Below are 72089 nucleotides of genomic sequence, written 5' to 3' on the forward strand. Positions count from 1 at the left end.
CTACCTGTAATAAAAAGTTGAGTGGGTCAGGATTGGGAGCCTAGTGAGCATATATGGTTTTCAACCCACAATAAATAAATTTATTAATTTCATCAACCAACAATAAATTTATTAGTTTCATCAACCAACAATATCCCTGATTATCCATTCCCGTTATCCTCATTTTACGTTCCTAAACACCTATCACAAGGGACCTAACCTAAGGATCATCATCGGGATGGACTTTACTGCTAAGGGGATTCCTCAGCTATATATGTCTGTAAGGCAACCATGAGGGGGATGGAGTACACCAGCGAACATATAGTTCACCAACACCTACAGGTTGCGAGCCTGCTAGCGTTCCATTGGACTGTCTAGAAAGGTCTGTGGTCATCATCTATACGCCGCTAGATGACTACAACAACAACAACAACAATATCGATGCCTCTCATCATTTTATCACACATCATCTATTTCATCTACCCATGTTTTACCCAACATATTTGTAGATAAAAATACACATACAGTTTAAAACCTGTATAAAACATTCATTCAACATCCATCTCAAATAAACAAACAATATATATACACATAGCACGTATTTTATAGAAAATACTTCATATCTATGTGTAAGAGGAACGTGACCACCCACTCACTTGATTTAACGATAATTGGGCAGCACTTCGTCCCTGAAAACAATCTTTTTTGATAAAACCAGGATGTTTTCTCAAAAACGGGGCTTCACGTGGGCAGAGTTTCGACTCGAAATCTCGTTTTCTCGGGATCTTCGGGTTCTTCGAGGTTTTCTTATGATGCTAGGATAGTATTTTAGGGTTAGGGGTATTTATTGTAACATACAAGAAAGTATAGGGTGAGAGAATGAAAGTTTGTAACATAAATTCGGATGGCCTCGCTCACTATTTATAGTGGTTGAACCCTCGAGTGATGTTGGGCGTAACTTTCCTGGTACGCGGGGCGTACTTCTTTACCAGCCTTTACATTGGGCGTAACATCATGGTACACGGGGCGTACTTCTTCACCAACCAGTACGCTAGGCATACAAAGGGATTATCTCGGACGCGTTAAGTCTATGAACACGTGTACACCATGAAATAGAGTAGGGCTACGTGGCCAATTTCGGACTGTGAACACAATAGTAAGCTGAGCGTACATATCTCATGCGTTGCAGATACATATATACGCTAAGCATACTTCTTGGTACGCTGGGCGTTCTTGCAGCTTCGAAGTTTGTGCCTGAAACTTCAAAAATTCATATTTTTCACATGCATGCTCTGTTTTTTACTTTCTTTATATCCACACGTAGGTGAAATTATGCTCTACAACTTTCGTTTAGACTCTGTTGGCTAGTTTTGATTTTATTTTTAAAGTTATATTTTAACAGACTGGGACATTAAAAGTCCGTTAAAAATTCATAACTTATTCATCCGACGTCCATTTTCGTCTGTCTATTTACCATTGAACTACTATCAACATGATCTATTGTCGTTTAGGTTGTGTCGGCTAAAAATCGCTCGGTCTAAAATTCGATTTTCGGGCTACATACTGCTATACTAAATCTTAGAAAATTCATAACTACCTCATACGAAGTCAGATTTGGATATTCTTTATATACACACTCTCGGTTTAATGTATACTACGACTTTCATTTAGATCGCTAAGGCTAAAAATCACTTTATTGTAAATTCACTTTTTACGTCACACAGCGTCGTGTCGGTTCTATCGCGAAACTTCGACATGTCATAATTTCTTCGTTATAACTCGGATTTCGGTATTCTTTATATCTCCGGAATCCTTAATTTAAATCATAATAATTAAGTATAAGCACATAATATTCTAATAATACATCTTTATTATTTCAAAATAAGTTACAAAGGTTGACCTAAAATATTACATCATCATTAATGTCTACCTTAGAAACGCGGGCGTTACACCTGATTTTAAATGCATACTTAAATATGCATCGGGTCGGTTGTCCTTATGGTTGACATTTCATTACTAGATTTTGTGTTTTCTTGGGATGAATTTGATTGGTTAGAGTATAAAGGAAATATGTTGTTGCTAAATCTAGTATCTATTTCGAGTATCAAGTATTTACATCAACGTGTACTTATATATGTTAGCTGACTTTTCTGCATGAGCTTTGCCTAACCCTTCCTTGTACGTTGACTCTATGGTGTGATAGTTTTAGCATCACCTATTTGGTAGGTAATTTGAAAACATATTGAGATTGGTATCCATTTCATCTGAGACATGGTTATATAAGGATGCCTGATGTTTCTCGTGTTCCTACCATGACTCAGTTGTATATTAACAAAAGGTCTTTTGATTGCCTAGTTCTCATACTTAGGATCCAAGCTTCACATCACTACTTTTGTTTTGCTTGATGGGCATAAAGAGATTTGATATTGATAGTTTTCCATATCAACATGAGGTTGTTATGCTCAGTTATGACCTAATCGACTTTGTAACTCTCATTCTTCATTTTCTTGTATAAATTCACAACCCTTTTTCATTTTGAAAACACATACCAAAATTTACTCTCTAAAAAGAGTTTTTTTTTTCTCTAGATTTAGTTCTTAATCTGCTTAAATACTATTAAATACTCGTATGCAAAATTTTCACCACTCACCCAAACATCTATATAAGTATATATATGCCACTACAAGAAAAAGAAACTATAATGACAACGGATTGTGACACACATCTGATTTATGACAAACAGAAATGTGTGTCGTTAACAATATATTTTGTGAAAATTCACAGGACAACGTACAATAATCTACGTTGTACTTTAGTGTCTAAATGAAACAAAAAAAACCTGCTTTAGTTTTTTATCATTATATTTAATGAATAGTTGTATTTGTATATCATAAATGTATGTCGTTAATTTACGATTTATTCCAAATGACGATGATTTTAATTTTTTTGGAAGATATAAGTAGAAAAGCCCAACAAGAAGCATGTAGCTAAGGAAGGAAATACAAAGGGAAAACAGAAGATTATGGTTTCAATGATAAACATTTGTAGTCATCTATAGTCATTACGACAATACATGTCATTCAAAAAAAAAAAAAAAAAAAAAAAAAAAAAAAAAAAACCTAGTAGCGTGTGTTACAACTATCCATAAATTGTTTTCAAGTCAAAAAAATTAAAGTAGAAAAGCCCAACGAGAAGAATATGATTTACGATTTATTCCATACTAGTTGTGAGACCCGTATAATATACGGGTTGATTAAAACAAAATGTTAAGTACGAACGATTAAATAGAAATTTTATTTGAATTTGAAATTGAAATAAGTGAAAATTATGAGAAAAAGACATGCAAAGAATAAATTAATTAAAATTATGTGTTTAGTGTATACTAAATGAATTAATTATAACAAAATATTAAACATAAAGGTTTAAACTGTAAATTTATTTGGAATTGAATTTGAAATTTGAAATTTAAAATTTAAAATTTGATAGTTATTATGGTAGGTTTAATTTATGGAAAGTAAATTAATGATATATTGAAAATGAAAATTAAAGTAATGACAAGTAGAAAATAAATATATCTCAAATTATGACAAAATGACATGTGGCTAATTTTATGAGAGAAGGATACGTGGCAAAGTCATTTTCATTTATTATAGTAGATGATGATGATTTTAATTTTTTTGGAAGATATAAGTAGAAAAACCCAAGGAGAAGCATGTAGGTAAGGAAGGAAATACAAAGGGAAAACAGAAAGATTATGATTTCAATGATAAACATTTGTAGTCATCTATAGTCATTAAGACAATACATGTCATTCAAATAAAAAAAAAAAAAAAAACCTAGTAGCGTGAGTTAAAACTATCCATAAATTGTTTTCAAGTAAAAAAAATTAAAGTCAAAAAGTGAAAACGCACAACCACGAACGGCCCGATATATTCAATCCTCATTAAACCAAACTTCCATCATACCCCCATCTATCTATCTATCGAGATTCAGACAAAACATCTGTGTAGATCTCTTACAAGATTATGAAAAAACACACCCTTGTCTTCACCATTTTCCTACTTCTTAACCAATCGCTCAGTTTGGATCCCAGCTACGAAGCTTGTGTTGCAAAAGACTGTGGAGATGGGCTTAAAGTTAGTTTTCCATTTTTCATCAACGGACTACATGATTCCTCTTGTGGTTACCCTGGATTTGAGCTCCGCTGCAGCAATGGCTCCTCAATTCTTCGGATAACAGGAAACGACTTCATTGTTAAAGACATTCAATACGAAAACAGCTTCCTCCGTCTCCAAGACGCGGCGATTTTGCCGAATCAAACTGAATCCTGTCCCTCGAAGATCAGGAACATAACGCTCGATCCTAACCGATTCCGGATAGACAATGTTTCTACTACGAAACTCATTTTGATTTCGAACTGCTCGAGTGTATTGCCGGTGAATCTGAAAAGGTATAGAATACGATCCTGTGAGGAAAGTAATGAGGTGGTGATGATTGCTAATGATATGAATTTGAGAAATGTAACGACAAGTTGTGGGTATGGTCGTAAGGTTGTGGAGACGCTGGTAGAATTGAGTGGCGAAGAAGGGAGGAGTCAGGTCGTTGACGGTGATAACTACCCGGAGGTGGTGGAAAGGGGGTTCGTGTTGCATTGGTTTGCGGCGGATTGTGGTGTTTGTGAGAGCAGCGGTGGTAGGTGTGGGTTCAATCAGATTACTTTCGGATTTCGTTGTTTTTGTCGCGATAGGCCCCATATGGTGAGTTGCCGGACTGGTAAGAACTTTCATTTTTGGTATAAAATCAACTTGTCTCAATTTCACATACGACTAATAAATAACGTAGGAATGTGATACTAGTATAAAAAAGTTAAAATATTTTGTTTTATATAAGATAAATAAAAAACATAAATAAAACTCACCTCCCAAACAATAATGCATCACCCACCGGCCACTGTTATATGTTCACTTTACGACATTATTTTACTTTTCAATTTTAGCAATGCTATATCATGTTTTCACCGATGTTTAAAAATTAATTTTTTAATTGAACAAAGATGATCACCGTCGGGTCAATTGGCAGGTTAACCCGGTTTCTATTATTATTATTTTTTCTATTTTCATTTTAATTTCCTGTATACATAAGTTCGAACATTAGAAATACCTATAAAAACTAGTGATAGATCACACCAAATAAATTAAGAAAAAACATATCCATAAGTTTTACATCAATCCACATACATTAAAAATGAAATAAAATATAATATCGAAACAAAATTATAGTTTTAGATGAATACAAACGTATCAAAAAACTTCATAACATTTATCATGTGTTTTTATTTAATTTAAGAGAAGTCTAAATAGATGTAAAAAGACTACCAATGTTTGTTATGCAAAATGTTTTATTTTCATGTGTTTTTTTTCAATTTAACATGTTCAATGGATTCAACTTGTTGTTTGTAAAAACCGACTGGTTCATTTTGATTTAAAAATAGACATAAAACTGATGTTAGTTGAACTGTTTCGATTCGACCGGATTTTAAAGATACTATTGACTGGACCGTGTTTTAGTCTATTCCAGAATCACAAAATAGGTGTTTAAGTTTTTTCCTTGTTTTTCATATTTTTATTGAATATTTGATAAATGATAGGTAAAGTTTTATTTTTTAATTATTTCCTTTATCGTGTTTAACTGATTTCTATGCACATAATATAGTTTTGGAATGTATAAACTAGTTATTTAAGTATTTATTTCTAACTAGAAGTTGACCCCTCCCCGCTTTGTGGGAGTCGCAAACGTGTTCATCCAATGTCGATAGAAGTTTGGTTTTAGGGACTTTTTGGTACATCATGCTATTATTTTGGGTTTACATGACTAACTTCAATTTATACCGTCATATGAAAACGTATGACTATATATGATCAAAGTCATATGTAGAAAACATACCTAAAAATAAGCATGAAAATGTACACATAAATTTACGTCGAAACGTAAAGAAAATCGAATTTACAACGTACATAAAAATAAGTGAGTAAATGTTTTTTAAGTTAACAAATGAAAGTTGAGACAATAGAAAACACATTATATGTGACTTGAATATACATAAGAAACGTACATAAAAATAAACATGAAAACGTAAAAAAAATTACAAACGTAGACAAACTTAAATTTATATATACTATGAGGGCTAAACACAAATGTTTAGAAAATGAAGGTTGTAAAAGTGACATTTTACAAAGTTCAAAGTCAAATGAGTGAAAATGACATTTTTAAAACGTAGACCGGTGGAAAATGCCATTTTACGAAGTATTTGAAAAAGTAGAGAGTAGAAAATATCATTTTACAAAATTGGTGCAAATTGTCGGTAAAAACATCCATTGACATTGACTTTTAAAATATATTAAATTACCCCGCTTTGGGGAGATGTAATCTATAACTTTTCTATTGGCAGAGACATTTTTTGCAATTTTTTTAAACATATTGACAATTTCTGTAATCTATAAATTTTATATTATAAAGTGACCATTTTGTATTTTTTTTTAAACATGTGGGTCATTTCTGTAAGAAAAACTGCACATGAACCTTTTATGAAAATTATAGGGGCGGTTTTTTGCGATTTATTTCTTATACAGAGACCAAACCTGACAACATACAAAAGTCTTGTGGCCAAAGTCCTAAAACCAAAAGTTTGCGGCCTATGTTTTAAAACCAAAAATTTGTGGCCACATTCCTAAAGTCAAAAAGTTAACTATTCCTAGGAGGGTAGCGAGGTTTCTAGGGTTCATAAGGCAACATACAAAATGATGAACACATAAAGCTAATAAAATTGAGTTATGGTGATAACAGTTTAAATTTAGAATAAATAATCAACAGCTAATCAATATGTTGAATTTTATTAAAATATGATAGCTTGACTGGGTTTTTGTCCATGTAGGAACAAAAGAAAATTTACCAGTGATTATTGTCACGGGTAAGTTATCACATACACACCTTTCGTTCACCCGACTTAGCTTTTCAGTTTCAAAAATAACTAATTTAAGGCTTTTAAATCATTATTTAATGCAGCTCTTTGTATAGGATTAGGGGCAATTTTGGTTGTGATAATGTTATGCTTCATAAGGAAATTCAAAAGGAGAAGAAGTACTAAGAGCTATGTTAATGTGGAAAATTTTCTAAAAAATCATGAGTTTCTCGCAAAAAGGTACTCTTATTTGCAAGTAAAGAAGATGACAAACACCTTTGAAGTCAAAGTAGGACAAGGCGGCTTTGGTTCTGTGTATAGAGGGGTGCTAAGGAACGGAAACCTGGTGGCCGTGAAGATACTAAGTGAATTAAAAGGTAAAGGCGAAGATTTCATAAACGAAGTTGCAAGTGTTGGCAAGACTTCCCATGTAAATATTGTAAGTCTTGTGGGATTTTGCTTCGAGGGCCATAAAAGAGCATTGATCTATGAGTTTATGCCTAATGGATCGCTTGAGAAGTTCATACATGACCAAGCTTCTTCAGATAATATCCAACTCGGGTGGAAAAAGTTGCATGAGATTGCTTTGGGGATTGCTCGGGGTTTAGAATACTTGCATATTAGTTGCAACACACGGATCTTGCATTTCGACATAAAGCCCCATAATATACTTTTGGATCAAGATTTTTCTCCCAAGATATCTGACTTTGGGCTTGCCAAACTATTCCCCGAGAAAAGAAGCATGATATCAATGTCACATATGAGAGGAACACCGGGATATATTGCTCCTGAAGTTTATTCTAGAAATTTCGGGCAGGTATCCCATAAATCAGATGTTTATAGTTATGGGATGATGATTTTGGAAATGGTTGGAGGGAGGAAAAATATTGAGGCAGAAGTTGATCATACAAGTGAAATATACTTTCCTCATTGGATTTACAAAAAGGTTGAATTTGATGAAGAACTTGGACTACATAGAAGTATGAGCAATGAAGAAAATGAGATGGCAAGAAAAATGATTATAGTGGGCTTGTGGTGCATACAAACTAATCCCGTTAACCGACCCACAATCACGAAGGCATTGGAAATGTTAGAAGGGGACTTGGCATCATTAGAAATTCCTCCAAAACCTTATTTGTCTTCTCCATCAAGGTTGGGTGCTTCCTCAATTACAGATTAGCTAGATCATTAATGCTCATTTACTCAAGTATATTTTCATGTGGTTATAAATCATAGATTTGTACCTGGGGACTTGTGGTGCACAAAATACCCAAGCCTATTAGCAATTATTATATATGGCGAGTGTCATGTAATAAGGGAGAAGGTTTGAAAATTCATTCATAATTGAAAAGTTATTCATGATTTTGGTTTATTTGTTACTTCATCATTGCACTGTTTATATTTCCACATTTTCTTTACCATAAATAGTTTTTGTCAATCTGTGGTTCAAGGACACACATATCTTGGTCTGGATATAATTATAAGTTCATAATAAAACTTCAATCATTAATTTTTTAAGTGCATTATTGTACGCATAGTACACTACATCAAAATGAAAGGATGTTAATTTATCGTATAAGCAATTACTATATCTCTGAGACTGTGTTGGTGTAGCAGCAGGATCAATTTTGTCAATGGAAAATACTTGTCATTAAATTAAACTAGAACTACTTGTTGCTTTTCTATATCACTGTAGATACATATCCCTTTGTTTGTAAAACGTTATCAAATGCTAGTGGAAGGCTAATAAAAATGGCTTCTGATGGCATCGAACACTGAAGGCTTTTACCCTGAAGACACAAGCTTTATTCAGTAGTTTTATTCATAAAAAAAGAAAAGGGAGAACACGTTGCCTATTTGAACTAAGAAAATCCCATAAAATAAGGAAACAATACCTACCCATTACCAGATCCTATATCCAACATAGCTTTGAATTATTTAACCTCCTAGAATTGGTAAAATAGTAAATAAAACATGAAGTAAATAAAACATTCAATGAAATCTGGATTATGACAATATTCTCCCCCTAATCCAGAATTTATTACCTTTTTTAAACCAGTTAGCTCTCGCATTTCCTTATGCTTCACTTGTGTCGTTGCCTTTGTGCATATGTCAGCTCTTTGTTCTTTGTTGCAAACATGAGTCACTCTTACTTCTCCATTCTCCACACACACTCTAATAAATTGAAATCGGGTATCAATGTATTTGTTGCGCCCATGAAACACGAGGTTTTTCATGAGGTCTAATGCAAACTTATTATCAATGTGGCTACTGGTTGTCGGGTTATCTCTTCAAGAAGACGACATATCCATATCGCTTGGTAGGTTTCCATGGTCGCAACTATGAACTCCGCTTCGTATGAGGATAGGGCTACACACCGTTGGTTCTGAGATGCCCATGTGACAAGATTCTCGTTGATTTAGAATGCCATACCACCATGTACTTCTTCTATCATTCACATCTATTGCCAAATCGATGTTAGAGTAACCATAAATGATATTTTCATTCTTTCCTTTCGAGTAGACTAAACCATAGTCCACAATACCTTTTACATATCTGAGGACGCCTTTCACTGCCTTGAGATGCTTTGTAGTTGGTTTCTCCATGAAACAACTAACTACACCAACCACAAAGGAAAAATAGGGATGGGTGTGTGGATTAGGTACCTTAAACTTCCCATGATTCTTCTATATTCAGTTGGATTCACCAGCTCCCTGTCTATCACAACCCCGATCGACGGCAGAAACACAAGGCTATGCGGTGTAGTCATGGATCACAGTGATTGAACATACATTGAACAGTACAAAAGATAACATAAATAGTGAATGTGTTAATATTGAAAAATAGATTTCAATGATATTTAATGTTTACAATAATCTGATGCCTTAAATAGTAGGCAACTTAATAAAACTGCATCACTGGTCGATAGGAGATCGCGATTTCACGATTTTTGTTCCGGTAATGCAAGCTTCCGACTCTTCATGTCCTTGGAATACATGCGATTTTAAAAACGTCAACATAATTGTAACATCTCGATATCAAGGTAACTTCAATTTCAATCTTATTTTGGAATCATGTTGGATTTTAGCTCTTGGGTTTGAATTGATTGCAAATTGGCCCATAGTGGCAATATGGTAATTCCATCCTGAAGTAGTACGTTGAGTGTACGCTGTGTATGCTAGGCGTACTAGGCCGCGCCCTAGTATGCTACGCATACACCTCGGAAGTAGGGCGTACGTGAAGAATGTGCAAACCCCAAAATTCTACGGTTTGGTCCATATATAAACCCCATTATAGCTTCATGTCTCATTTCTTCATCAGCCTCCCGCTGTGTAAAATGACCCCAAACAAACCCTAAGTGAGAAGAGTACATTTTGATCCCATTGGAGTATTTTAGAAGTGTTATTAAAGAAGAAGAAGGTGGTGAGAAGAGCTTGGAGCTTGGAAGCATCTTGGATATGAGATGTCCTTCTTGTTAGCAATCTCTAGGAGGTATAAAGTTCACAACTTGATAACTCTATCTTGTAGATCTAGACACTTCTTCCTTTAAGAAACTTTTCATCCCAAATATGGTGATTCTTGAGCATGTCATGTTCTTGACCCAATAAGTCGTCCTTTTAGACCTTATGAGGGCTCTTGAGTCATAAAAATGTGGTCTTGAGGGTTAGTTTCACTCCATGCATTCTATAGAAAACACCATCATACTTCCGTTATTTTCACAAAATACCCTCATAATTTTGTTTTTTCACAACATACAATCGTACTTCCGTTTTTTTCACAAAATAACCTCATAATTTCGTTTTTTCACAAAATATCATCGTACATTCATTTTTTTCACAAAATGCCCTCATAATTTTGTTTTTTCACAAAATACCCTCATAATTTTGTTTTCTTCACAATATACCATTGTAAGAGCATATTCGTTTTTTAGGGGCTTCTAAAGAAGACTTTATTCTACTTGCAAGTTTATGACGCCCTTTTGTAGTTGTTGGACCAAGCGGATCACAGATAGATAACTGTGACATCATATCTACTTGCGAAACTCCCATACAAGAACTTTGAGATGCATTCTCCAAAGACATAGATTTTTTTTATTTGTTTGTTCATCTAAAAGACTTATCAATAACGTATTGAGTTTTTGTATCTCTGAAGGGGAGTCCCTTGCTTGTTCAATTAGTTTAGTAAAATTCAAACGAACACAAAATAATGTGTAGGCACTAACTCCGTTTTTATTATTTATTTCTCCGAGTCTGATACTAACACTACCCAGTTTTGAAGTATCAAACATCTTTCTAGTATAAAATTGACCTGCTTTTGTTTCGATTCGATGCACTGAAGAAAGAACCGGTCTCAAGTTCTTAGTCTTGAAGTCTTCATCTTCTTTGGCAGCCCTTCGTGACTCGACTAATTTGTGGTATTGTACAACAAATTCATTCAACATGGTTCTCGAGTTAACAAATCAATTAAAAAAATGAATTGATACTCTCACTTCGTCCGGTTGTGGTCGTACCAGCAAAGAAAATATCCTTCAAGAAGGGTTTATCCCAATGTATACATTGGTTATACATGTCACTAAGCCAACAATTTCTATCTAGTTCATACTTAATACGTATATCTTCCTATGTTGCTTCAAATTGTTTAATGGTGTCACTATTTACCGATTGTTTGTGCGTCTCTTAAAAATCACGATAACGGGAAACATACGATCGAAGGTGCTTAGTTTCATGCTTCCTGATATGTCATGAATAAAATCGATGTCGAGTATTTGGAAACACTTTTTTTATTGCATTGCGCATAGCTTTGTCTTGATCGGTAATAATTGCCTTCGGATACTTGCCAAACTTACATTTAAGGAAATGTTCAAATAACCATTCAAATGTCTCTTCCTTTTCGTTTTCAAGCAATGATCCATGATGATTCACCCCAGTAAAGGGAGCAAAAGGCATCTTGAATTTGTTAGTTATATAAGTGACATCAAATACAACAACATCTCTGAATTTTTTATAGGCATCTTTTGGTCTACCATCAGTCCAAAAGATATTTCTAGGGTACCCATCATCAGACATATCCATGACAAAATACTAGTCACTGTCCACTAATGTTTTATCTTGAAATTGTTTTATAATTCCATAGAACTCCTTTCCTCTATGTTGTTTTCGATGCTCAGATAGAACATCGGCACATTGCTTTGAAGTTACATCAGCTACATTTGAGGTTTTCATTGTATTAACAGCCTTTTTAATCTGAGAAGGTTTCAACCCTGCTTCACCAAATTGCATCATAATGTATTTACCTTTTATTGAACGGTGTAAACTGCTATGAGATCGATGCTTCGTCACCTTCGTAGGTGTCATGGTCAATTCGTGATTGTGTGTGTCATTAAACGAGTCTATCAACCATTTCCCATCCTCTTGTCTTGTTATTCGAAGCTTTGCTTTACATCCAGTTCTAAAATCTCTACGACGTTTTTTCTCATTTTCACTTGAAGCATTTTTGTCCATCCTTTTGAAACCTTCTTTGTTGCATACATATATCTTCCGAAAAGGCTCATTTGTTTTAGGATTTTTAATTGTGTCATCTTTATGTATACCAAAGCCATGTAAAAATGAATAAGCATTATAAAATGTATAGGCATCTTCGGGTGTATCAAAAACCTTTCCCAGTATACTTTCATCGTTAACTTCATCTTCGTTAAATTCAATGTTCTCACCGATACTATTTATTTTCTCACATTCATATGTTGCTTCCACGTAATCATTTGTGTCAATATCTTCGGTTATATATGGTTCTATAGCTTGATTAGTTGCTTCGGATTCACTCATTATGATCTACAATAGACAACGTTGCATATTTCCAAATAAAAGATTAACACCAAATTGTTTTATATTGAATATAATGGAAACATTATACATAAAAAACACATTAACAACCAATTGCAATTTGTATGAATTACCTTAATTGGCTTCCATGGAATTGCAGCAGAAAAAAAAAAAACATTCGTAAAATACATTACAACTCGGAATAGAAAAAAAATCATTCGTTAAAATACATTACAACCAATGACTTCATATTCAATTTGTCTGTTGCTTTTTATTATCAATTTTTCATTGTTTGCAATAAGTTGGATCAAGTTCATCCGAGTTAACCCACAACAAAGACTTTAGGAGGCACCATGAAGTTAGCTCTTTAAAATAATGAATTGCCTAAACCAGCTATAACCAATCAAACTGTTTTTAGCAATGAAGTATATGTCTTCAACATTAATTATAAAAAAAAAAAAAAAAAAAAAAAAAAAAAAAAAAAGATGCAGCATTAGCGACCGCACACAGGACCAAAATTTTGAAATTAAGGACTACAAATAATTTTGAAAACTTAATATACTTGTATGAATTGCAAACCATTCCAATTGATAATAAAAAATACAAACCTTGAAACTACACAATTAGTTGATACAAAAAACAGACGATAGAGTAGTAGGCGAGGAGAAATGACTTACTTGGAAGTCGTCTAAACAAAAAAAACAGGGGAAGCAGGAATGTGATCACGATTTTTGATTTCAATTCATTGTGAATTACAGTCGTCTGAACAAAAAAAAACAGGGGAAACAGGAATGTGATCACGATTTTTGATTTCGATTCGTTGTGAATTGCAATATTTTTTGAACTCCCTGAATTGCGATTCCAGTTTCTATCATTTGATTTAAGTTGGTTGCGATTTCTCGATGATGGAATGATGTGAATCAGGAATGTGATCACGATTAAGGAAAGTACGTACTTTTTTAAGGTTTTTTTTCATTTAGCAAATTAACCCACTAATCAAAACTAAGTAATAGTTTTACACTTGATTGTGTATTATTAATCATGCAACACTTCTTTATACACCATATTTTATATATAAAATTCACTGTCGCTGAATTTTTCTTCAGGGTTCACTAATACTTTTATATTGGCACGTGATATCCCTCTGGTTAATGTCACATAAAGTTGGTCATGCGAGAAACTATGTCTGAAAGGCAAATACTTACATTTGGAATTGTTTCTCTCTGAATTTTATTGGTTGTTTTCTCTTCAGCTTGAAAGCTTGAATGAGAACATGTTATCTTTAGATGGACATAAGGGAATCCTTGAAAAATACCATCTTTCCAGCATGTTGATGAACAGCTATTTCGACATCAATGACATTGTGCTGAAAACTTTCACATATCAATCGGGTGACGTTACACAAACCATTTGATGGGCCGATATTCCGTAACAATATTATCTCATATACAATAACAAATCACGGTGTAAAATCCATAAAAGATATAATTAGAACTTTACTAACATAGCTACATGTTGCAACAGTAAACACGAATATCTCAAAGTTGATTAGTCCTGTGTTCGACTTTCACTCTCTTTGTTTGTATCCCCTTTTTGAATGATCCGACATGGATAACTTAGGTTTCTAATATTAATTCTGCAATTTTATATAACTCTTACTGTTACCGTATGAGTCTAATGAAACCTCATCCATCTGGAAAGTCAATCTATTGGATATAATTATACTTTTTGATCTAATAATACTTTTTAAAAATACACATTGATGTTATTTTTGTAAGAATCCCCTCATTTTTTATCGAAGTCTGATTACTTGTCACCATTGTTGGTAAATAAACGTAGTAATATATTCATTTCAAATATCTTTGGTTAATTATTTTATGTATATTATTAGTATTTATGTTAAAAAGGAAATGCATGCCATTTTAAGTTATAAGTTTTTGATAGTATTATGTCATATTTTGAAAACCGAAGCGGACCCGTCAGTTCAACCGGGAACATGTCTTACAAGCCAAAAAAACCGTTCATCAAGTGAAACCGAAAAAACCAATCTGGTAGCTAGAACCATTAAAAACCGAGAATTTAAAAAAAATATATTTTTTGTATTTTTAATATATTAAAATCAATGATAATGTAATTGTTACATCATTCGGTTTTTCTGGTTTTTTAGACTGGTCCGACCAGTTGAACCACTACTGAAAATCATTTATATCTATCAATTACCTAAAATAAACTCAAAATTAATATTTAATATGTCAATTAAAATCCAAAATCTTTTGCAAAGACACTATCAATCCAAGGACTTCAACTTCTCTTTTATAACCATATTTAGGCATTTTGTTCTTCCCAGTTAAACTAATAAAAACACAAAATCTCACATGATAATCATGAAAGAAGTAAAAAAGACACATAAAACATGTCGATTATATACATTACTTTCAACTTTCTAATATTTATAATCTTTGAGCCCACATATATACTATAGGTAAAAATTTGAATAAAGGCTCAAGAAATCAGTTATATAAATCAACTATATAATTTATCAAACATCACTACACATAACGCTTATATATTACACTAGAAATTGTTTAAACCAACAATCACTATATAAAAATAGATGTACAACAACAATAACTACAAAAAATAGTTTCAGATCTCCTTTTAGAGATTAAAAGTCGATTGCACGCATCACACACCTTGTTCTTCATTTAAAAACCTTATTTACATTTTAGAAAAATTATTTATCTTGTAAAAATCTCTTAAACCCTCAATTTGTGTCTAGACACCCCCGAAGGTGTGTACGAATCCCTCAAACCAAGGCTCTGATACCAACTTGTAACATTTCAAAATTCAAGACCAAAAATTTCATTTTTAATTAAGTAATTATAAAACCAATAGTTCAAAAACATTCATAACATCATCCCATAACAAAGACCAATATGTCACTAATCAAAACATGTCATAGTAAAACAACATCAGAGTATAACTCCCAAAGATCTCATATACGGAAACCATGGTGTGATGCGTTGCAATCATGCCGACTCCTTTTCTTTCGAGGAAGAAGTACCTGAAACCAAAACTGAAAAATGTAAGCACAAAGCTTAGTGAGTTCCCCTATCATACCACATACCATACAATAATGCATTGCCAAGCATATCTGGGTGCTGCCCTCCCCTTCGGTCTATTTCAACCGGATACTGCCAAGCATATCTGGGTGCTGGCCTCTAACATCCCAAAATTCAAGACCAAAATTTTTATTTTTAATTAAGTAATTATAAAACCAATAGTTCAAAAACATTCATAATATCATCCCATAACAAAGACCAATATGTCACTAATCAAAACATGTCATAGTAAAACAACATCATAATATAACACCCAAAGATCTCATGTGCGAAAAACCATGGTGTGATGCGTTGTAATCATGTCGGCTCCTTTCCTTTTGAGGAAGAAGTACCTAAAACCAAAACTGAAAAACTCACAAAGCTTGGTGAGTTCCCCCATCATACCACATACCATACAACAATGCATTGCCAAGCATATCTGGGTGCTGGCCTCCCCGTCGGTCTATTTCAACCGGATACTGTCAAGCATATCTGGGTGTTGGCCTCCCCTTTGGTCTATTTCAACCAGATACTGTCGAGGATATCTGGGTGTTGGCCTCCCCTTCGGTCTATTTCAACCGGATACTGCCGAGCATATCTGGGTGTTGGCCTCCCATTCGGTCTATTTCAACCGGATACAGGGTCTATTTCTCCCCCTATCACTACCACATAACATCGTAGCAAATAAGCACGTAAAACATAACATATAGTGGCATACCAGAAAATTATCACAAAGACAATCATCTCTACTACAAACAACTACTACAGGGTCGGCATTGGTGCCTTCGACCCTTTCCTACAGGAAGGTAACTCACCTCAATTGTGTGTGTCGTAATCGTACTCATTGGATGGCTTGGGACTCCTTTCCCTAAAACATAGTAAGTCCCTTAGTTAGTTATTGGGCCAAGTACGACTCCCTTATGGCCCAACTTCTAATTCATTCCCTAAGGAAAGGTTCCCTAGTCCTTACCCTAATGGGCCTTTTCCCTGAGGCCTAATCCATAATAAATTTAAGGCCCAAGTCCATTACTTTAAACTTTAAGGCCCAATAAAGCCTAATAAGGCCCAACAGACCACCATAAATCCCAGTCCTAGGGCCTGAGCCTTACTCCACAATAGACCATGAGGCCCACAAATCCAGGCCCAATCACCAAAAGCCCAAAAACTCATTTAACCATTCTGTCTAGCGTACGCGACTCTTGACCGCTTTGGGGAGGTTGACCCAGTACGCATAGCGTACCCAGAGGTACGCCCAACGTACTGGTCACTTTCCTTAGAACTTCCTTTGTGACTTAATCCATTAAGTCTTAACGTCCAAAACATAGATCCAGGTCTTTTAAGATGTCCTAAACCATAAAGTTATAAACTTTATGTCTTTGCATGAATGGATGGGGGTTAAGACATGATTTAAGTCCTTAAACATACTTTGTGACCATCTAACACCTGCATGGTTGTGGCTTAACCATCAAGATCAAATTTTTATGGTTCTAAACACCTTCAAGAACCAAAAAGGACAGCTCATTTGGACATAATCTTTTAAAACTTAAAGGACCTCAAGTATGGGACCAAAATGTGACATAAAACACCCCAAAACTTGATCTAAGCATGGAATGATCAAGTTTAGAGCTTTATACCTCTAATGAGTCATAAATTATGCCAAACTTCTAGATCTACAAGCCTTCTCCAAGCTCTTGCTCCTCCTTCAAGCTCCTTCTTCTGCAAAACCACCAAAATGTTCAAAGTGAGCTCAAAATACATGCAATGGGGTTAAGGTTCGAGTTTGGCACTAAGAGGACAAGGGAGGCTGAGAGGATAAGGATTTTGAAGGTTATAAGTTGTTTAAATAGGGCGCAAACCCTAAAATTTAGGGTTTGCATCTGGTTTCCCTACGCCCAGCGTTTGCATGGGTATGCCCAGCATACGCATGGCAGTCCCCTGATCCGCGCCTCATATGTGTACACCGTGCTTACCCCCTATACGCCCAACGTACGCTCCACCCCAAAAATCCCAACATTTGATAATCATAAATTGAATAAAAGGCAATACAATACCTGATATATCTCAGACATTACACCAAAAGGACTTTGTTAATAATTTAAGTACATACCAATTTAGTTATTGGCTTAGACACCTAATCCAACACAACCACCATATTCATATATGAATAATCACTTGAGAATAAATACATATTTATTCATATATGAATATACTTATATATTCATATATGAATGTACTTATTCATATATGATTAAGTATATACTTATTTAATATGAATATTCGTCATCATCATCAACACCTCTGCCACCTACCGACACCACCACTGCTACTGCCACCAACCATCATATTCATATACGAATAATAACGTATGAGCAGACACAGACTTATATATATATATATATATATATATATATATATATATATATATATATATATATATATATATATTAGGTTATAACCCGTGGGAACCATTGTTACAAAATAAATTAAGCTTTCATAGAAAAACTAATAATTACTAATAAATTTTTTAAATAAACTATTAATATATATATATATATATATATATATATATATATATATATATATATTAGTTATGTAAAATTATAAGTATTGATTTAAATGAATATGTAAAATTTATTTCGAAGATAAAGGTGTACGAATTGTTTTTTTTTAATCAGGTATAATTACAAAAAAAAAATGGAATTCGTGATTTTAGTATGCATAAATTTAGTGGTTATATATGTAACTATGTGTAAGACTCATGTATTACATGGGTTTATTTTAAAAAATTAAATAGGAAATTCTAAATATTTGAAAATTTTGAATTTATAAAAAAATTAAAAAAAAAATAAATTATTAAAATTAAAGTGTTTTTTCTGTTTTAAATTTTAACAAATAATTTAGATAAATAAACAAAAGAAACTAATGGACTTTATTTACAAATTTTGAAATTAAAAGAAAGACAATTAATGAAATTGAAATGCACCTATTATTATATTTATTGCAATTAATACATGTAATTAAATATTATGTGAAATTCAATAAAAATGAAACAACCACAAAATGTTGTCTAGAAAAAAATTTAATTGAAATTAACTATAAAATGACATGTGGCCAAATCAATGAAAGTGTGACACATGGCAAAAAGATTTTCATTTATTAGAATAGATTTTTTATTAGAATAGGGAGATTAGTGATAATATGTAAATTGGATAGAAGGTATAATAACATTTTGCAAAATTATAAGAAACAAAAATTAACAAGTGACATATTATTAATTAGTAGGTGTAAATGAGTGACACAACAAAAAAATATATTCTTTTATTATAACACGATTATAAAGTTTGGACCGTTATACGAATTAAATAAACAATTTACATTGTCCTACATATAATATATAAACATGTACACTATTAGAGCATCCATAATTGTGAGTTCAATGAGAGAGTTGAATGAGGTGGTAAGTCCATGTGTTATTCAATGGATGAAACTCTACCATTGTGAGATGCCACATTCGCATTCAATGGATTTGGAGTTCAATGGCCATTGAACTTTTCAATGGGAAAAAGAAAAATTTTAATTTTTAAATATTTACTATAAATTACATTTTATAACATTCTATTGAACTTTGTAGAGTTGAATGCATTGTAAAGAAAAAATAATAGAGTTGTATGGATTATAGAAAGATGATGTGTCAATCCATTGAACTCTATACGTCCTTAGTTTCAACTTTGGTTCGTCACGCTGAGTTCAAAGCGTCCGGATTCACCAGCTTGTCTCGAGTTAAAAGATCACAAAAATTTCTCAAACATTTTCAAACTTAAGACTATTATGTGATATCTGCGATTTCGTTGGTATTTCTCAGCTAGTCAAGTCTAATTAGCACTAAAATGAAACGACTTTTCCGACTGCCTTACACTATAGTATTTCAATCATTCCAACATTGGAAAAGTAGACGCAAAGTCAAACATATCATGTTCAGCCACACTAAATCTCTTCAATTATCTCCCTCATAATCTACCATGTTTATTATTTTCCTCAATTAATGTCTCAAATGAAATACCGCATACGTCTATTGTACATCTTTTTGGTTCTTTTTATAGGGTCTCTTTCGGGTTCCCTCTATGAAGATTGTGCCCCGCAACACTGTGGTAACGATATAAACATAAGCTATCCATTTTTCGTTGGAGGTTTACAAAGATCGTATTGTGGGTACCCGGGTTTCGAGCTCCAATGCAACTTCAATGGCCTCCCATCAGTTCTTAACATATCTGGAACTAACTACTCAGTTAACGATATTGACTTCCAACAAAAATCTATGCGGTTGGTTCATGCCCCAACCAGCACGTGCCCCTTGGATATCAGAAACATAACACTTGGTTCTGATAGCCAGCTGGTAGGGGTGTTTCCTGCCGGTTTAACTTCGGAGCTTATTTTTCTTACGGAATGTTCAAAGGAAGTGCCAAATAATATGACAGAGTATAGGATTGGGTCTTGTGATCCAGATGTTATGTTGGTAATGCTTGGTGATGATGAACATTTGGAAATGGCAAAGGAATTTTGTAATAGCGTTGTTGTGGCGCCGGTGGAAGTGCCCGGTGATCAGGTGGTGGTTGGTGGAAATTATACAGAGGTAATGAAGAGGGGATTTACGATGAGCTGGTCTGCACCAGGTTGTAACCAGTGTGAGCAGAGTGGAGGAAGGTGTGGATGGATTGATTCCCAGTTCCGGTGTCTCTGCCCGAGTTCGATCGACGTTAAGGATACGTGCCCAGTTGGTAAGTGTAAAGTCTTTTCCTTTGCAAAATGACTAGTAGCTTATGTCATGCACTCATGCATATATTATTTTTTAAACACTTGACTAACACATATATTAATTAACACAACTAAATAAATAATCACTTAATGAATTCTTAAGGTTTTATTTACTTTTATGTATCATTGTTTCTGTATAGGGCCACCTGTTTCTATTTCTTTTTTGCTCTTTTTTTTTTTGAAATTATAAAATACACTTGAAACATCCATTTACTATTATTTTTATTTTGGTCCCTTTTTATGAAATTATAAGATACACTTGAAACATCCATTTATTACTAGTCATAAAATGTGATATTTTTTTGGAATGATAAATTTAATGTACTCCTAAACTACTCTTTTAAATTATTTATGTTCTAGACAGGACATGAACCCTCAATCTTAAGATGGAGGGCAACATCTTGTTGGTGATTTGTTATCATAATGTTATTTAAGTGTAATGGGGTTAGTTTGTTGACCAAAACTGACTTAATAAATATTAAACAAGTACCAAAGGTGTAGAGTACACACTTGTTTAAGTTGAATTAAGTTTCAAAGTACACTGTCATTTATGGGCTTTGCCCCTGAACTAAAGGGGGTCCAGAGGCAGCGCCCCTGGGAGCAGGGCCCAAGGGGCAGAGCCCCTAGCTGGGGTCGAGCTATTTTTTTATATAGGTTATGTTACTATATAAAAAATGCATCAGAAATCCGGCTTTTTGAGAATTTGCCCAGTTTTGACTTTTAGCCAAATACCCGTTTTTTATGATCGTTTTTGTGGTTTGTGACAGTTTGAAACTATCATATGACAGTTTTCAGACAGTGATCTTAAAATCCGTTTTTGGTCTCATTTTTCTGGTACATACGAAACATCATCAAAACATTCTCTATTCTTGTCTCTTTGAGTCTTATCTGATTAAAGAAGATTGAAAGTACCACCCAAATACTTTAATCTGAAAATGTTCAACATGATTTTCAGAATTTCCAAGCATTTCTATACCCCAAATTTCTAACACATTTGATACTGCTAAACTAGAAACCCTTTGATAATTTATACACTTTAAAAAATGTGGCACTCTTTTGTTAAATAACTTATGAACTCTACACCCTCCACTAACCCCATTTTAACAAACCTAAATTTTTAACATGATGGGTGGATCTTTGGTCTTTACTCAAAATCATGCACGATGGAAGGTACTACATGTTACCATGTCTAGTGAATAGTGTCCATGTGGAAGGCTAAGCATTGAACACTAGTAATATTTTAAGTGTATCATGATTGAAACCCCGAAGGTTCAAGAAAAATAAATTAGAATGATTATTAATATTTACCAACAACTATTCATATGTAAAATTTAGAGTAAGTTACATGTATCGTCCATCTTTCAATGTCAAAAGACCGTTCCGTCCCTATTTTCATCCATGCCAACATGAAATGACTTTATTTCCGTTATTGATTTCTTTTTTCATTTATTTTTTATTTGTTATAATTTATCTATTAATATTTCTAATTTTTTTATTAAAACAATAGAAGTGGACCCTACCCCCTTTTATACCTTATCCTTCATCGTCCCACCTTCAATTCCCTTCTCCCTAGCCCATTTTTCTTACAACTTACCGATCATGAAGAAAACATCCTCGTCTCTTCTCATGTATTATAGATCGGGAGATAAATCTACCTTTACCCCAACCTTTTTCCCTAAATCTATGCTAAGAACCCTAAATCTTGAAATTGATCAGATACAAGAGCTTGAACAACAAGATTAAGGAATTGGTTTGAAGAAATTGACCAGTGGGGGTTGTACACTGACGGGAATCAGATGTGTTCAGGTTTTGCTTGTGTTTTCTCGATAGTCAGCTTCTTTCTGGTTTTTTCTCCATCATCAAACTACTTTTTAGGTTTCAAAAAGCTCTAATTTGGAAACCAAAACCGTGTTGGTGCAATACTGAGAGAATGGCAAAATAGACAGAGATATATGGGTGATTTCTGATTTTGCAGGTTTTCAAAAAGATCCACCGCCATTTTTATTTTCTGGAACTATTTGTATTTCAAGTTGATTTTGAGTTTGATTTTAGGGGTGTTTGGGATTGTTTTTTAACCTAAAAAGTCCTTTTAAAGACTTTTGGATTTATAGGGTTTTTTTTCCAAAAATGGTTTTTTAAATGTGTTTGGATTAACTTTTGAGAGAGCAAAACCAAAAGGCCAAAAGTCATCGATTTAAAACAACTCATTTTCTTCTTGTCAAAAAGTAAATCTAAAATGACTTTTGAAATTGTCAAATACCTTTTTAAACTTTTTGGCTTTTCAGAAAAGCCAAAAGTCCAAAAAAAAAAAAAAGTCAGTTTGAAAAGTAATTTCAAACATCCTCTTAATTCTAAAACAATTTTGGATTTCTAGAACTATATTGGTAGTGGCAGATCCAGGATCAAAGTAAAGGGACATTCCTAATAAGAAAAAAAATTCCGAAAAAAATTACACTACTAAAATTTTTTTGAGGGGTATCTCGGGCTACCCCGTGATACATATTAGATCCGCCTATGTGTGGGTTATGGGTTTTAGATCTTTGATTTTGAATTTTGGAACCAAAGGTGGGAGGTGAATCGGAGCAGGAACAGAGAAAGGTGGAGAAAGCATATAGGGAAAGGAGGATAACGGATGGGTGTGGTGTGGTGAGGTGGAGTGGGGTGGGTGAGTGAGGTGAGGGTAAAGGGTAAAGGGTGAGGGTGGTGGGAGTGGGAGTGGGATCTATTTTCTTTTTAAAATTATAAATAATAATAAATATTATTCGATTAACTAAAAAATAAACACACAAGGGCATTATGGTAATTTTAAATCTGGAACATACTAAAACTGCAAGAAAATCTTCTTTTAGGGATGAAGCGTGCAAGTTTTAAACATACCAGGGACAATTCAAGTTATTTTTTGAAAATAAAGACCGAATATACCTTTTGACACTTGCACAATAGACGGTTAGTGTAATTTACTCTAAATTTTGCAATAATATGATAGTTGACTCGCTTCTTATGCATATAGGAGATACAAGCAAAAAACAAGGAATCACAAACAAAAAACAAGTAATTCTTGTCACAGGTAATTCATTATACACAACTTTTTGTTCACTCCACTAACCTTTTTAATCTTAGCAATAAATAATTTAATACTTACCATTCATCGTTTGATACAGCTCTTTGTGTAGGATTTGTGATAATATTGGTTGTTATAATCTTATGTTTCTTTTGGAAACTTAAACAAAGAAGAAAGACAAAGAATTCTAGTAATGTGGAAAATTTTCTAAAAAATCATGAATTCCTTGCCAAAAGGTACTCGTATTTGCAAGTAAAGAAAATGACAAGCTCCTTCCAAGTCAAACTTGGACAAGGTGGCTTTGGTTTTGTGTATAGAGGAGTGCTAAGTAATGGAAACTTAGTTGCTGTGAAGATTTTAAATAAATTGAAAGGTAACAATGAAGATTTTATAAATGAAGTAGCAAGTGTTGGTAAAACTTCCCATGTAAATATCGTAAGCCTTGTGGGATTTTGCTTCGAGGGCAATAAAAAGGCATTGATTTATGAGTTCATGCCTAATGGATCACTTGAGAAGTTCATATATGACCAAGCTTCTTCGAGTAATAACCAACTTGGGTGGGAAAAGTTGCATGAGATAGCTATTGGGATTGCACGAGGCTTAGAATACTTGCATATTGGTTGTAACACGCGGATCTTGCATTTTGACATAAAGCCCCATAACATTCTTTTGGATCAAGATTTTTCTCCCAAGATATCTGACTTTGGCCTTGCCAAGCTATTCCCCGAGCAAAGAAGCATGATATCCATGTCACGTATGAGAGGAACACCAGGATATATCGCTCCTGAAGTATATTCTAGAAATTTCGGGCAGGTATCCCATAAATCAGATGTTTATAGTTATGGGATGATGATTTTGGAAATGGTTGGAGGGAGGAAAAATATTGAGGTTCGAGATAATCATACAAGTGAAATATACTTTCCTCATTGGATATATAAAAAGGTCGAATTAGATGAAGAACTTGGGCTACGTAGCAATATGAACGATAAAGAAAACGAGATGGCAAGAAAAATGATTATCGTGGGCTTGTGGTGCATACAAACAAATCCCTTGAACCGACCAACAATCACAAAAGCGTTAGAAATGTTAGAAGGGGACTTGGAATCATTGGAAATTCCTCCAAAACCTTATTTGTCTTCTCCATCAAAGTTAGTGGGTTCCTCACTTACAGATTAATTAATTATATCTTTATTTTTCATTTCCTAGCCTCCAAAACCTTATTTGTACATGGGGACATTTGGTGCACATAATACTCAAACATATTGGTAATTACTACTTATGGCGTTATCATGTAATAAGGGACTAGTTGAGAAATCCATTCATAATGGCAAACTTGTTATTAACTTTGGCTAATATTTTTACTGCCTCATTGTATTGATTTATGTTTTTTTAACCGATTATAGTTTTCTATCTGCATTTCAAGGGCACATATCCCGTGTTCTTGATACAATCATAACACAACCTCGTTCATTAATTTTTAGGGAGAATTTTATATATATTCTTCTTAAACATCAAAATATTATATTTGTATGTCTAATTTCTAAATATTATATTTGTCTTTTATAAACTTGCAAAATATCATATTGCCCAAAATCCTCATTTTAAAAAATTTTAAGCATTTTATAATCATTTTAAATCTTTGTTTATATCAACGGACTATTATATCATAAGGGGGTGTTTGGCTTAGCTTTTTAAGGGCCAAAAGTCTTTTTTGGAAAAGTTGCAAAAAGTCAGGTTTTCCTGACTTTTCCAAAAAGTTGATTTTCCTTCTATCAAAGATCCAAAAGTAGGTTTTAAAATTGTTTTGCCAAACATCTTTTGGCTTCTATCTTTTTCTAAAAGATCTTTTGGCTTCTCAAAAGCTAAGTCAAACACCCCCTAAATCTAAATTTAAATATCATCTATACCTTTTAATCTTTTATAAATATTCAAAATATCATATAATTTTATCCAAATTATTATTGTAATCAATTTAATAAATTAAAAGCTATAAATAACTAAACATCTATAATGCTTAATTCTCTTGGGGTTATTCTATAGATCTTGTATCATGAAGTCAAAAAGTTTTAAGCTTTCATGACAACACACAGTATGACAGTAAGAGCTCGAGTGAAGGTCACTTCATCTGTGAAATACTTGAAGGGAGAATTTGGTGCAACCAAATCTTGAGTACATGTTTGTTATATGGATTATCTATCCAAAGTTGTCGCTTATAAATTATTTTCCTTTTCAAAACAAGTTCATGAATCCATAAGCCTAATCCAAGTGATCCTAAATTTGCACAAGCGGAGAGTGCAACAACAATGGTGAATAGGTGACGTGATTAGGTCCAAGTGATCCTGAAAATGCATGTTCCTAATGAACTCTCTTTACAAACCCATCAATTACATTAAGGTATATTAGATAAAAATCTCTATCAGGCATTTCATCGAACATATGGACTGCTCTAGTAATTTCTCCATTTCTCATCAACCCACCAACCAGAGAGTATTCCAGGTGACTTTATTCTTAACACCCATCTTCTCAAAACACAAGGAAGCAGTATCTACCCGGTTGCATTTATAGTATGTATCAATAATAGATGTACTCACCTTTACGTTAATTATCCTTATGAAAACCGAATTTGCATACTAGAACATGAATTGAAGCTCCAAAAGAAAGAGCATGCAATGGGAAATCAACACAGCTAGAGAGAATAGCCACAAAGGGTGCAAGGAGCCAAGGAGGATGAGGGAACTGGTTGTCGGTGTAGACATAGAGTTGTTTGGCGATGCCCGTGATGGTTAGTGTCAAGGCAAAGACACTTATTTCTTTAGGTACCTTCCCACGTGGCTTTGGAAGCTCGAGCTAACACCATCATCGTCACATGTGGTGGTTTGTTTTAATACCTGCAAGTAATATGATCTGATTAAACACAGTGACAGCATAAGGTCAAACAAGGACAACGGAAAATATGGCCTTATTTATTTATTTTTTATACTTATAACGACTTTAAAATATAAAAAATAATTATGAAATATTAAAAAATATCTACAAAAGTTTAGTGTGAAAATAGTTTTTTTAAAGTTTACAAAGAGTAAGTATGATATTTAGAAAAAATAGATAAAAAAATATATGATATTTTAATATTTAGAAATTATATATACCGAATTCTTTTAATTCTTTTAATTCTTTAAGTTCTTGTTGTTGGTGTTTAATTAGATAGAATATGATTGGAATTTGTAAAACCCGCATTTTAAAATAAGGTACAAAATTCTTTCAATTCTTTAAGTTCTTGTTGTTGGTGCTTAATCTTATTTAGATAGAATATGACTCTGAATGTGTAAAACCCACATTTTAAAATAAGGAAAATAAGTTAGGAGGATAATGATTTTTCATTTTGTTTACATTTAAACAATTTTTTAATACAACTGGTCATCAAATTTGCAAAATGTGTTCAAATGTTATTATCAACATCTAAGATAGCCAATGATAACATTTGAACATATTTAACAAGTTTAGTGGTTAATCATGTACGAAAAAAATGTCTAAATGCGAACAAAAAAAATTCATTACCTTCCTAAGTCATTTTCCCTTTAAAATAATAGTAACTTTGAATTTTTATTTTTTTTCGACGTTTTACAGACTACTTATTCTTAACTTTGAAATATATTGAGTTAAAACGTATAATAAGTTGGAACCATATTAAGTGATATTTTGCTGATTGAAATTGGTTAGGGATAGGCGGAGAAGAAGACAAGTAAGAGACTCAAAAGATAAACTTCTCAAGTGATCTTTTAGCTTTTAAAATGGGTTAGGAATGTCTATACTTAATTTAAGCATGGTGGACGCAAAAATTTACAGCAGTGGCATCAAATCGACAAGCTTTGGTTTCAAAAATTTACAGCAGTAGTGGCATCAAATCGACAAGCTTCGGTCTCAATTTTCTCGGGTTCGGTTTCGGGATGATAAGTTTTAAACCCGTAAACTTTAAACTTAGCCACAAAATCACCATTTAACCAAAGTTTAGGTTGGGACTTAGCAATTCTTTAAGAACATAAAAACCCTTATAGAGAAAGATAAGGTAGGCAAGTGTTTCATACCGCAAACAATGTGGGACAACTCATGCGTTTGAATAAAAAAGAAAGAAGCTACTTGTCTGTTTATAAAAGGGATAAGTCGGGCGAAATTTCCATCCCACTACCGATGTGGGATGAGATGCATTATTTACAAAACTGAAATTAAAATCAAAGCCTTGGAAAAAACACAAATGACAAGAATAGAACATGAGACCTCAACCTCTAACACCTCGTTCCCGAGTTCAAGTTAAGGAGAGAAAAGAAAGGAAATTGGTGGAAATAAGAATAAAATAAAAGAAATTGGTGTTCCTGAGTTCAATTAAAGGAAGGAAGTTGATAGAAATGAAATGATCTTTTTCCCTCCTAACTTCCTTCCAATTTGGGATGATTTGGAAAGAAAGAACAAAATGATTAATTTTTTTTCCACTTCTCTTCAACTCCGGAACACAAAAGAAAATTTTGTTTTCCTTCAATTTCTCTTATTTTCTCTTCTGACTTTCTTTTATCTTATTTTCTTTTCTTTTGTTAAACTCGGGAACTAGGCGTAAAGGTGAGGCACTGCACTATGTAAGTTATAGTTAGTTATAGTCTGATTGTTATATCCCTTGGCGATATATATATATATATATATATATATATATATATATATATATATATATATATATATATATATATATTATAAAAGAAATCTCACTATTTCTAAAAATATATTGAATATAATAATATTATTTTTTTAAGACGTTCAAATCATTAAGCTAATAGTACAAGTAGTCATCAATAAAATAATATTAAATTTTAACATGTGTTTTGAATCCTTATATTTCTCAACAAATTCTATCTCTTTCCCTGAATTTCGGATAATTCAAAATTTGAAACCATCAGAAAATACATGTTGATTCAAATATCCCTCCTGCAGATGACTCTTTTTTAACAGGTTTTTATTTTAATCCTTGCTTGTAATTGATTTCATCATTTTTAACTTTTTGTATTTTTATCTTATAAATATATTGGGTGAAGGCTTTATTATATCAGGTTTGTTCCTAAAAAAGTTTTTACTATGTTTCTTTAATGTGTTGGCTTTGCAGGTTCAAAGAACTCAACCAAGAGGGCCAGTTAGAGCATTGTATTATCATTAGTTTGTATATTTTGACATCTTACTTTTGCAATAAAGAACGGTTAAACACAAGATTTGACATGATTAAGGTAGTTTGTATATTTTTCATATTGTTTAGTCTAAAAATGAAACCTTTTTCATCATTGGTCCTTATAATATCAAGTTTCATCACATGGACTTCCTGATTACGGTGATTATTGTCCTTGTTATAAGGTTCTATATAGATTTTGTTCAATATTTTAAGGTTTCGAGAACCTAAATCAATATGAATCCTTGAATTACATACCATCGTTGAAAATGTTTTAATTTGTGACCAAACTTGGTTTAAAATCACAATGAACAAGTTGACACCTGAGTATTTTGGCCTTCTCAAAGGCCTATTTATCGACTTTTGAATCACAACACCTGATATTCTAAAGGTTTATTTTTATAAACTATTGTTTATATATTTTAGCATTTTACTTAGTAGGACACTAAATTAATAAAGGAATTAAGAAAAACGAAAAAAAAAAAAATAGGACGATAAACAGTACAAGTGGTTTGGGTATCTATAAATGGAAGGAATAATCATTTAAGGGGTGTTGGCAAAAAAACTTATTGTTTATTAGTTTATTAGCTTATAAGTTAATAAGTAAGTGTAGGGTAACTTATGAAAAAAATGACGTATTAGAGGTTCCCCACCGAAATAAGTTATTTTAATCCAAACACTTTTTTAACTTATAGTGATGTGAAACCTAATAAGTTGTTTTAAAAAAGCTTAGCCAAACACCCCCTTAATATGGTATGGTAATGCTCTTAAAAAATAGATGTCATTTAATATTCATTTCTCTAAGTGAACGCAAAATGGTTTTAACTCTAAAGAGATCAAATTATTCGTCGTCCGCCACTTTGCGCGGATAGACGGCTAGTATATATATATATATATATATATATATATATATATATATATATATATATATATATATATATATATATATATAACATTTATTTTTAAACTTATAAGTTTAAATGGAATAGTGGCCCTGGTCTCTCAAAAAACCTTTGGTTCCTCCCGTTCTTTTATATAAGATTGTAGCTCTATCTTATTTTGGAATTGTTATTAAAAGTTTTGAGATATTTATTAATTGGGTTTGTTTGTTAAAAAAAAAACTTTGTCTTGGCTACTTTTATTATATATTCCTTCCATCCTAAAATTATTGTTCATGTTTAACTTTTAAAGTTTTTCTATGTCAATTTTGACCATAAGTAACTTTTTTTTGTGTTATATAATTTTTGATGAAACTTATAACAATGAAAATACATTTAAAAAACAATTCATTCATATATCTTGCATAAAAAATATATAACAAAAAGTAAATTATTTAAAATCAAAGTTGAACAAAAAAAAATTAAAAAGTCAAACGTAGACAATAATTTTGGTACAAAAGGAGTACAAGTTTATTTCTAACTTCTAATTAGGTTTTTATAAAATTTTGCTTTTAAAAAGAATTTACATAATAACTTTGTGGGGGAAAACATAACACCGTGATGATTTTCAATCTTCACAAATCATGATTTAATAAGTCAAAATGAACAAAGCCAAAATAGGTTACACTTTAAAATCTAAACAATTAACATTCCCTTACAATACCAAAACATTCTAGTATCTGAGAAAATTAGTAGTTCATTTAGATTAATAGTTTATTTAGATGAACATAACATACGATTAATAGTACACATGATTTAGATGAACATAACATATGATTAATAGTTCATTTAGATGAAAATTAATAGTTCATTTAGATTAATAGTACACATGATTTAATAAGTCTACTATTTTATAATCAATATCGACATCTAAATAAGGTTATTGTCCTTACAATACCAAGACATTCTAGTATCTGAGAAAATTAATAGTTCATTTAGATGAACATATGTTATATTGAACTATAATAAATGTTAATCTACATCACATATGTATATACACCAATATTACTTTTACAAGTGATTTGCCACATTTGATTTTTTATATGTATTGGTAAAGCACATGGAATTTAATTGTTTTTGTAACCCCATGTTGGAGACAAGGCCATTAAAGTTATGTATCACATTATATACCACTTGAATTTGAATATTAAATCATGGAACAATAATATATATTTGTTACTAGTAATAACAACTTTTCAGCACACACTCCTAACTTTCTCTTTTGTCCTGTTTGACTATTATTGAGTTTCAACTCCTATGCTTTTTTACAAACAAAAAGGTTGTATTATGGAATAAAAATCATTTTTTCCTAGTTAAATGTTTTCAGATACAATAAATTTCTATAACTCAGAAATGTTAAGTTCAAAGCACACAGTTATGTTTTTATATCAATTTAAAAGAACCGGTGAACTAATAACACACACCAAAAAAAAATGAAACGTGATTTTTAAAAGGGAAAATGACTTAAAAAGGTAATGAAGTTTCAAAAATATACAAAAAAGACCATTGTTTTTTTTTAGTACACAAAATATCATTAAAGTATATTTTTTATACACAAAATACCAATGAAGTATACATGTGTTCAAATAAAGTCTTGTGGGTAACCTGTTACTGCAGGTAACAGAAAAATGTCTTAAAAAGGTAACAAAGTTTCAAATTTGTTCAAAAAATACCATTATTTTTTTAGTATAAAAAATACCATTGAAATTTTCAAAATGCTCAAAAAAAAAAAAAAACCATTGTTGTTTTTTCCGAGCACCTTTTGTTAATTTCGTTGTCACCAGATTATATAGAACATAGTCATCGGAGATTAGTCACCGTCGTACCAGTTCACACCAGTTGTGTACTATCTTTCATCCTATCACTCAATCAGTTTGTATCTAAATCCATATTTATGAATTCTCATGACATAACGTCACACTCGTTTCTCCTTTGTGTCTCTCTTGTGCCGCAACACTAATGAACGACTAATCATGATGTATAGTATGTGCATCTATATAACGTATATATCTTTTAGGTTTGCGTCATATAATGTGATCGGGAAGCAAGAATGTTTAACTAATGTTATTACCCACTTACTTCTCTTGTTACCACAAGAATGATCGAGTGAAGGAATGAAAGAGATTTGCATAATTGTTGCGAACTAATATGACGGTTCATGATCCCCGGTAATTGTGTTCTATATAATCTGACAACAACACAGTTAACAAAAAGTGTGATATTTTTTAAACATTTTGCAACTTCGTTACACTTTTAAGTCATTTTCTCATTTACCTGAAGTACCTAGTTACCACAATGTTTTAGTTGAACACATGTGTACTTCGTTGGTATTCTGTGTACAAATAGTAACATTAATGATATTTTTTGTACTAAAAAAGCAACAATGATATTTTTTGAACACTTGGAAACCGGGTAACCTACAATAGCCGGTAAAATGGTATTTTGTGTACTAAAAAAAAACAATGGTCTTTTATGTACATTTTTGAAACTTCGTTACCTTTTTAAGTCATTTTTCCTTTTTAAAATTTCTATAATAATTATAATAATTTTAAATTATTCTACTGATTGAAAATATCTAATTTACGATTATATTATATTTTATTATGCTTTATTTATTTATTTTTAAACAGCAACAATTCTTATTATCAACAAAAAACTTAGAAACTCGAACAAACAAGAAAGACGGTTACAACATGAGGGATATTCAACCACTCCGACAAATTACAAAAATCAGATTAATATCATAATTTTTTATTTATTTATTTGTAGATAATTTGTCACATAATTTAAATAAAAATCTGGTTAATAATACATTTAATTTTATAACTTGATTTAAAAATATTTAACTAAACAAGTTATGGCAAATTTGTAAAAAGTATTTTGTGGGTGGTGGGTGCTTTGAGATCAGCAACTATTAAGAGCAAAAATGGCAATTTCTAGGAAATTATAAATAATGAGACAATAACCTTTTTTTATGGAACAAAGCCACTTCTAAAATGTTTTGAGAGGCTAAAGATATTTTTTAAGAAAATCACAAACATACCGAAATGGATATGCCCATATAAAGTGGCCATTATTTTAAGTTTTCACCAAGGCTACAATGAATTTTGCAATGAGCTCATGAGCTCATTATCAAAATGTAAAATTTTATTAAGTCTTTCATATTAATGTATATTTTAATGAACTTTTTATTTTTTCACAACAAAATATATTTCGAAATTTTTATCAACTCTAACACAATACTTCAATCGTCTTCAAATTTTGTAGCAAACAAATAACATTTTAAACTCTGTGTAAATGTTTCTAGTGTCCAAACATAAACATATGTCAATCTGTCTTCAAGTATCTGGATGATACATTAGAGTTTTATTAATTTGAATGTAATAATAGAAGAATTTATTTTCTTATAGAAAATCGTCAATACAACTAACACCAAGAGTACTATATTATCACTTTGATGAATCCTTGAAAGGATAAGCCTAATGTAAAAAAAATTCTTTAATTGGCATCATAAATTGAGGATTGTCCCAAAGCAAGAACAAAAGTTATGCCTTTGAAAGGCTTATACTAGACGAGCTAGAAGTTTGAGCAACTAAAGCCGATACAAGTTTGCATCAAATCAAATGAAGTGTCCGAATTTAATAATCTTTATACTAATAAAATAATACTTGAATTTAATAATCTTTATACTAATAAAATAATACTTATTAGTGTTACCTGTCATTTTCTCATAATTTATATTTTTTTTTAAATATTTTATAAAAATGATATTTGGTATTTTCTTATCATTTTTTATTTTATTAAAAAAATATTGATGTTGATAATAAGTTATGTAAGTATTTATTTGATTCCTGATTTTTATAAGAAATTTAAATGTGTATTGAATAAGTTTCGGTTATGATTGCCGATAATTAATTGTATTTCTATATTGAAAAATCCTACAAAATCATGTTTAGTCAATAATTTATTGAAAATAATTGATTAATAATTAAGAGTTTTACAATAAAAGGTTAATTATTTTTGTAAGCGTGATTCCACTGGCTATAACCTAGTATTATAATAAGCACCACACGAATTAAATACATCTATATCTCAACCCTAGATTTGAACTGTAAATTTCTTACATAGTAAAACGTTTACCCATCCAAAGGCCAGTGTTGTAAAACTCGCCGAGTTGGCCGATTACTCCTCCGAGTACTCACTACTCGGCCCCTTACCGAGGCGAGTTACAAAATCTCGACTACTCCCCGATCGACCTCTTACTGAACTGAGCGGTGTTATAAAAATCGGTCAACTCGGTTATATATATATATATATATATATATATATATACACATACTTAATGATTTATTATTTAACACACATACATATGATTATTACTAAATATATATCTTATACTTTCAGTAATTATTCACGAAGCGAGACCATTATATGTTTTTCGGTTTTTGTGTATTCACATCTATCTAATTTTGTTATATATTTCAATCAACTTATGATTTTGACATATATAATTTCCTTAAAAATATTTCTACATAAATTACCGAATCCGAGTACTCGCTACTCGGTAGTTGTGACATCCCCAATTTCACGGCCAGAAAAGACCGATTTCGTTTATGCTTTTTAAAATAAAATCAGAGTAATCATTTCATTAAAAGTGTTGCGGAATTTGTTCCCAAAGTCAAACATGATAAAAATTTATCAAAACCTTGCTTTAAGAAATATATATTTTTATTTCATAACAAAACCTCGGGATGTCATGTTCCGATACAGATCAAAAGCATAAACACGACATTATAAGCCTTACAACAGTTATTTATAACTAATGGTCTATAATCCAAAATCACTCATCATCATCATCCGACTATGCTCGGGGTCCACTACCTGTAATCATAAAAATCTGAGTGGGTCAGGCTTGGAAGCCTGGTGAGCATATAGGGTTTTCAACCCACAATACATAAATTTATTATGTTTAAACATCAATCAGTCAACCAAATTACCCCAATTACCCATTCCCGTTATCCTCACGTTACGTCCCTAAAACAACTATCACAAGGAACCTAGCCTAAGGATTTTCATTAGGGGTGACAACATTGCTTTCCTCAACAATTTATGTCAAAGGGTGACAGCATTGCTTTCTCAGCAATTTATGTCAAATAAAACAAACACCGGGGTGACAACATTGTTTTCCTTCAACAATTTATGTCAAATAGGCACGAAGTCACATTGTCGCCAAGATTTATCTAATCGGCACGACGTCACATCGTCACCAAGATTTACTCAACAGGAACTAACAACATCGATCCCCACATACTAACTTTATACAGTGATCTTACTAGATCTAACCTAAAGAATCGATATGAACAACTAACTAACTAAACTGCTTCAGAAATCCTCTAGCAGTAAACAAGGATCGATAAAGATATTGAATGAATGGACTAAGTTTAACTACGAACCTTTGTTCGTAAAAGAAAGAACCACAAGACAATTAAGTCAGGGTGTAGTTATCAATGCCTAGGCTGTGGTCTGAATATCGTGAGGTATATAACCCCCAGACGCACCCTATCCAGCATCGAACTTTGCCTAGGCTGTGGTCTGAATATCGTGAGGTATATAACCCCCAGACGCACCCTATCCGGCAATGGAAACACTAACTAATGCCTAGGTTGTGGTCTGAATATCGTGAGGTATATAACCCCCAGACTCACCCCTATCCGGCATCGGAAATGAAAACACTAACTAATGCCTAGGCTGTGGTCTGAACCCCCAGACTCACCCCTATCCGGCATCGGAAAGGAAAACACTGACTCATGAAGCTCGTCCGATCACTTCACAAAAGAAACGAAGACTCCAAATCTCTTCAAAATAAAAGCATAGGGAAAATAATAATAAAGTACTCCCGTACGCTCCCGTACCCCGACACGTAATAGTGTCAAAAAGAAGAATTAACGGATGAACACATAGTTCAAAAACGCCTAAGGAACATATAGTTCAAGAACACTTTATGAACATATAGTTCAAACATATGTACCGATTACGAGTCTACTAACATTCCACTGGACTATCTAAAATAGTCTGTGGCCGTTGTCTATACTCTGTTAGATGACTAGATCATCTTAAACATCGATACCTCTCATCACTTTATTTTATCACACACCAACTAACTACCCATGTTCTACCCAACATATTTGTAGATAAAAATATATATACAGTTTAAAACTTGTATAGAATATCAACACAACAGTCACCTCAAATAAACAATTAACATATTTACACGTAACACGTATTTTAAGGTAAATACTTCATATCTATGTGTAAATTGAAAGTGAATATACACTCACTTGATTTGATGATAATCGGGCAGCAATTCGTTTCCTAAAACGATCGTTTTTAATAAAACCGGGAGTTTTATTAAGAAATCGGGCTCTGCGAAAGGTCGGGCTTCGAAATCGAAAAGATAAATTTTTCGGGCTTCTCGGGCACTTCGTGGGGTATTTCGGGCTTTACAATCGATACCGGGGCTTTGCGGGATGTTAAGATGAAGAAAATATGGAGAAAGGGGCTAAAAGTGGCAAAAATCCAAAAGTAACCGGAAACCCTCGCAGGTACCCTTCTATATATAGGGTCCGAAGTTTGATCTAACGGCTGAGAAGTCTCCTGATCCGACGGCTAAGAGGCTTCGCAGAGGGGGTCTCGCACATGGCTCGCACATGGCTTGCACATGCGAGGCTCGTTGTCGGCTTCTAAGTGGACCGCGGCTTGCTGGCGCACCTGCGAGGCTCGGACACACGCGGCAGCTGGGCGAAGCTACGGCTGGGGAGTTGGCTGCTTCGGATTGGGCCTCCTCCTCGGTCGAATCAGAAGAAGACACGTGGCTCGTATGACTCAGCAACCTCGGTGACTCAGCAGCCTAATGACTCAGCAGCCAGGTGACTCAGCAGGACACGTGTCACTTTCTAAGCGAGGGTGACGTGGCAATTGTGACTATGCGAAATTTCTCGGTTTTCGTGTCAAAACTTCTAAAATCCATAACTTTCGCATACGAGCTCCGTTTTTGACGTTCTTTATATGCACGCGCAACTAAAATTACGATCTACAACTTCCGTTTAGACTTTGTCGGCTAATTTTGACTTTAAATTTTATATTATTATTTTTAACAGACCGGGATAGGAAATCCGTTAAAAATTCATAACTTCTTCATCCGACGTCCGTTTTCGTCAAACTTTTTACCGATGTGCTCCTAATGACGAGACCTTCAATTCTCGTTTAGGTTGTGTCGGCTAAAAATCGCTCGATCTAAAATTCGAGTTTTTAGCTGTCTACTGCTACGCTGAAACTTCGAAAAATCATAACTTTCTCATACGAAGTCAGATTTGGGCGTTCTTTTTATCGAACTTCTCGGTTTAACGAATACTACGACTTTCGTTTAGATTACTAAGGCTAAAAAGTAGTTTATCAAAAACTCACTTTTTACGACATTCAGCACCGTGCTGGTTTTGTCGCGAAACTTCGACAGGTCATAACTTCTTCGTTATAACTCGGATTTTGGTATTCTTTATATCCCCGAAATCCTTGTTTTGACCACTACAACTTTATGTAAAGATATCGGGCTTATCTCACACTTTAATTTTGACGCTTATTTTTAATCTTAATTAATTAAGCCCTAATAATTAAGCATAAAACACATAATTCACATAATATTCACATAATATTCACATAATTCCTTTTCATTTATTCAAAATGAGTTACAAAGGTTAACCTAGACTATCAACTCAATATAAATGTCTAGGCTAGAAACACGAGTGTTACAGTAGTCAGCCGAACGGGTACCGAGTAACGAGTTCTACAACCTTGCCAAAGGTAATCTCACAACACCATCAACTCAGTTAACACAGGAAAAAAGCTACAATAAAAATAGTATGCAACCATGTTTACATCGAATTATAAATATACTGTAACGTCCGAGATTTATAAGGTATTAATTATATTATCATAAGATTAATGAATTGAATTGGTTTGGGCTTGGACCATTGGATCCTTATGATTGGGCTGAGAAGTGTCATACGCGGGGCGTACTATGCCATGTACGCTCAACATACTCATGAGATGAAGGCGTGAATGCCATGCACGTACGCCCAACGTACCAAAGGGTACGCGCAGCGTACGCATGCAGACACTAAAAACCTTAAATTTTAGGGTTTGATCTCTATATAAAGAGCCTTATGCCCTTAGTCCAACCCCCTCTCACCTTTAAGCAACTCTCAAGAAAACCCTAACCCATATTTGTGTGTTCTTGTGATTTGGTAGCCATTTGAGAGCATTTTCGTGTTGTTTTGGTGTTTTGGAAGAAAAAAAAATTTGAAGGAGGAGCAAGGATTTGAAGGGAGCTTGTAGATCCAGAGGATTAGAACCATTTATGACTCATTTGAGGTATCAAGCTTCAAACTTGACCATTGCATGCTTAGTTATTGTGTTGGGGTGTTTTATGGGTTATTTTGACTCCATTGTTAGGGTTTCTTGTATCTTGATAATTCCAGACAATAAGAGTTGTCCTTTTGAGCTCTTGGAAGCACTTAGAGTCATAAAAACTGGACGTTGATGGTTAATCCACAACCATGCAAGTGTTTGATTGTCATAAAGTTTGTTTAAGAACTAAAATCATGTTTTGACCCCCATCCATGCATGCAAGCACATAAAGTTTGTGACTTTATGGATTAGGATGTCTTAAAGGACCTGGATCTATGTCTTGGATATGAGGACTTGATGGTATTAGATTCTCTGACCTAGATGATTTTTTACAGCAATAAATCTAATTGGAATGCTCAAACTCATCCATGATGGCAGGATTATGCATAAACTTGGATTTGAGATAATTTTGGGAAAAGTTAATTGCAACAATGAAATTCTTTGTATGTGAGCATTTGATGAGTATATGATACTCATAAACATGATTTTATACTAATACCATGACTTGAATGCAAAAACATGAAGACTTGAGTGATCTATAGTTGAAATTATGGAATAGTTAGCCATAAGGGCAATTTAGGAAACATAGAATGGAATTGAGGATTCCATAGTTAGTTTATGTAATTACAATGGGTTTAGTTGTGTTTTTATATACTTGACAACATCCAATGATGGTTTGAATGACTTTGTAATAACCACTTGGTAAAGTTTGATGGTTATTGGAATTCTAAGGAACAAGTTACAGAGCTTTTAGCAAAATTCTACACAAAATAGTGACCTGCAGTCATGATGGTTTGAACTTCCACTTATGGTAATCGAACTTGGTAATCAAACTCTTTCCCGACAAGAAGATAAAAGATTTCCTTCAGGAAAGTTCCACTATGGTTGGAAAAGGAACATACCACACTGTTCAAGTAAGGAATAGGGGTTGATAAAAGGTAAAACTTTTATTTCGAGATTAGGTTAGTGTTCTGGGGTGTGTCAAAATGACACGGGGGCATGTCCTTTTGACACGAGGCTTGTCAAATGTTCTGTTAAGTGTACTACTTTTTGTGGAAAACCTAGTAAATGACACCAGATTGCCCTCAAAATTTATATATAGGCTAATAGGAAGTAAATAAGCTTACAAGGAAGATCTAAATGATAAAAATATTATAGGGGTAATTTGGTTATTTTTATTAATTTAATATGATTTTACAGGTAGATGCTGAAGGAAGCTTACCATTAAAGAAGAAATGATTGTATGGAGCTAGAAGCTAAGGTGAGTTACCGGGAACATACATCTCCCTACTTATTCATTTATATTTGATCAGTTTTATTTGATTTTTATTGCATGGTACTCTATGTACCCATTGATTGGTATGTGAATTCATGAAATGTGATTTTTTGAAATGTTTTAATAAGCCAAAGAGCTGAAATCTTGGAAAAATGTTTACATCATCTTATGTGTGCATATTCATATTAGGATGGGTGTGACTTTGAGATTCCTGGGGTACCCAAATGGATATTTGTTATTATTGTTGTTGTCAGTATATTTCTAGATAATCCTCACATACACGAGTAGAGGCTCACTACCTCTCGTGTGTCCTAGGTTGGATGGCTCCTAGTGCCTTGATTGTGGATGTAAGGGAAATTTTGATAATTTCGTTTGTCATATGTTCTTCACATCCGGTATTTGTGAGTTGGACTTTGAGATTGACACGAGGTTTAGAAAAGATGCATGCATAACAGTACATTTAGCATGAAAATCTTATATGTAGCACCTGGTTCTTGGTATGTATTCTATTATTAAATCTTCATTTATTTTTGCATTTTGGCCTTGGACTCAGCGAGTCGAAGGACTGACTCGCCGAGTAGAAGTGGGATGAGGCGCAGGGATTAAGTTACGGACTCGGCGAGTCGCCGCTGTTTGGGCAAAAACCCTAATCTAGGGGTTTGCACCCTATTTAAATGACCTCATGCAGTCTCTTTTCCCCTTTATGCTCCCAAACACTCCTCATAGCAAACCCTAGCTGTTTTTGTGAGGGTTTAAGGCTTTTTGAGTGATTCTTGTGAGTTTTTGATCTCAAGGAAGAAGGAAAAGCATAGAAGGATCAAGAGGGGACTGAAGGATTCGAGTTTGGTTCATTATTTGCAGTCTTTGGAAGGTATAAAGTCTAAACCTTGCTCATTCTTTTGTTAGATCCCTCTTTGGGGTGATTTAGGGCTTCTATAAGCCATTTTTGGTGGCCAGCCATGTTTGCAAACATGGTTGGGGGTTTGGGCTTCTGTATCATGTCATTTTATGAGCCACAAGTCAGATCTAGGTTGCTTTTTGCACTAAGGAAGGCCCCATGCAACAAAAGAACCATTTTAGAGCCTTTTAAGCTCTAATTCCCATGCATGCACGTAAAGTTTGTAACTTTACGTTCTAGATCAAGTTTGGGGGCCTGGATCTATCATTTGGTTAAGTGGTGTACATCAGAAATTGAAGTTCTTAGTAAGGAATGTGATAGACTCGGCGAGTCCATTCCTGGACTCGGCGAGTCTAAGGGTTTTGGTCCCATATCGGTGAGGGTCATAAGGACCAGTTGAGTGTGAAAGGGTTTTAGGAGTCCCGGGGAGTGACCCAACGTTCTGGACTAAGCAAAGTGGTATGGGAATTCATGGTACTCGGTGAGTGCATGAACGGAATCAGCGAGTTCAAGACAATCTTCATGGAACTCGGCGAGTCGAGGACAGAACGTGTTCATAGGATGAAGAGTAACTCGACGAGTCAAGTCAGGACATGAGTATCAGTTAATGATGAACTCGACGAGTTGTTCATACAACTCGGCGAGTCGGATGTGGATTCAGTCGGTGTTCATTTAGAAGGAAAACTCGTCGAGTCATCGCCTAACTCGACGATTAGAGATGGGTATGAGGTCTGATGGAAGGATAGGGACTCGGCGAGTTGACGAGTCAACTCGGCGAGTCAGGTCAACCGAAAGTTGACTTTGACTTTGACTTTGATTTGGTCAAGGGGTAAAATGGTCATTTTACCCTAAGGGTAGATGTTAGTCTCTGACTAAGTGATTTGTGGGAATTTTAGCTGGTGGATTTCCGGAGCAGCAGTGGCAGCAGTCAGAGGATTCCCGCACAGTTCAACAGATACGATGTGAGTTACCTTCCAGTAGGGGTGGGTCTAAGGCCACAATGCCGACCCACCATTGAGGAGTACTTAGAAGATAATTGTCTTTGTGATAATTTATCTTGGTCTAGTGTGCGTTTGGTTATGAGTTATATTTGTATGATATGTTACATGATAGGGATAATTTCCCTGATAGTGGTCCTTAGGACCAAGGGGTAGGTCAGTACCCGGATATGTCTGAATGTGTGATTATATCTTGCTATTGTATGCTAGTAGTAGGGGTGGAATAGTTCCCAGTTACCAGTTGAAAGATATCGATGACGATTACCGGTTGAAAGATACCGATGATGATTACCGGTTGAAAGATACCGATGGTATTGTATGGTATGTGGTATGATGGGGGAACTCACTAAGCTTTGTGCTTACGGTTTCAGCTTTTGGTTTCAGGTACCTTTTCATCCAAGGGAAAGGAGCCGACGGCGTAGCATGGCATCACACACACTCACATATGAATTCCGCACAGTGTTTTTCTGGGATTGTACTCTGATATGACATTTATCCATGGTTGTGGGTTTCAAACATGATACTTGGTTCTGAGATGACGTGTTTATACAATATTTCTTAATGAATGTTTTATGAATTAATTAATCAAAAATGAAATTTTTGGCCTTGAATTTTGGGATGTTACATTATCCATCTTTTGTTATTGTTGGAATATAATATTTCCGCCATTTTTCAACTAAAATGTTAATTATAAATCTTTGGGATGATTAATTCAAGTATTGGGATTGCTATTCCTTACTCAAAATGAGTTGATCCTATGGTAACTCATTAGACATTTCATTGTCTAACTTATTTTGGATGTATGTTCAGATTGAGAGGCTTGGTGCTTAGAAGATATCATGGATTTTAGAAGACCCCGACTTGTGGGAAACTTGAACCTTTGTTATGATACCTAATGAACAACATCATTTCTTAAAACTTTTATTTAACTTTTGGGGACCGTTGAACTTTTACGCTTTGATTTGAAACTTTTGAATTTAAAAGATTTTACATTTTGTTTGAAAATGATTTTACAACTAGGCCCTAGTGAGGGGTGTTACATTCAAAAATAAACATACATATATGTTTAGAACTGAACATACTATAAGCATATATATATATATATATATATATATATATATATATATATATATATATATATATATATATTCGAACATAAATATATGATCACAACAAAAAAAAATATTTATAAACATCCTAAAATATAAGCTGATGTCAATGAAAAGCTTATCGAACGATCAAAAACAAAATCCAAATCGATTAAAAACATTACATTACATAATGAAAATTTCATCTAATAGTCAATAATCTCAGGTTCGATGTTGTTGAAGGAGAAGTATTGAAATCGATGCTAATATCTTGAAATCGTTATATTCTTCAAATAAATGTTGATGACACACTCTAAATCCTACTTTTAAGCTATTTTTTTTTGTCTATCACGAGACTTGAATCCTCAATCCATAGAAGATGCACATATTTTCAAACATATTTATATGGTTTGGCAAAATTCCCTGTAGTAGTTATAAAAAATAATCTTATTGCGATGAATTTGACTTTTAATCCTAAACCTAACCCTAGATTTTAATTTCGAAAAGAATATACAAAATTTTGAAAAATGCTTACAAATTAAGAGCAACTTCTCTAAATAATTTTACAAAGTTCATATCATAAAAAATCGGTTTGATTATTTTACTGATTAATCTTTTATAAATATAATTTTCAGATTTTATTCATTTCAGGAATATTTTTTAAGTCTTGACCATTAAGTGTTATTTTTCAAGTAAAGTGAGGTTCTGTTTTGAGAGTTGAAAGAAGTTCGAGGGCTACAAGTGTATATTTGATTCACATGGATTATCACCATTAACGTTCACGTTTTTCTTCTCACTGCACTGCACTCCACCACAGTAGTCAGTACACACTCGGCTCTCTCTCACACACAACAATGGCGGCACCACCATCGCCACCACCAACGCCACAGCTACATCTCACACATTTTCTCTTATTCCTACTCCTCCTCTTCCACCTTTCTCCCCTCCAGGCTACACCACCGGCGAGCGACCACCCAGACCTTGCCCCATTGATGTCATTCAAAGCTTCCTCCGACGTATCAAACAAACTCACCTCCTGGAACTACTCTTCCGATCCATGTAACATCTCCTCCGCCTTCTACGGCGTCTCTTGCCTCCACAACCGGGTTACTCGACTCGTCCTCGAAGACCTCGACCTACAAGGCCGTTTCGACTCACTCGCTTCCCTGACTCAGCTCCGGATTCTCTCTCTCAAACGTAACCGCCTCACCGGCCCCATTCCAGATCTCTCTAATCTCACTGACCTCAAGCTACTATTTCTATCCTACAACCAAATCTCCGGCGAATTTCCGCCGTCGCTACCTTCATTATTCGGTCTATACCGGCTTGATCTATCGTATAACAACTTTTCCGGCGAGATTCCGGCGACAATCAACCGTATGAAACACTTACTAACTTTACGCCTCGAGGAGAACCAGTTTTCCGGTTCCATTGGGGTGTTAAGCCTACAAACTCTACAAGACTTCAATATCTCTGGGAACCAAATTTCTGGTGAGATACCCACCGCACTCTCCGGGTTTCCCGAATCCGCATTCACAAACAACCGGGTTTTGTGCGGGCTTCCACTCTCCAACTGCACAGAACCCAAAATTCCCGGTATAGCCTCGCCGGTGGGTAAACCAGCTAACACTGTTGTGTCGTCTTCACCGAGCTCCATGCCCTCCACGGCGTCGTTACCTAACGATCATAAAAAATCAGGAAGCAACCACCATAGTAGTGGCAAGATAAGTACTTTAGCGATTGTAGCGATTATAGTCGGAGATGTTTTGGTTTTGGCGGTAGTGTCGTTAATTCTCTACTGTTATTTCTGGCGTAACTTCACCGGAAAATCAGGTACGACGAAGTCAACGTCTTCGCAGATTCTCGAAGGTGAAAAGATAGTATACTCATCAAGTCCGTACCCGAACCCGACTGCGCAGTCGGGTTTTGAGAGGGGTAGAATGGTCTTTTTTGAAGGTGCAAGGAAGTTTGAGCTGGAGGATTTATTGAGAGCGTCGGCGGAGATGTTGGGTAAAGGTGGGTTTGGGACTGCGTATAAGGCGGTGTTGGATGATGGGAATGTGGTGGCGGTGAAGCGGCTGAAGGAGGCGGCGATTGGTGGTAAACGTGATTTTGAACAGCAGATGGAGGTTTTAGGGAGGTTACGACACCCTAACGTCGTTAGTTTGAAGGCTTATTATTTTGCGAGAGATGAGAAATTGTTAGTCTACGATTACATGTCTAACGGCAACTTGTTCTGGCTTCTTCACGGTATGTTATTCTTGCCGTTAAATCTTAAGAAATTTCAATTTGCATTTGTAATTGTCATTAAATGATTCACAAGTAGTATAATTGAACTGTAACTAGATCTTAATCTTGAAATTTAATGGCTTTAGATTATTAGAAAAATCAAAATCAAAACTTGTTAAAAGGATATATTTTTTTAATAAAAGAATTATAAAAATGATTTTTGGCAAAACCAAATTAAGACTTGTGAATATAAAAATGAAATTTTGAAGTTTATCTCAAAAGATTTCTAGAAAAAACAAAATTAAAACTCGTTAATAGAATATTTATGGCATAAGGATGAAACGGTCAAAAAGTGAAAAGTAGAAAAGTATTATATTAAAGTTTGTGAAAGAAACAAAAAGAAAAAGGAAGCATAGTTTAGGGAGCCCAATCATAACAATCTTCCTTAATATATTTACAACTCCCGCTCCTTTCACTCTTTTTTGTCTAACTCATTTTTGGCTTAATTTTACCTTTAATCATATCACATATAATATAAAAAGGTTGATGATTGATTAGTTTATGCAACAGAACAATACATTTTTAACCACAATATACAACGAAATGATTTTATTTATTAGTTCATGTACTCTATTTCACTCCTTTTTGTCTACTCATTTTTTGTCCTAATTTTACCTTTAATCATATCACATATAGTATAAAAAGGTTGATGATTAGTTTATGCAACAAAACAATACATTTTTAACCAAAATATACGACGAAATGATTTTATTTATTATTTATGTACTCTTTTTCAACTGGTAGTAAATTTACTAATTTATGATTAAAAATTTATGTTATTACATAAATTAATTAAAATATAAATAGGCTTATTTTGTTTTTATTAAAAGGGCAAATATATATAAAAACCTTTAAGTTTGATAGAAATGTTTAGTTTGATCTTTTGTGTATTTTTGCTTCATTAAAGCTGGCGGTTTGCAAATTTTTTACAAATTTCTAACAAATTTAAGGACTTTAATAAATCAGGAAAAAAAGGTAAAACTGCATATTTTTGTTAAAGCTAGGGGCTTTTAATGAATTAAAAATATGTAAAAGGTTAAAATTAAAAAATTGCAAACTTTCAACTTTAATAACGAGAAAAATGCAAAAATTATAAACTAGACCATCTTTGTGAAACTTAAGGGTTTTTGGCATTAGGACTTCATTAAAACATATAAAAAAAGTATCATATCAATATATTATTGTTGATGCAACAAGTGACCAAATAGCTATAACGACTTTTTATTGCCAAAACTGGTATCATGAGGGACTGTTTATGTCACATGGTTATATTAAAAGGAAAAGTTTTGTAACAACTTGATAAAAAGATAAATAAAAAGGATTTGACACTTCCAACAAGAGAGTAGGTTGCCCCCACCTTCTCTTGATCTGGGGAACTGCGATATCTCTTGTATTTATCTCTTTCTTACCTGTTAACCCCCACATCTTTCTGTCTTTTTCCTTTCACACCCCCACTTTTCCCTTTTTCTGTTTGTTCATTTTCCCTTTATGTTCAATCAAGATCCTCTTCAAGATTCTTCCGTTATAGCATCAACCACTCGTACCCTATCCTTTCAACTCCACCACTCCAACTTGTACCCCATGCATTGGAAGTTGTACCTTAAGCATAAAAACTTGTATACTCATGGAAAAAGACATAACATGACTGAAATTCTCATGCGTCTTTTGTTTTTGTAACAAAATAGGTAACAGAGGTCCAGGAAGAACACCATTAGACTGGACCACAAGGCTAAAAGTAGCGGCAGGAGCAGCTAAAGGACTCGTCTTTATTCATAACTCATGCAGATCTCTTAAACTCACCCATGGAAACATCAAATCGACAAACATCTTACTAGACAAATCCGGCAACGCTTGCGTCTCCGATTTCGGCCTCGCCGCCTTCGCTCCGCCGATCACCGCCCCGAAATCCGGCTACCGAGCACCGGAGCTTTCGTCAATGGATGCCCGGAAAACCACTCAGAAATCCGATGTGTACTCTTTCGGGGTGTTGTTGTTGGAGCTTTTGACGGGGAAATGTCCGGCGGTGGTTGAGCATGGTGGGACTGGGTACGGTGGGGCGGTGGATTTGCCACGGTGGGTGCAGTCGGTGGTCCGGGAGGAGTGGACGGCGGAGGTGTTTGATTTGGAGTTGATGAGGTACAAAGACATTGAAGAGGAAATGGTGGGGTTATTGCAGGTGGCTATGTCGTGTACTGCAGCTGCACCTGATCAGCGCCCTACGATGGGTTATGTATTGAAAATGATAGAGGAGATACGGGGAGTTGAGGTGTCACCGAGTCATGAGTTGCTTGACTCGGTTTCTGACTCGCCTTCTGTATCGGATGACACGTGCCGAGCAAGTGAGTAGTTGCAACACGTTGGGGATTTTAAATTTTATGTTTTTATAGATTTATTTTGGAGTGTTGTAATGTAAAGTAGGGTGGTTTTATTTTTGTGTTAATTAAATTGTTGTTTGACAAAATTCTTTAAAAATATTTGTGTCAGTTAAATTTTTTAATTCTTGGGTGTTTTGTCTTGTTGTGTTTTATTTTTATGGTTGACATTTATTATTTATGAGTTTATATGGCTCGTCTTTATCAGGCATTGCTTTGATTCTAGGAACGAGCCCCTACGCTGCTTTGGGCACACAAATTGATTCTAGCAACGAGCCCCTACCCTCGTTCGGGCAAACAAACACTAGGCCGTTTCTGTTTGGATAAAGCTAATTATTCAATTTGATTATTTGGATGAAAGTATTTTGTTCGGATATTCTGATTTTGGATTGGATTTTATCAAAACCGAATTATTATTTTAGATTTTGGATTGGTTTAGTTTATAAAATAAGAACGGAATAACAATTTACTATTTATTTATTTTTAATATATCTATAATTATTTGTTAATTTTATAAAATATTTTTTTTAAAAAAGTTCAAAAAGTTTCACTCAATAAAAAAATATAATATGTATTTTAACTCAAAACTGTTTTATCTATTAAATTTTAAATTATAATTTACTTTCTTAATAGTTGTTTACAAACACCTAATTAATAAAACCGTTTTGTTTGTTATTTTTTGTCTCTAATGTCATCTAAGACAAACTATGTTTAATTCTTTAATTTTTTTTTAAAAAAAGTGTAAATTAATAGAACCGTTTTGTTTATTAGTTTTTTTCTACGGTGTCATCTAACACAAACTATGTTTCATACGTAACAATTAAAAAAAAACACAAATTAACTATATGTATAAATATCAGTTACGTCAGGGCTTTGTCGAAATTTGTTAAAAGAGAATGACTTGTAAGGGTAATATAAGACTTCGTTGAAGTTTGTTAAAAGATAATGACTTATAAGTATAACATAGTTTTGTTTTTGTATTCGTTTGGTTATTTATGTTTTTTTTGTACACATATATCATTAAACATGTTTAGATTGTTTACAAAATACCATTATGACCACTGATGTATGTTTTTTGGCCAACAATGTTTTGCTTTTGTACACATTTAGTCACTTATTGTGTGTATATTCATCATGTGTTTGATTTTTCCAGAAGTTCAAGAACCGACTGCATGTGCTGATCTAAAAAAATCCAAGTTATCAAGTCCATATAGAGAAAAAGAATTGGTTATCTTGAGAGGTAATGAATCCGTGTAGCTTCAAGAATGAGTCATGGTTTACGATTATGCATTTTATAAAGATTTGGGATATCCCGATTATGAGTTATGACCTATGTGATGCACAAACAATTCTTAGAGCGTCATCTGATGTAACATCCATAAAATTCATGAAAATTTAAAACTTTTTCAAGCACCCAAAAACCATTATTTATTACAAAATGTTTTCAAAATAGTTTCATATCAGAGTATCCAAAATCAAAATCATAAAATACGAGGAGGTGCACGATCAAGCATTTGCCTTTCCGCGATCATCCAAAGTACTTGAAACAAAATCCAAAACTGTAAGCCTGAAGTTTAATGAGTTTCCCCAAAATACCCGCACAACAAATAACATACATATAATAACAACATACTATGGGCCCAATCAACCATTGGGTTGGAATACCCCAGTCCCTCAACCATTGGGTTGGAATGCCAACATACTATGAGTCCAATCATCCTCGGGATGGTATACCCTCCGCCCACAATCATCGGGTTGGATTGCCCACATACTATGTGTCCAATCATCCTCGGGATGGAATACTCTTGGCCCACAACCATCGGTTTGGAATGCCCCGGTCTGTTGACTCTTGCACAAAGCAGATAAGCCTCAACCTCCAATCAATCATGTGCACATATATCAGATAATCACATAACAGTCTACAGACAGTCAAACCGATCTACATATATCTAAGCATAACAACATCCTATCTGTCAGGATACCGATCTAACTGATCATAACCACATAGAAACATCCTATCTACCAAGATACCGGTCTACAGGTCACACTAATAATAAACCAGGATAACAATCCAAAGGGCCGGCCTTGGTGCCTTCGACCCTTGAGTATAGTGAGGAAAATTCACCTCACAAGTAACACTGGATGATAATGTCAAACTCCTAAACACAACTCTAAAATTAACCACCTATAATCATCATAGGACCAATTCTATCAAGACCCAATTACCAAAGTACCCTTAGAAGTCAAACTTGGTTAAAGTCAAAGTCAACGGTCAAGGTCAACAGTCCCCGTTGACCCAACTCGTCGAGTGCAGGTTATAGACTTGTCAAGTTCCTTCAGAACTCATAAAATCACGAAAACCCGAGTCAACTCGCCGAGTTATCAAAGAACTTGTCGAGTACATGTAGTGTCTAGAATATCGGGAAAACCCTAACCAACTTGTCGAGTTATCTCACTAACTCGCCGAGTTCACGCAGAATCCAGAAAACGGGAAACACTCATCCAACTCGTTGAGTTCCCTCAGTCCTTTTCTCATTCAGACGCTTTTAAGTGAAACCAAGGCTCCAAATTGGAGACTTAGCCTATTAGGGTGTAGTTACCACGTAAAGTTGCCAACTTTACGTGCATGTAGGGCTTCAAGAAGCTAAAACACCCAAAACTAGTCTTAGGAAGATGTTTAGGGCATGGAGAAGGGCCAAAGCTTGATAAAGTCGAGAGCTTTATGTCCTTGAGGGCCTAAAGGAGTCTAGATCTGAACTCCTCACTTTAAAGCGTGCTCAATACCAGAAATGCCTCAAGAATAAGCTAGAAATGACCCTAAACTCTTGAATGAAGAGATCTAACAAGAGAATGATCAAGGTAATGACTTTTTACCTTCAAATGAATGCCAAAACGAAGTAGATGATGGATCTACAAGCTCCTTCTCGTTCCAAGCTTCTCAATCTTCAAGCCCCTTCAAGAAATGCACCTAACACACACTTTTAGCCTCACACACACACACACACACTCAAAATAGGAGGTTAGCTCGATTAGGGTTTGTTTCTGGACGTGAAAGGTGGTAAGGAGGATGGAGGGAGGACTTAAGGTCCTTTAAATTGGGTGCAAACCCTAAAAATTAGGGTTTTCATGTCTAACTTCAACTCATCGAGTAGGTTCTAGAATCCACTCGGCTTTATCAGTTTTTACACGACGAGTTTGGGCAGCCAACTCATCGAGTAGGTATATAATTATGAATATAAAGCTTTAAAATTTATACATGGGAGTCGGGATGTTACATCTGAGTACCCCTATTCGTAGGGGTAGAACAAGAAGACTACAAATTGAATTAGGTTTAAGATTAACTTTTTAATTATGGTTTGTTTTTTTTTATTGTTCATATGTTATCTAAGAGTTAATACAACTTTCGGTTTTGATAGATTCTAGAGCTGAGAGCAAGCTTGCACTTATTAATAACTTAAACAATTTTTTACCATAAGACGAAGAAGTTACGACATAAGATGGTCGAATTGGTGCTTGTGCGAAGGAAACATACGACGGAGCGGAGCCTCTTCCATGAGACAGAAAGCGACATGTAGAGTCGCTATCCACATCTGTTTCTTGATGGATGATTCGCTAAACATAAGTTATAAAATATATATTTATGTTGGTCAACAATTGTAATCTTTTATAAATAAATAAAAGAGAATTATTTGAATATATGTAATTTGTGGGTATATAACGTTAATAAAATGCACTTTAAGAATAAAAGACTAATTAGTATGAATAATGCAAAACGAAAGTCGAAGTTACCATAAAAGTGAACTCATGCATATAGAGAACGCCCAATCTGACTTCGTATGAGGAAGTTATGATTTTTCGGAGTTTCACCGTAGTAGTGTGCGACACAGAAGTCGAAATCAAAAATCGGTTGAGTGTTGGCCAAGACAATGTAAACAAGAGTCGTAGATCTTGTGAGTACAATTTTGTCGATATAAAGACAGTCGAGAACGAAAATCGTACAAAAGAATTATGATTTTTACACGGGTTTTAACACTCTAAGTCCTCTAAAAATATAAATTAAAAAAATTGAGAATTACCTTACGGAGTCTAAATAAAAGTTGTAGTACTCGTCGATAGCTACGTGTGGATATAAAGAACGTTGAAAATGGAGATCATATGAGAAAGATGCGATTTTTTCAAAATATCGTACACACGGCGTGCCTAGCTTCTAGAAGGGCGACACATACCACCACCTTTTCGACATGTGGCACGAAACTGGAGGAGAAACGTAGTAAGGAGACACGGCCTACCCCTTGTATAGGTGAGACATGTCTAAAAGATTGCTATAAATAGCAGTGTTTGCTGCTCATTTGTTCTCACACTCAACTATCTTTCTCTCTCAAAACTTCAATTCCTCTCGAGTCCAGTTTTCCCTAGATTTTAGAAGTATTTAGCCGGGTTCTGAATCGTTAGAGAATGTAACAAATAAAAACATCCTGTCAAAGTTTTGTCTGCGAACTTTCCGAACTTTTGTCAGGAAACTCTATAAGTTAAGTTGTGCTTATTTTATTTGAAGTGCAACTTATATTTATATTCATAATCGGTATTATGAATCTATAAATAAGTTTTATCAGTGATTTCATTTCATAATAATGATTGATCTAGTTACGGGAGTGATGTCTATGCTAGATTTAGTGAGGTGTTTAAAGTGAGATTTCCAAACAATATACTCTGTATACCAAACGGACCCTACCTCCGATATGAGCTTACCTGGTTATTCCTTATTTGACAGATTTTGATGTAGACATTGAGATTATTGGGTAATCTAGACTATCATTAGTCGCAAGGAATATAAGATCAAGACTTAGTGATGTGTATACCTAGGTCATATCAGAGGAAAATCTAAGACGTTAGGTGAAGCACTGCCCAAATCACAAGTCCCTAGAGATGTCGCAAGGAATATAAGACCAAGACTTATTGCGATGATCCTTAGGGCATGTCCCTAAAGATGAATATTGAAGATAATAGGGATGGGTAATCAGGTTAATTTTTTGATATGAAATATATAATTAAAATAAACAATTATATTACTGTGATTGAAAATCCTATGTACTCATCAGGCCTCCCAACCTGACCTACTCAGTTTCTTTGTGTCACAGGTAACAGTACAAAGGTATAAAGACATTGATGTTTGGATCTGATGAGAGATTTGAGGAGATTTAGGCCATTAGTGTAATTAGATGATGTAAGACATGTTAAGAAAAGTTTATGCTTATGTTTCTGTATCGATGATGACATCCCAAGTACTTATATCTTAATGAAAAACATTTCATCGTAAATTCTTTGTTGTTTATATTATCTCACATTAAAATAATGTTGTGGGAACAAATTCCGCAATAAAAGAATACTCTAAATTAAATAAGCATAAAGAATTTTTTTTCGGGCCATGATAACGTGGATGTCACACTTATGTATCACGAACCTCCATTAACCATCGCCTCTCTCTCTCTCTCTCAACTTCGACGAACACCACACACCACTAAAAAACAACAAGTGCAGATCATCTAAACTCTTCGGAGGAGTGCTGATTCGCTAACCTGTCGCTACCCTCGAGGCAGAGTACAAATCCACTACTAAACCCAACAGAAACTCTAAAATACTTGCTAGGAATGGCCTTAGATCCGACCAAGCTCCATCTTCTTAATACATCTCAAACCCATCATCAGTGCTGAATTCCTCCATACCACTACCCGGTTCTTCTAGTGTGCTTGTTGGTCCACAAAGAACAATAATCAGGTTAATTGGCGACCATTAACCATCATTTCTTCTAGTTCTCCGGAGTAACAATAGGCTAGGACTCAACAATGGGTTGTGCTACCCATTTCCAACCATGTACATGGGCGTAGCAGGAAACTGACTCTAGTGAAACTCTAAAAAGTACGAACCCATTTAATCTATTCGAGCTATCAAACTCCTCTATGAAACCTCCATAGCACTCAGGAAAATATAAATATGAATCTTATTGATTGATTCGAACACTAATGAATCGTTTGCATCTATAGCACCAGTACAATGATGATGAAGACCCAACCTTTAACATCTATGAGTCTATAACACTGATCTGACGACAAAACACAAACCCCAAATCGATTTTTCTTGGAATACGATAACTTGCCTCAAATTTTCCTCAAGAACACCACAAATATTGAATCATATTCTTCAAATAATGTATCTTTATAATAAATTAGCCCTAAATACACATAACAAAACCCCCAAATTGTATAAATCATGTAACACCCCATTTTTACATTTCCAATAGAATTCAATATAAAACCTCATAGAAATATATTAATTTATATCCAAATTAATCATCATAAACGCGTAGGAAATGTCAATAAGATTTCCGTAGATATATAGAACATCCGAATCCGACTTCTTATGAAGAAGTTATGATTCCTCGAAGTTTCATGATTAAAGTGACACGGCTCAACATATCGTAAAAAGTGAATTTTAGATAGTTTTCTTATTAGCCTAAGCAATCTAAACGAAAGTCATAATAGTCGTAAAATCGAGAGCGTGCATGTAGAGAACGTCCAAATCTGACTTCGTATGAGGAAGTTATGATTTTTCGAAGTTTTAGCTTAGTAGTGTGCGACACAGAGATGAAAACTAAGATCGGTCGACTGTTAGAAAAAACAATCTAAACAATAGTTGAAGATCTAGTAGATACAATTCCATCAGTATAAAAATAGACGACAGACAGTCGAGAACGGATTTCGTATAAAAAAGATATGAATTTTAAACGGAGTTTAGCAGTCTAAACCTTCTAAAATAATAAATAAAAAATAAAGTGAGAATTAGCTGACGGAGTGTACAAGAATGTTGTAGATCTCGTCAGTAGCTACCTGTGGATATAAAGAACATTGAAGGTGGCGTGCAACCTTCTAGAAAGCGACACACGGGACACTAGGGGAAGTGACACATGGCACCCCAGGCACTACCCAAGTATGCGACACGCTTGGTATGTAAACACGGTGCACATCCTCGAAAAATTGCCTATAATTACATTTGAAGCCTCATTTCTACTTTCCACACCATTAAAATTTCTTTCTGGTATTTCCACTCCATAATTCTGAAAATTCATAAGTATTTAGGGTGTTTTGGGGAAGCTCTACGGACCCTGAGTGCTCGACATTAATAACTATTAGGTTGGAGTTCTGTCAATACAATTTCTGGACTTTTTTCAGGAAAACTCTCTATAAGTTAGGCTACACTTATTACGCTTAAAGTGTAACTTATATTTATTCATATTCGTTGTTATGAATGGATATATAAGATTTATCAATAATTCCAGGTATAATGCTGAATGATCAACTTACGGGAGAGGTTTATAGAATGGTCATGTTGGCCTGGTTGTTGGATTTCAGAAAGGCTATACGCCGAAATGGTCCTGCCTCCCAACTGTCCGGCCTGGCTAGTCCTTATTTGATAGACTCTCATTATTCATTGGGATTAGTGAAAGATCTAGTTTTCATTACCAGATCATCATAGAGATTAATAGGTTAAAGTATTATATGTCAATACTTGTGTGGTGCATTAACCGCCAGTTGGGTCGCTAGCAGGATCACCTAAATAACTGTCAATCGTCGGAGTAATTGTCCAGGTGAGTTATCTCACTATAATATATATTACAATACATGTCCATGTATGTTTCGATACATAACTAATAGGGTAGAGCTGATAGAATAGTCTCTATGTGCTTAAGTGTAAATTGGTAGAGTAGAAAGTAGCTTGTACTAGTAGAATTCAAAGTGCAATCTCTATGTGCGTAATTGTTGTAATTAAAGGCTTAGTTAAGGTATGATGGTGGAACGGTTAAAGAGGCCGGGAGCCTATAGGCCCGCATGTTAACGAAATGGCATGTAGGTCGTAAATACATATAGACCCGTGCTAATGAAATGACATCAAGGTCGTAAGTACACATAGACTCGTCTTAACGAAATGGTGCGTAGGCCGTAAGTACACATATTATTGGCATATAATGAGCCATTTTTTGTATGCATGTATATGTATTGTGTTATATGGTAATTTGGGGAACTCACTAAGCCTAGAGCTTACTAGTTGTTATAAATGTTTTCAGGTACTTCGTGAGAAGGGCAAGATTCGACTGTACACACGTGCATTCGTAACATGTTTCCACTAAATGTAATTATACTATGATATATTTTAATAAATAAAAATGAAAAATTTGTCTTGAAAATCGGGACGTTACAAGTTGGTAACAAAGCCATGGTTTGTAATGTCCCAAAAATCATAGCAAAAGTTTTCATTTTTCAAAGACCATTTTTATAAGCCATAATTCATACACAACAATATCTCTAAAACATAGTCATAAAAATGAGAGTATCCAAAAACACCTCTCGACATAAATCCCAGGATGATGTGTATAATCACGCCTTCGCCTTGCCTCGATCATCTGATGTACCTGAAACCATGAAACCAAACTATAAGCCAAAGCTTAGTGAGTTCCTTCAAAATACCCCACACAGCAATACATATACAAAGAATGCTTATTGGGCCTACAAAATAAGACTGGACCGCCCCTGGGCCTAAATCACAAGACTGGACCTCCTCGAGCCTGTAACATAAAGTTGGACCTCTCCCGAGCCTACACTATAAAGTTGGATAGCTACCAGGTATCTTGACCTATAACACAAAGCAAGACTGCCTCACCCAACCAGTCTATGTCGACATACGCAAACAAAAATTAATAACCAACAAGTACATGTAATCATATAGATCTATGAATCTAACAGATCACTACAACATAGCAACATCCTATACACAATGATACATAACATAATCTAGTAGGTCGGCAATGGTGCCTTCAACCCACGAGTATAGTGAGGGAACTCACCTCAAAGTCTAGAAGATAGTTGAACTGATCACTACTCCAAGTACTGGCTCTACAAGTCACCAATACAACAAACAAGGACCAATCCTCAATCTACGACTCAAATTACTTTATTTGACCTAAATTCAAACTTGGTCAAAGTTAATGGTCAAAAAGTCAAAAGTCAATATCCACCCAGATTATGCCATGCATAACAGCTTTACACCATGTGTAGAGCTACGCCATGCGTAATTAGATTACACCCCGCATAATGCCCATGATCCCAAAAATTTCTATTAAGCTCTTAATGTAGAAAGCCAAACCCTAAAACTTTCAAATATGGACCTTTAGAATGTCTTAATGGATTAACTTTCCAACTTTACCTATTAAGACACTCCCATCAAGCAAGATCAAAATTTTATGCACAAAGTTGACCAAAAATGGTAACACCACTTCCATGGCTTAAAGAACAAGCACCAAGGCACAACTTTCCAAGTCCAACAAGTCTCAAGAGTGTTCCATATAGCTCAAAAGATGATGGAGTTGCCTCAACTCACAAACAATACCTCAAAGGACCAAAAAGTGAAAAAAATTATGTAACAACCGATAATTGAGGTATTAATTTTATTTATTTATTTTATAATTTATCTTTAGGCCTAACGGGATAAAGGGTTTTTGGTTTGGGCCTAAGTTGATGGACCAAGAATTGGGCCTCCCATAAGTCGTATGCTGAGCGTAGCCTTGGCGTACGCGGGGCGTAGAGACACACATTGGATTCCAGGGGGGGGGGGGGGCACACATACGCGCAACGTACGTGAGCATGATCTAAACCCTAATTTTTTAGGGTTTAAGGCATATAAATACTTCATTATCGCCACACCCCTGGCCTCCTTATCAGCCTCCACCCTCAGAAAACCCTAATACGCCTTTCCTACTCCATTGATAAGCGTGTTGACCTCTTGAGCTTGTTTTGAGTAAAGGAAGGCTTGGAAGAAGTGAAGAGAAGTTGAAGGAGAAGAACCAAGGTGCAAGAAGCTGAAGGATTTGGAACTATTTGCTCTTTGGGATCACAAAGGAGGTATAAAGCTTTAAACTTTCCTCCTAGAAGTGTAGATCTAAGATCATGGAGATTTGGACCTTTTAGGTCCAAAGGATGGACCTTTATCATACCATTCTGTTTTTGAGCTTGGGATTGCCATCCTTAAGGCTCAAATCATTCCTTTAGCAGTAAAGTTCCAATCTTTGAGACTCTTATGAAGCCATGCATGGGATCTAGCCACTCTTATGAAGTTAGTTGCTATTATTCTATGTTTGGGCTCACTTGGTGGGTTGCAAACCACCAAGTGATCGAATTTAGGGGTTAAGACATCAAAAAGGACTTGGATATGTAGTTATAGCCTGTTAAGTGGAGTAATAAGTGCTTAATAGAGGTATATCTTAACAGGGTGGTACGGTGGGCGTACCAACATGTACGCACAACGTACAAACCATGCAGCGGGTACGCACTACGTACAAAGGAGTACGCCCTGCGTACTCAATATTATTGGGATTTTACCTTTTTGGGCTTCGGTTTGGCCAACTATTGGACTTATTATCTATTGGGCCTTAATGGGCCATCATGGGTCTAGGAAGTGCTAGAGAAAGGTCTTGGGACCTTGTGAGGGTTTTGGAAGAGTTTGGATGGAAATGTGTGAAGAAAGGAGTGAATTTCGACTTCTATTTATAGGCTCCCATCAGCCTAGTATGTTGGGCGTACTCTAATTACGTTGAGTGTAATGGGTGTCACATGTCAGCATCAGATCGCAAGCTGTGGGGAGGAAGGTGTGGTGCCAGATCGCGACACGTGTCACCCTCTTGTTAATCCGAAAATTAATTATCTTAAGGAGGAAGGTGTGGTTCCAGATCGCAAGCCTTGACGTTCTTTATATCCACACGTAGCTATCGATGATATCTACAACTTTTGTTTGGACTCTGTCATCTAACTTTGAATTTATTTTAAAAGTTATATTTTAACAGTCTTAGACAGTTAAAGTCCGTTAAAAATTCATAACTTTGTCATCCAACATCCGCTTTCGATTGTCTTTATATCGTTGAGCTCCTATTAAGGAGATCTTCAATTCTCGTTTAGATTGTGTCGCCTAATAATCGATCAATCTAAAATTCTATTTTCGAGCAGTACACTGCTATACTAAATCTTAGAAAACTCATAATTTCCTCAAATTTAGTCGAATTTGGACGTTCTCTATATGCACACTCTCGGTTTAACGGATACTACGATTTTTTTTAGATTATTAAGGCTAAAATGTAATTTATCAAGAATTTACTTTTTACGTTACGTAGAGCCGTGCCTGTTTAAATCGCGCAACTTCAACGATTCATTACTTCTTCTTTATAAGTCGGATTTTAGGGTTCTTTATATGTACAGAATCCTTGTGACATATACTATAACTTTGGTTATGATTATTTATCATAAATAATCTTCTATCAAAAAGTCATTTTTAACACTCATTATTTCTAAATTGACTAGCCCGAAACTGCATACATTATATATATATATATGTATATATGTATATATGTATATATATATATATATATATGTGTGTGTGTGTGTATGTGACAGTCATTGTGTGTAGTATTGGAAGTGACTTGGAAACTGCGACACTGTAACATCCCAAAAATCAAGGCCAAAAATTTCATTTTTAAATAAGTTATTACATAAAACCATCAGTATAAAAACATTCATTATAATATCTCGTGACAAACCAAAGTGTCGGTAATCAAAACATATTATCATAAAACCATATCAGAGTGTAATCCCAAAGATCTCATGTGCGGAAAACACAGTGTGATGCGTTGCGATTGAGCCGACTCCTTTCCTTGAAAACAAAATATCTGAAACCAAAACTGAAAACTGTAAGCACGAAGCTTAGTAAGTTTCCCATATACCACATACCATACAAACCAACTGATCCATACATGCCATACATAGCCAAGAGCCATACATAACCAACATATCCATAATCAAGTAACGTGCTATGTGCCAAACATAGTCTTGCCAAGGTGCTATGTGACAAACATAGTCTTGTGGTTATGCCACGGGCCGCACGTGGTCTTCCTGGTCAAGCCTGGGGCCACTCCCTGGGTCTTACAGACAAGTGCCAAGGGCCACCCCCTTATCTTTCATGCAAGTATCACAAAGACAACTATACACACTACTCTACTAGGCTACTCTGCATATAGTGTGCCAGGAGCCACCTCCTGTTCTTCCATACACAATAGCATACAATGCGCCAAGAGCCACCTCCTGGTCTTCCTATCATATTGCCTAGGGCTAACCCCTAGGTCTTCCTATCATACATTATAACATACTGTGTGCCAGGAGCCGCCTCCGGGTCTTTCATGCATAATGCTAAGGCTAACCCCCGGGTCTTCCTATCATACAAAACTACATGGGTCGACATTGTGGTCGTAGACCCATACAACCAGTGAGGAGACTCACCTCGCACTGCTGAACTTTGCTGATAAACCTCTGGCTGCTGTCCAACAACTCTCTGAACCGCTGCCCCACTAGCTCCTCAAGCTACTAATATCAATATAACACTTAGTTTCAAATTGAACTCTAGAAGTCAAACTAAGTCAAATCTGGTCAAAGCCAAAGTCCTGGTCAAATTCAACCTTCCAGGTCAACCCTACTCACCGAGTCTGCCTACTGACTCGCCGAGTTCATACGCTCAGAATCCTTTCATTCGCAACTCTACTCGCCGATTCAGCCCCTGATTCACTGAGTCTACCGATTTCCGAGTCCTGTCCTGTCTAACTCACCGAGTCCCCACTCAACTCACTAATCCGAGTCTTAACTCAAAGGGTTTGGGGTTTCGCGACTTGACTCGCCGAGTCTAAGGCAATCTTCAACAGACTCGCCGAGTTGTTCATCCAACTCGTCGAGTTCATCCCCATCTTCATACTACTTGCCGAGTCCACTCGAAGGGCTCGCCGAGTCTATTCAGTCCTTCATATATTCAGAGGCTTTTGAGTCATGCATGGACTCCAAACTGTAGATCCACTCTTCTAAAGTCTATTCCTCACGTAAAGTGGCAAACTTTACGTGTAGCTAAGGAGATCTAGGCTCAAAACACTATAAATTAGGGTTTAAGACAAAAAGTCTTAACAATCAACCCATAGACTGATGCTTTATGATTCTCTAGGCCAAGATACACTTAGATCTGAAGTAGCAACTTTAGATCTGGGCTTTTAACTCGAAATGGTTCTTAAACTTGCCCTAAAATCCCAAATCTCATGTTAAAGGTTGATCTATATGCAAAAGAGTGAAGGTAGCGACTCATTACCTTCAAATGCTCTAGAAAATCCGACAAACTCTGGATCTACTGCCAATCCTTGAATCCCCAATGGTTCCCTTCTTCCTTCTTCCTTCAAATCACCCAAAATGGCAAGAAAGCTTGAATGTGCAACAATGGAGGCTTAGGGTTTCGTATTCTGGATAAGATAGGCTATAAGGAACCCTAAGGGAAAGAATGAGATGCTTAAATAGTGCTGAAGGTCCCGGATTTAGGGTTTCCCTCTTCAGACCGAACTCGCCAGGTCCTCTTTGCCGACTCGCAGAGTCGGTTACTTACTCCATCCCCCGGATCCCGCTCCAACTCGTTGAGTTCCTCCCTGGACTCGACGAGTTGACCCTTTGACTTAGGGTTTTCTTTCCTTTCTTGGCCCTTCTGATTTTGGGTGTTACAACTCTCCCCCACTTAAACTAAACTTCGTCCTCGAAGTCTGCCACGATCAACTACCTTACCATCTGGTCACCACTTTACCGCTAGGTACACCCTCCGCCCATCCGATCCAAAACTTGAAGATGTCATCTTCAGAATAACCCGTTTCCTTACTACCCTTGAGTACAACACCTTTATCCAACCGGTAATGATATTGATACTTCTGTTACACTTACCCTTGATTCGCAAGGGGTTTACTCTTTTACCCTACATTGTCACTGGCCCTTCTAAGGTATTTTCCACAAGTAACAACCTTCCCAATTTCCTCTGAGGACAGATCTTCTGCTGAAACCGCAATCCCGGCCACTCCCAGTGCCGGCCATCATACCAATACTCACAGAATAACCCCAATACTGAAGGCTCCACCCTATTGTGAGAATTCAGAAAATCCTTCGGGTAGCAGATCCCTCTCTGCTACGCTTAAGGCTCAGACGAGAACGGCGCCACCGAGCCAAATCCTTTACTCTGAGATCATTTGATCCCGCGATGAGCAGCTTAGCATCATCCAATCAGTTCACGGCTTTTCACACCGAATCCCTTACCATCATTCTTGCCTGAAGTCCTGTTGACTCCCATCCGCCTACCAGATGAACCGAGGCCGCCCTGATCCCGACTGATCTATCGTTACCCGGAATACCAGTTTCCCCCATGCTACCTCGGAGATACGGGCCCCTCGCCCACTCTCCGCGAACCAAGATACTAATGAAAGCCACGACTTACCCGCAGTCTTACGCCACTCTTGGCCTCCAATGACCTACCGTCTTCCCGAACCAATCATCACGTGGCCCACTCACATCCGGGCGGCTGCCCTGCCCCGAACTTAACTATCTGAAAAACCCTGCCAATGAATCACACACCTGATATATTCGCACTAGCGAATAGGGACCGATGAATGTTACGGCCCACCCCGTAGTCTCACTATACTCGCTCTGCCAACTAGCGAGTGCTACGGGCCACCCATATAGTCTTGCAACACTTCAGCGCTGCCAGCCATCTAAAGCTATGGGCTACTCCGTAGTCTTGCTATACCAGTGCTACGGGCCACACCACAGTCTTACTAAACTAGTGCTACGGGCCACACCGCAGTTTTACTAAACTAATGCTACAGGCCACACTGCAGTCTTACTAAACTAATGCTACGGGCCATACCGCAGTCTTACTAAACTAATGCTACGGGCCACACCGCAGTCCTACTAAACTATTGCTACGGGGCACACCGTAGTATTACTAAACTAATGCTACGGGCCACACCCCAGTCCTATTAAACTATTGCTACGGGCCACACCGCAGTCTTACTAAACTAATGCTACGAGCCACACCGTAGTCTTGCCACACTCCTCTTACTATTTGACCACTGGTGAATGCTACGGCCATCCGGTAGTCTAACAACACCTTTCCACACCGAGTGGCTGCCAGTGGATGCTACGACTAACCCATAGTCGAGCATATCAACACAACCTAGTTCTACCGAGCTGTACCATGTCCTATCTGAAACCCCTAACCAATTCTTCTGCAATCGGTTATCGGGCAACCCGAGAATGTGACCTCACAATTGGCAGGTTTTCCGAACTTCCAGTTCACACTTTCCTCGATTCACACAGCCACCTGGGCCGTCTTCCTTCCCGATAGGAGAGCAAAACTTATCCAGGTTCCAAAGCCGTTGCTGCTTCCATAACATGATTCCTTCTCCCCCACTTAGCTTCGGCTAAGTCTTTACTGCACTTGAAAAACCCGAGGATTTCCATTCCTTCCTCCCTTGCACAATAGGTGTGATAACTATCATCGCCTTGATGTCGCTAGCGATCCACCACTAGCCCATTCCAAATACCGTACGATTACTGAATGCTAGATGAACACCTCCTGCATCCCGATACTGATAATCCCCTGGGCTTCAACTAATGTCCTTAAGGTCCGAATAACTAATGCTCAGAGCAACTCCATCAGTGATAGACCACTTCCCTAAACCTGGTCACAAAGTCGGGCCAGGTCATAGAATCAATGGCTGTGGCTCCCAAGGAAATACCAACTGACTCCCACCAGTCTCTGGCTCTGTCTCTCAAACATCCCGCCGCAAAGCGGACCTTCGACCCCTCCGGGTAGAAGCTCTTCAGTTGTGCAGACTCGATGTCTGCGATCCATCTCCTAGCAGCAATGGGGTTCTTCACCCCGTGAAAATCCGGTGCACCACTCCCTCTGAAGTCCTTGAAGGAAAGTGTGCATGTACTCGCCTGGCCAGACGCCAAATCGCTCCTGAAAGGTCAGAGGTGATCCTCCATCAGCTCAATGATCGCTTCCTTTATCGACCCGAAGATAATCGTCGTCGCATCAAGGATACCTCTCATGATCTCGGACGTGATGAACTCGTGTAACCCATCATCCGCATGCTCGGACCTTGCACTCGAGCCCAATCCTGACCCAGATCCTGAACCCCCCGCTCCATGACGCGTGGTCACCATACTGGAAATAAACACATAAATGTCCGGATTAAAACATACCCCGAGAGGTCTCACACACTATCCAAGATTCCTGGCTCCATCTCGGCCCTCCTTGACTCGAGTACGGATCCTCTGCTTCCAGTAGTACGGGCCTATACTACCTTCCACATCTATCCTTACTTTCCTCAAGGGTTGCTTCAACTTCACCAAGTCCCTTTCACTACTAATAAAGCTGCTCCCAGCACTATTCTCATCCTAGGCTTGCCCTAGGGTAACCTCCAACCCGCAACCACTCCTCAGCTACTGAAGGCCTCCTGGTAATGCCAATTAGCCATTACCTGAATACCATCACATGTGATGAGGCTTAGATATTCCTTCGAGTAATAGACTCGTCCCTACAATGGTTAGACTCAGACGAGAGCTACGCAATAGGGCCAAATCCAACACTCTGAGATTATTCCACCGTGATCACATGTGACTTGGCGTTTTCACCTAATGGCTAACTCTCATCACTCAGAGTCCCACTAAGCACGAAGCAAGTAGCATTCAGACAAAAGGGAAATCTAACCAGAACATAATCAAGCAATTCTATCCACACAACAAGAATCTGTACTAGCATGCGATGCTAAACTCATATAATCAGGCATAACCTAAACAGGCTATCCTATTACTGTCTACTAAATACTAGCATACAATCCTCATAAGCTGAAGCGCATAAAGCAGGCACATAAGGCATCATTCCTAGATCCTTAGTCCTATTCTAGCATGTTGTTCTACTGAAACTGATAACATAATAATAACTTGTATGGGTATCTTGGGGTAAACGTACTCGAGCTCGGCTGATTGCACGCATCACACACTTTGTTCTTCTCAAAGCCCTTTTCTCTTTGCAGATTCTTTTCAAATTAATTTATAAAATGGTTTTCCTCTTGAAAACTTTAATACCAAGCCCTTAGTTTGAGTTCAGAGACACCTAAGGGTATGTCTGAATCCCTCAAACCAAGGCTCTAATACCAACTTGTAACATCCAAAAATTCAAGGCCAAAAATTTCATTTTTAAATAAGTTATTACATAAAACCATCAGTATAAAAACATTCATTATAATATCTCGTGACAAACCAAAGTGTCGGTAATCAAAATATATTATCATAAAACCATATCAGAGTGTAATCCCAAAGATCTCATGTGCGGAAAACATAGTGTGATGCGTTGCGATCGACCCGACTCCTTTCCTTGAAAACAAAATATCTGAAACCAAAACTGAAAACCGTAAGCACGAAGCTTAGTGAGTTCCCCATATACCACATACCATACAAACCAACTGATCCATACATAGCCAAGAGCCATACATAACCAACATATCCATAATCAAGTAAGGTGCTATGTGCCAAACATAGTCTTGCCAAGGTGCTATGTCCCAAACATAGTCTTGTGGTTATGCCACGGGCCGCACGTGGTCTTCCTGGTCAAGCCTGGGGCCACTCCCTGGGTCTTACATACAAGTTCCAAGGGCCACCCCCTTGTCTTTCATGCAAGTATCACAAAGACAACTATACATACGACTCTACTAGGCTACTCCGCATATAGTGTGCCGGGAGCCACCTCCTGGTCTTCCATACACAATAGCATACAGTGCGCCAGGAGCCACCTCCTGGTCTTCCTATCATATTGCTTAGGGCTAACGCCCAGGTCTTCCTATCATACATTATAACATATTGTGTGCTAGGAGCCGCCTCTGGGTCTTTCATGCATAATTCCTAGGGCTAACCTCGGGTCTTCCTATCATACAAAACTACATGGGTCGGCATTGTGGCCGTAGACCCATACAACTAGTAAGGAGACTCACCTCGCACTGCTGAACTTTGGTGATAAACCTCTGGCTGCTGTCCAACAACTCTCTGAACCGCTGCCCCACTAGCTCCTTAAGCTACTAATATCAATATAACACTTAGTTTCAAATTGAACTCTAGAAGTCAAACTAAGTCAACTCTGGTCAAAGTCAAAGTCTTGGTCAAAGTCAACCTTCCAGGTCAACCCTACTCGCCGAGTCTGCCTATTGACTCGCTGAGTTCATACACTCAGAATCCTTTCATTCGCGACTCTACTCGCCGAGTCAGCCCCTGATTCGCCGAGTCTCCCGATTTCCGAGTCCTGCCATGTCTAACTCATTGAGTCCCCACTCAACCCACTGATCTGAGTCTTAACTCAAAGGGTTTGGGGTTTCGCGACTTGACTCGCCGAGTCCAAGAATAGACTCGCCGAGTCCAAGGCAATCTTCAACAGACTCACCGAGTTGTTCATCCAACTCGTCGAGTTGATCCCCATCTTCATACTACTCGCCGAGTCCACTCAAAGGGCTCGCCGAGTCTATTCAGTCCTTCATATATTCAGAGGCTTTTGAGTCATGCATGGACTCCAAACTGTAGATCCAATCTTCTAAGGCCTATGCCTCACATAAAGTGTGACAACCCGAAACTTTCATCCTATGTAATTGGTACGCATATTGTCTTTAAATCTTGAATTCGTCATCCTTTTTAAATCTTGTGGTTCCAAATGCGTGTTTTGGACATAATATAGTCTAGTTATGGGTCTTAGGAGGAGTTGGAAAGTGTTTTGCATCATGGAATCGGATCAAACACACCAAAAGAGGTGTGTGCGGCCACACTCTTGTGTGTACGGCCGCACACCCAACCGCACACCCTCCAGCCACACACCCAAACATATATATAGATGGATGGATACCCCCTTCATTCATTCATTTGGATGCTCCTTACTCTCTCTCTATTTTCTCTCTCTAAAATCTTCAACCAAGAACACCTTGAAGGCCTCATATTTGTGATCTAGTTCATCTTCAAGCTTATTAGTGGTAAACACATGAATCCCAAGCTTTAAAACTCATCATGTTCATCATATTCATGGTCCCTTGAAGGTGTACGACCGCACACATTCATGAGGGGGCAACACACATTCAAATCTCCTTAGTGTGAAGAGCAAATACTTCATTTGGACTCACAAGAGGGGTGTACGGCCGCACACACACTCTGAACGGCCGCACACACTTGTGTGCAGCCTCACACACCCTTCTGTCCGCACACCTCAGCCGCACACTCAATTTCAAGGCCATGCACTCACTCAAATGCCCACTTTTGGCCCTAAACTTGCATGAATCATAAAGTAAGGATCATGAGGCACTTGTACTCAGTAATGCTGAGTCCTAAGGATGTTTTTCCATCATGTTTAAGCATGAAACACCCTAATTCTAACCCAATTATGTGTCATCACATGATTTATAGGGACCATTGGCATTTAGGGCATCCGTTGACACTCGAACCCTACGATAAATTGTGAGTTCATACCCCTTTAATGAACCTTTCAAATGTTTTTAATGTTTTAGGGGGGGGGGGATACAAGTCAAATATACATGTTTATGAAAATTAATCACATGTGATTCACTATCCGTAGTTCAAATTACATATGACTTATCACTATGCCTTATAAAAGAACTTTGCGTTTTCAAAACTATTTTGGATAAATAAACTATTTTCTAAATGTTCCTTTTGACAAGATTTTTATTAAATATATTTTCTTATAAAATGTAACCACACTAATATATTTATATAAGTAAGACTTGAAGGACTTAGGACCGATAGCTCGCCTTATTTCCTGTTCTTGTTTGATTGTGGGCTTAGGGTAGTTGTTATCCGTCTGACTGTCGTTGATTTCTTAATTATATATCATGTATACTGGTGTTGGATACGAATATTTTCATTTCATTCGATGCCTATACTACTAAAATGCCAATAACCATACACACTAAGTTAACTATAATGGGTATAGTTAAGGCCACTACTACTCGTTACTGCCACTACTACTCGTTACTGCCACTACTTTACCTCCTTCATTCATTCATTTGGATGCTCCTTACTCTCTCTCTCTACTTTCTCTCTCTAAAATCTTCAACCAAGAACACCTTGAAGGCCTCATATTTTTGATCTAGTTCATCTTCAAGCTTATTAGTGGTAAACACTTGAATCCCAAGCTTTAAAACTCATCATGTTCATCATATTCATGGTCCCTTGAAGGTGTACGGCTGCACACCTTCAAGAGGGGGCAACACACATTCAAATCACCTTAGTGTGAAGTGCAAATACTTCATTTGGACTCACAAGAGGAGTGTACGGCCGCACACACACTCTGAACGGCCGCACACACTTGTGTGCAGCCTCACACACCCTTCTGGCCGCAATCCTTAACCGCACACTCTATTTCAAGGCCATGCACTCACTCAAATGCCCACTTTTGGCCCTAAACTTCCATGAATCATTAAGTATGGATCATGAGGCACTTGTACTCAGTAATGTCGAGTCCTAATGTAACGACCCAATTTTCACGTCCAAAAATTTCGTTTTTAAAACATTACTTTAGAAATCATTAATAATTGAAAACATTGTTTGATCAAACCATATCATAACTTAAACCATGTCTAAAAGCCAAATCATACAACCAATCGAAATATCAGAGTATCAATCCCAGCGTAAACTCATAAGTGCGGAATCAAAGAGTGTGTGTGTGTGACATGCTGCTACCGCGCCGGCTCCTTTCCCCTAGCTGAAGAGGTACCTGAAACCAAAACTGAAAAACGTAAGCACAAAGCTTAGTGAGTTCCCCCATCGTACCACATAACATACAACACATATCATACATACTGCCAAGCTATTCTAGGGTGCCTGACTACCCGGTACGACCATTCTGGGGTTCCGACTACCTGTGCGGCCATTCTGGGGTGCCGTCCTACCCGTGTCAAGCCATTCTGGGGTGCTGGCTACCCGTGTCAAGCCATTCTGGGGTGCTGACTACCCGTCGGTCCTGACAACCGATCCTCGGGGACTATTTCACCCCTACTGCTACTACTATCACATATCATAACTTAACATATTATCAAACATATCTGGGGTGTCTGAACTACCCTTCGGTCCTAACAACCGAACTATACTACTATCATATATAACATATCATGCTAGCATATAACATATCAGGTAGTAGCAAACCTAGATGATATCACAGAGACAATCATCTATCATATGTCTCCTACTGGTGGGCCAACATTGTGGCCTTAGACCCACCGCTACTGGAAGGTAACTCACCTCAAAGCAGTTGCTGATCTGTTCGGGAACTGACTGTCTACTGCTGCTGCTGCTGCTGCTGCTCCGGAAATCCTCCGGCTGTAATTCCCACAACATACTCAATCAAACATTGCTAACTGTCCTTTGGGTAAAATGACCATTTTACCTCTGATCATGCCCTAGGTCAAAGTCAGGGTCAACTTTCGGTTGACCCGACTTGCCGAGTTGGCTCTCCAACTCGCCGAGTCCCTACCCAAACGATTGTCCTGAATCCCGTTTCTACTCGTCAAGTTAGGCGATGACTCGACAAGTTCTCCTTCCAAACTGATATTCAAGTCCTTCATCCTACTCGCCGAGTTGTATAAACAACTCGTCGAGTTCATCTTCATCTGATGAAAACTTATGCTAAGACTCACTGAGTTGTATGAACAGCTTGCCGAGTTCATTCTTGATCTAAGGAGATTGCCTTGAACTCGCCGAGTCAGGGCATTGACTCGCCGAGTTCCTCCATAGATGAGTTCAGCTTCTGACTCACTGAGTCACACCCCGTGACTCACTGCTCACTCAACACTACGAAAAAGGGACAAAATCGGAGACTCGCGAACCGACTCGCCGAGTCAGATGAACGACTCGCCGAGTCGTTGCCATGCAACCATTAACTACACGGATTTGCTCGATTCCAGTCCATGCCATTCACAGATATGGGTTCCTAGAGCATGAATCACATGTAAAGTTTCCAACTTTACGTGTAGGTATACACCAATAAGGGTTTTAGGGTTCAAAATGCACCCAAAAGGGTAGATCTAGGGTTTTCATACAATAAGGGTCCATAAAGGCAACAGATCTGAGCTCCTGGAGCTCAACCATGCCTAGATCTAAGGGCCAATCAGCTTATTACGAAATAATTTGCACATACAAGCTTGGGGATTGGCTCAAGAATGACTTAAATGAAGTAATAAGCATAGAAACAGGGGGAAAACATGTTATACCTCAAAGGAACTACTGAGAGAGCACAAAGATGCTTGGATTCCTTCCCTTCCTCTTGATCTACTTCCCTTTTGCCTCAAAACCTTCAAGAACACACAACAATTGCTTCAAACTCTTCAATGAATAGCTTAGAACGAGGGTTGGAAGCTCGGGGGGGGGGGGGGGGGAATGGGGGCTGGCTTGGGGCGGATATGTTGTTTAAATAGGGTGCAAACCCCTGAAACTTAGGGTTTCATCCAACAGCGGTGACTCGTCGAGTCCGGAATATGGACTCGCCGAGTCACCAACTTAAACGTGTCCCGGGGTCCCGTCTCTACTCGACGAGTCGGACCTATGACTCGTCGAGTCCAAGGCTAAAAATGGAAAATACTCAAATAAGATTTACGTACCAGGAACCAGGTGCTACACCTAAGGATGTTTTTCCATAATGTTTAAGCATGAAACACCCTAGTTCTAACCCAATTATGTGTCATCACATGATTTATAGGGACCATTGGCATTCAAGGCATCCGTTGACACTCGAACCCTACGATAAACTGTGAGTTCATACCCCTTTAATGAACCTTTCAAATGTTTTTAATGTTTTAGGGGGGGGGGTACAAGTCAAATATACATGTTTATGAAAATTAATCACATGTGATTCACTATCCGTAGTTCAAATTACATGTGATTTATCACTATGCCTTATAAAAGAACTTTGCGTTTTCAAAACTATTTTGGATAAATAAACTATTTTCTAAATGTTCCTTTTGACAATATTTTTATTAAATATATTTTCTTATAAAATGTAACCACACTAATATATTTATATAAGTAAGACTTGAAGGACTTAGGACCGATAGCTCGCCTTATTTCCTGTTCTTGTTTGATTGTGGGCTTAGGGTTGTTGTTATCCATCTGACTGTCGTTGATTTCTTAATTATATATCATGTATATTGGTGTTGGATACGAATATTTTCATTTCATTCGATGCCTATACTACTAAAATGCCAAGAACCATACACACTAAGTTAACTATAATGGGTATAGTTAAGGCCACTACTACTCGTTACTGCCACTACTTTACCTACTATAATACACACTATTACGAGACGACACACTAGTAAGAGAACTCACTACGAGCTATACAAAAGATTACTACACTACAACTCACTAGTAAGAGAACTCACTACGAGCTATACAAAAGATTACTACACTACGACTCACTAGTAAGAGAACTCACTACGAGCTATACAAAAGACTACTACACTATAATACAAGAGAAAGCACTAATCAGGGGATAACACACTAACTCACTACGAGATATGCTATTCGCTACATACTATGCCCAGTGTTTTCCGACAGGAAGACGACGCTACATGTATAGATCTATACGGGGCAGACACTATTACATCCCGACTGTTAACCTCAGTCCGAGCCGTGCAGGCCCAGGGATGCCGCTACTTCTCTACACTATGCATGACCGGGAAGGTCATGGGGTACTCTATTACTCACACTATCAGTAGCATACAAGGAATACACTACATTCACACTAAAATACTAACACTAAAGAATAAGTTAAAATCCCGAAGTAAATAAGTATCTATTTCTTATGGGAGTTCGCCCCACTATCACCGATATCAGGCATAACCTTTCTTATTACACTACCTATTGGAGACTCACTAATCTACCTTTACAACAAATGGTTTTAAATGAAGATAAGTACATACAACGTAAAGGCTTTCACTTAGAAGGTATTTTCTGGAAAATATAGGATTTTCTAGAGCTTTCTACTACTTACGAATGTAAACTGCAGCTTTTCACACTATCTGCACTAATATATTTTATACTAAAATTTACACTAAACTCTTATGAACTCACCAGCTTTATGCTGATACTCGTTTTCAAAATAACTTGTATCCTGAGGTCAAAGATAGATAGGTATAGGTGCAACATTTTGGAGAAAGTGGAGCATACAACATCCATCTCTTATTTTTGTATACTTTTGGTGTTTGTTGAACTTTACAGAACACACTTGTAATTAAACTCACTATGTAAATGAAATGGTTGCATGTTTCTTGTTTTTACTATTATAAAATTGTGATGATACTGTACATGATGTCCTCCACCCCGAAACATATTCCGCCGTTACCGGTTTTGGGGTGTGACAGATTGGTATCAGAGCATTGTTTATAGTGAATCAAGTATATCAACCTATAAAAGATATATGAACTATAAACACTTCAGGACTAAAACACTCTGACCAAGAATATATACTGTTAAGCATCTAAAAGATTTAACTAAGTATATATATGTACACATCTCTATAAAACACAGAAGTCAGTATCACACTAGAACAGAACAAAAGTATTAAGATTGTTGGACAACACAATTGGGCTTAGAGACATATAGTCACAGTTAGGGGGATGTAGCCTGATCAACTACGTTTTCCTAGGAGTGAATAGCATGTGCCTAAGCTTGGTTGTGGTGTTGCAACAAGTCTAAAACTTACCAACACTACCACAATAACGTTAGTATAAGAATACTATAGGAGTATTCTGTATCTCTAAAACATACATATGTAGGAACTAAAAAGGGTCGTTACTAGTGGAGCAATGGTTGCTAAATGGATACTTTCCGGTTACCTATGATTAGG

At 36.0% G+C, this 72089-nt stretch overlaps 3 protein-coding genes across 5 annotated transcripts; all 3 read left to right on the forward strand.

Annotated features, from left to right (window-relative positions):
* The first annotated feature begins 3904 nt into the window (after positions 1 to 3904).
* On the forward strand, positions 3905 to 8309 carry LOC145092724 (LEAF RUST 10 DISEASE-RESISTANCE LOCUS RECEPTOR-LIKE PROTEIN KINASE-like 2.1). Of its 3 annotated transcripts, none has more exons than XM_079030704.1 (3): positions 3905 to 4752; positions 6911 to 6946; positions 7054 to 8309. In XM_079030704.1, the coding sequence occupies exons 1-3, from the start codon at positions 4005 to 4007 to the stop codon at positions 8115 to 8117; spliced, it is 1848 nt and encodes a 615-aa protein (XP_078886830.1). In that variant the 5' UTR covers positions 3905 to 4004; the 3' UTR covers positions 8118 to 8309. The 3 variants fall into 3 exon arrangements, with proteins under 3 accessions (XP_078886830.1, XP_078886831.1, XP_078886829.1); XM_079030703.1 differs by having other exon boundaries at positions 3906 to 4752; positions 7042 to 8309; XM_079030705.1 differs by lacking the exon at positions 6911 to 6946.
* An 11613-nt stretch (positions 8310 to 19922) lies between these two features.
* On the forward strand, positions 19923 to 25078 carry LOC145092726 (LEAF RUST 10 DISEASE-RESISTANCE LOCUS RECEPTOR-LIKE PROTEIN KINASE-like 2.4). The gene is made up of 2 exons (XM_079030706.1): positions 19923 to 20632; positions 23680 to 25078. The coding sequence occupies exon 2, from the start codon at positions 23992 to 23994 to the stop codon at positions 24904 to 24906; it is 915 nt and encodes a 304-aa protein (XP_078886832.1). The 5' UTR covers positions 19923 to 20632; positions 23680 to 23991; the 3' UTR covers positions 24907 to 25078.
* Positions 25079 to 43376: 18298 nt separating this feature from the next.
* On the forward strand, positions 43377 to 47377 carry LOC145092727 (leucine-rich repeat transmembrane protein kinase family protein). The gene is made up of 2 exons (XM_079030707.1): positions 43377 to 44841; positions 46566 to 47377. The coding sequence occupies exons 1-2, from the start codon at positions 43446 to 43448 to the stop codon at positions 47225 to 47227; spliced, it is 2058 nt and encodes a 685-aa protein (XP_078886833.1). The 5' UTR covers positions 43377 to 43445; the 3' UTR covers positions 47228 to 47377.
* The last annotated feature ends 24712 nt before the right edge of the window (positions 47378 to 72089 follow it).

Source organism: Lactuca serriola, chromosome 3 (assembly GCF_051521515.1).
Source record: "Lactuca serriola cultivar US96UC23 chromosome 3, Lser_US96UC23_V15, whole genome shotgun sequence".
Lineage (NCBI taxonomy): Eukaryota > Viridiplantae > Streptophyta > Magnoliopsida > Asterales > Asteraceae > Lactuca > Lactuca serriola.

Coding starts and splice junctions, on each gene's coding strand:
- LOC145092726 (XM_079030706.1), top strand. CDS start 23,992: ATGACAAGCTCCTTCCAAGTCAAACTTGGACAAGGTGGCTTTGGTTTT.
- LOC145092727 (XM_079030707.1), top strand. CDS start 43,446: ATGGCGGCACCACCATCGCCACCACCAACGCCACAGCTACATCTCACA. Junction 44,842..46,565: donor CTTGTTCTGGCTTCTTCACG/GTATGTTATTCT, acceptor GTAACAAAATAG/GTAACAGAGGTCCAGGAAGA.
- LOC145092724 (XM_079030703.1), top strand. CDS start 4,005: ATGAAAAAACACACCCTTGTCTTCACCATTTTCCTACTTCTTAACCAA. Junction 4,753..6,910: donor TATGGTGAGTTGCCGGACTG/GTAAGAACTTTC, acceptor TTGTCCATGTAG/GAACAAAAGAAAATTTACCA. Junction 6,947..7,041: donor ACCAGTGATTATTGTCACGG/GTAAGTTATCAC, acceptor TATTTAATGCAG/CTCTTTGTATAGGATTAGGG.